The 72,089-nt window shown below is 38.4% G+C and overlaps 4 protein-coding genes and 1 pseudogene across 4 annotated transcripts; all 5 read right to left on the bottom strand.

Annotated features, from left to right (window-relative positions):
• Positions 1-3,507: 3,507 nt before the first annotated feature.
• Positions 3,508-4,763, bottom strand: Sprr2f (small proline-rich protein 2F). Its single transcript, NM_011472.2, has 2 exons — positions 4,722-4,763; positions 3,508-4,074 (listed from the first exon to the last, which is right to left on the bottom strand). The coding sequence occupies exon 2, from the start codon at positions 4,052-4,054 to the stop codon at positions 3,824-3,826; it is 231 nt and encodes a 76-aa protein (NP_035602.1). The 5' UTR covers positions 4,055-4,074; positions 4,722-4,763; the 3' UTR covers positions 3,508-3,823.
• Positions 4,764-16,500: 11,737 nt separating this feature from the next.
• Positions 16,501-17,807, bottom strand: Sprr2e (small proline-rich protein 2E). The gene is made up of 2 exons (NM_011471.2): positions 17,766-17,807; positions 16,501-17,105 (listed from the first exon to the last, which is right to left on the bottom strand). Exon 2 carries the CDS (start codon positions 17,084-17,086, stop codon positions 16,856-16,858), a length of 231 nt encoding a protein of 76 aa, NP_035601.1. The 5' UTR covers positions 17,087-17,105; positions 17,766-17,807; the 3' UTR covers positions 16,501-16,855.
• Positions 17,808-29,076: 11,269 nt separating this feature from the next.
• Positions 29,077-30,810, bottom strand: Sprr2d (small proline-rich protein 2D). The gene is made up of 2 exons (NM_011470.2): positions 30,769-30,810; positions 29,077-29,715 (listed from the first exon to the last, which is right to left on the bottom strand). Exon 2 carries the CDS (start codon positions 29,694-29,696, stop codon positions 29,439-29,441), a length of 258 nt encoding a protein of 85 aa, NP_035600.1. The 5' UTR covers positions 29,697-29,715; positions 30,769-30,810; the 3' UTR covers positions 29,077-29,438.
• Sprr2c-ps (small proline-rich protein 2C, pseudogene) lies at positions 43,121-43,351 on the bottom strand (annotated as a pseudogene).
• On the bottom strand, positions 51,865-53,245 carry Sprr2b (small proline-rich protein 2B). Its single transcript, NM_011469.3, has 2 exons — positions 53,203-53,245; positions 51,865-52,520 (listed from the first exon to the last, which is right to left on the bottom strand). The coding sequence occupies exon 2, from the start codon at positions 52,499-52,501 to the stop codon at positions 52,205-52,207; it is 297 nt and encodes a 98-aa protein (NP_035599.2). The 5' UTR covers positions 52,502-52,520; positions 53,203-53,245; the 3' UTR covers positions 51,865-52,204.
• Between the last annotated feature and the right edge of the window lie 18,844 nt (positions 53,246-72,089).

The following is a 72,089-nucleotide window of genomic DNA, read 5'->3' as shown; positions in this document are numbered from 1 at the left end:
ACTGAAGTTTAGGGGGTCGGGGTGAGGCAAATATAAACAGCCCAAATTTGGGGGTAGAGAGATGAGAAGACACAGTAGATGAATAATTTGGTAAGCATCAATTTCTTTTCTCTTAGGTAGGATGGTAGAAGTTTCAGGGTGAGAATATAAGGAATGGGGAGAGGACAAAGGGAGAAAGAAATTAAATCAGAGGGGAGGCATCTCTGAGAAGAGCTAGAAACCTAGGACAAGGGAAACCCCCAGGAATCTTTGAGGGTGATCCTAACTAAGACCCTTAACAACAGGGGATATGCAATATGAAACAGCCATCCCCTGCAACCAGGCGAGACTCCAATGCAGGAATGTGTCGGGGTGGTGTGCTGTGTACAGACAGCCTGGTCCCTGGTCATGCAAAGGTCAGGAACCCCAGTGACCTGATGGGTGGTGACTTCCACCTCCATGGGACACCAAAGCACCCACAAAACCTTTGACCCAAAATTTATCTTGACTAGATGCACAGAAGTAGAGATAGCAGAAACTGAAGGAATGTCCAAGCAGTGACTGGCTCATCTTGTTACCCACCCCATGAGAAAGAGCACCTACTTTTGACATTAATAATGATATTCTGCTATACTTGCAGACAGGTGCCTAGGATAACTTCCCTCTGAAGGCTTCACCAGCAGCTGATAGAAACAGATGCAGAGACCCACAGCCAAACATCAGGCGACACTCAGGGAATCTTGAAGAAGAGAGAAAAGAAGAAAGGAATGAGCTGGAAAGGTTAAGGACACTACTAGAAAAACTAGAGAATCAACTACCATGGATCCATAGGGGCTCACAGAGAATGAACCATCAACCAAAGAGTCTGCATGGGATACACCTATATAAGCCCTCTATATAATTAATAGATGTATAGCTTGGTCTTCATATGGGACCCATAACAACTAGATCAGGGACTGTCTCTGACTCTGTTCCCTGACTAGATTATTTCCCCCTTATTTGGTTTCCTTGTCTAGCCTCAGTAGGAGATGATCAGTCTAGCCCTACTTCAACTTGATATGCCAAGGTGGGTTGATAAACATGGGAGATCTCCCCTTCTCTGAGGAGAATGGAAGTGGAAGAAAGGGGTAGGGAGAAAGGAGTGTCATACTGGAAGGAGAGAAGTGAGGGGGTATAAAGTAAATAAATTAACTAATAAAAAATCTCAAAGAATTTATAAAGATGTCATTTTAAAGAAGGCACCATGTCTCCAACAAGTTTCATTTCTTTGCTCTTGTATGTTGAATTCAGTGGATGAGAGGGAATACAATCGGTATGCATATATCGAAATATCATAATGAAACACTTCACTTTTTACAATGATATATGCTAATAATATTTTTTTCTAAAATAGAAGCTACTAATGCTCACAGCACTGGCACTAAGTCATAGAAACCTGAATCTCTTTTCAATCTGAGGAACTAAAGTTGAGTTCCTTCCATATAAATTAATGAAGAGCTTCCACAAATGAGTAAAGATACACGGTATACTTTCTACAAATCTGAACCTTCAAGATCTGACACATGGAATACATGTGCACACAGACATGAATACACATGCAGGGGTCTTTATAGCTGTCAACTATCATTGTGCTAAATATTTAGTTTTGTGATCTTGTAGGCCAAATGGTACTGGGTTTAACCAAAACATTGTTTATCCTTATTTTCTAAGGGTTTACATGAATCAAATGACAAGCATGAATATGAAGTTTTAGTATTTTTTCCATTTCTTAATTTAATTTCATATTTTACTATGATATAGTGTATTCCCACTAAGAAAACGTCCCTGAAAATAGTCAAACTTCTATACTAACATATGCAATGAATAAACAAAAGCAACAGGAGGTTCTATACAGGGTTCACATTACTTGCTGGAATCACTTTCCCCTACATTGATAAATTTATTTGGGTTTATAATGATTTTGTTGGTGATGATGATGCTGGGCTGGGAATTATTGAACATGAATATAGTGCTCTTACTGGGTTTAGTGAGGGTATAAGTGATATTTGAGGTAGGCAGGAGTGGATAGTATGATGACTTGCAGTGTTTGTGATAATGATAGCATTATTAGTGATGATGATAATAATAACAATGATGGAATGGGAATGGCAGTGAATGTAGTAGATACTATAGAGCAGCTGCTTTTACAACTATCATGTACTTAGTGTTAATTAAGTGTCCAGGATTATGCAAATCAAATGCCATATATTAATTCAATTATTACAAAAGACAACCTTTCAGCATAATTTCACATTAACAAGAAAATGTTGAATATGTTTAGTGGTTAGAGAAATGAAAATAAAACCTGCACCAGAAGACCATTACACCTATGAAAGAATGAGTACCATTGATACAATAACAATCAGTCCTGGCAGAGGAGTGAAAAAAATAAGAACTCTACCTCAGTGATTGTGAGAAAGTAGATTAATCCATCAATTATACATGTCACTGTGGGTTTCTTCCAAAAATTAACACTAAAAGCAGAACCATATATGACTCAGCAGCCTTGCTTGGGTTCATATAAAAAGACCTCCAACATATCTGTATTTCAGAACAACTCCTAATCTGCAAGTTTAATAATCAGCCTAGCTGCTCACCATTGGATGAATAGAATAAGGAAATGTGCCTCTTACCAGTACTAGAGAAATATTCAGAAATAAAAAAATAAATGACCTTCTAAAGGACAAGGTTGGCATAGATATCTCAAATATAGAAGCAAATGAATATAACAAAGATAGATTAATATAGATGTGTAACTACTAGAGAAGAAGAAAAGGCAAGTGAGAGAAAACTAGGTGGAGGTGTGGGTAGAAAATGTGAACTAAGTGGCACTTGAATGCCTGAATATCACATAATCTTCTTAAACTAGCATGTACTGAAGGAAAGATTGTAGAGTGAAATGATGTGTTACTAGAGCAATCAAACTCTTAGTGTGCTCTCTAGTTTGATGTTAACTTGACAAAGGTCATGAGAGAGGAAAGAACCTTCACTGAGAAAATGCCTCCATAGTTCTGGACTGCAGGCAAGCCTTTAGAAGATTTTCTTAATGAGTAACTGAGGGGGAAGAGTACTTTCTATGTGGGTGGCATGATGCATAGGTTGGTGGTCCTAGGTTCTATAAGAAAGCAAGCTGAGCAAGCAATATGCAGCAAGCTAATAAGCAGCCCCAATCCATAGTCTGAACCAGTTCTTGTCTCAGGGTTTTTTCCATGTTTGAGTTCTTTCATGACTTCCTTCTTTCACAGATTATGGGTGTAGACCTGTAAACCAAATAGAAACTTTTCTACTCAACTACATTTTGGGGATGGTGTTTTAGTATAGGAAAGTAACTCTAACTAGGAAACTATTCTTTGATATAATCCAATATTTAGTCAAAGCCTTATTACAGCAGACTGACAAGCAACAGAAGAAGGGTTAGGACCAAAGGAACATGATCATGTCATAACAGTAATAAAATGAGTTTTGAAGAAAGGAAACAAGAATATCATTAAAACATAGTACTTTATTTGGGAAATAAAACAACAGTAACAACTACCCTGCTCAAGTGACAGAGAGATTTGAAAAATGTCATACTGAACAATGGAACAAGACCCATTCTCTAGAGCCCCTTTACAGCAGCAAGATTATAGTCTCGGGCAAATTCATTACTTATTAGAGGTCATCACTGAGATATGGAAGTAGGTGAAGGGTAGAGAAAATTCTTCTGCATCCATGTCAGACTTTGGAGGGAAGATAAGGTGTTGCTATGGAATGACATGAAATAGATTCTTTTCTCTTTCCCCTGTCCTGAAGACTGCTGAAGACTTCACTTGCTCTTGGGTGGGCACTTCTGCTGGCAGGGTGGAGGAGGTTGCACAGGAGGGCATTTCTGCTGGAATGAGGGAGGGGGACATGGCTCAGGACAAGGCTCAGGGCACTTTGGAGGAGGACAAGGCTCAGGGCACACCGAGGGAGAACAAGGCTCTGGGCACTTTGGTGGTGGACACACAGGAGGAGGCTGGCAGGGTTGCTTGCACTGCTGTTCTTGGTAAGACATTGTTGCTGAAGCCTCAGGATCTGAAAGACATTAGATGAGAGTGTTCAAAGATGATGAACACATACAAGATTGACAGATATTGAGCATCAGCTTCATTTCTCTTTCTAGCATCAACATTACCCTTTTTGTATTTCCTGACTTTTCCCTATTCTGTCAGTAATCTGATGTACTAGTCTTGAGAAATCCTCCTTTGTTTCTTGTCTTTTTTTTCCAAGAGAAACATTTCCCCCAATTAAATAAGTAATGTTGTTTTCACAAGGAAATACCTCCAAGACAGGCAGTCTCGAGTTCTGGTGCCCTGAGAAACCAGAAAACCAGTTCCAGTTCCTATATATTTCGTTACTTGTATAATCCTGTCAGGTCATCTGGGGTTGGACAGTAAAGGATATTTCAGGAAAATCATGGTTTCTACTACCTGCTGAGGTATATGGCCTTTCAAAGATCACCAAAAAAAAAATGCATAGGGAAGAGAAATAATAATCTCTGTTCAACCACCTACCAAGTAAAAGGAAAAGCCACTCATCACAAATCACTATTGTATCATTAGTAATTTTCTGCCTGCTAGATAGACACCATTCATCCCATGATTGAAACTGAACTCAGCACACTTACTGACTGCAGCACCTAGGAAGACCATAAAGACACAAATTCAAGAAATGACACTCACCAGGTTCTCCAAAGTATTCCAGGACGTGTGTACCAGGAGTCTGCAGTCAGTCAGCCAAGGACCTCTTTATATAACTAACTGTCTGTCAAGCCAAGTGGGAGCAGAACCGACTGATAGTGGGCAGGTCCTAAAATTTCCCAATCAAAATGCAAATCCATGCATGACTGGCGTGACTGGGCTTACACAGAATTAAAGATATCCTGTTCCTGGATATTATCATTGTTGAGCACTGTGACTCAATATTCAGTTTCAGTGAGGTCACATTGGTTGTCTAAGATCTCTTTCTTCCTTAAGGACAATATTTTTTTTATCAATTATAATTTGTGTCCTCTTTGTTCTATTTCAATTAATTGCCAATCTGTGATGCATTAACCTGTTTTTTACACTCCTGTTTTTTAGGTATAATTCATCTATTAGCGCACAGAAGGAAATTAATGGGGGCCATAGTTGTGATTTCAATATCATTTATGATAAGTCTTTTCCCAGAGAGAGAGAGAGTTCATGTATCCTGCCTAGGTTTGATTCTTTTCTGTGAAGCATAGAAAATAATATACACCCTTTAGGGGAGGATGCTTGCCTTGGGTCTTATTTTGACCCTCTTTGGTACTACCATATCAAAAATCATATTTGGGGAGTATATTTTGACTAGCCTCTAAAGATAATCACAAGACTGCTTATCATAACAGGAGAGGAGCTAAAATTGGACCTGCTCTGAGCATGTTCTTGTTTAGGTGGGTAGCATGAAGATACTCAATCACTCACAGGCTCACTTATGTGAAGAACTGTGGAGATTTCCAGTGGTATAGAGCAACTAAAGTTTATCTGGGAACTTACATCAGACAGACAGTACATTCTTTTTTTTTTTTAAATAAAGCAGTTAACCTCGCATGTGCACAGGTTGGCATGCATGCATGCACACACACACACACACACACACACTTACATACACAGGCACATGTATTCATATATTCACACTGAGAGAGAGAAAGAGCATCAATCTTACATTTAATCTACTATGTAGCTACATATACCACTTCAGATTTCAAAGGTTTATTAATGATGCAATGATGCATAAAACTGACATAATGATTTACAACTGGTGGCTTGTAATTTTTGATTGACTTCTTAACACTTTTGGGGGAAGACAAGATTCTGGGAACTTAGGACATATAGACTCAGGAGTGTGCTCCTGTTGGTAGAATATCATGCTAAAATATCAGAATCTGAAACACACACATGAGATTTCTCCCACAAATTATGCCCGTACAGAATTAACATCTTGTTTATGGAATGTCAGAAGTCCTCATGAACCCCCCTCGCTTCCTCATAACTTCCTGGTTTTCCCCTCCATATTACCATCTTGTGTTTTTAAACTTGGTAAATTTTCTTTTTCTTCACATTTTCAGTGTGAAAATGTCTTTGTTCTAAATGACAGAGTAACGGTGCTTAGAGAAAATGGTTCTTGTCTTATCTGCAAGACAGGCAGTCTGAAGTTTAGGTACTAAAACACTGAGGAATCTCAGTGATGACAGTAATTTCAGACATTACTTGGGATGTCCCAGGAAGTTGACTAGGGTGTAGAACAAAGGCCAGAAGAACTCAAGGATATAGAACAAGATGAGAGAGACAAGAAAAATGTTCAGAAAAGAGAAAAAAAATGCTTTATGTCTGGAAGAAAAGAATCAAATGAGGAAGATAAAACAAAGTCTTTAACTTCTCCCAGCTTTGCTCTGTGAAGCAGATGGGCACCTCAGTGAAGCATGCCAGCTTCCTATGACTGTCAAAGCTTTTGACAGTAAGGAAGGATTCAGCTGAGAATGCCACTGTCCATGTCCCTAAAGGGAAACAGCCATCACAGTTCAAGACCTGAGGGCAGATGTTGTCAAATGCACCAGCAGTACATGGCTCATAAAGTCTGTTCACATGCCACCTGCCCATGTTAATAGGAGACTTACTCCTCTCCATATTTAGGCCAATTAGTCGGTGACACATAAAGGGTCATCCTAGGAAAATGTCTAGCTTCTGCTATTGGAAACTGCAAAGATACTTCGTATGCTGTGATGCAATAAAACACAGAGTCTGGTATACCTGAGGTTCATAGTGTGTATAAAGTCGAATCTGAAGGGTATAAAGTATTAAAGGGAAACAATATATAAGAAAAATTTACATTTTGGTAAGAGATGATAGAGCTGGGTACATCAGGGAGTATGGAGAGGGATGATTAACATCAAATGTCTTTTTTAAAAGCCACACGAATTATTCAAAATGCTTACTAAAACATGTACATATATAAAATGCTTTAGTGAAGATATCTTACGACTGGAGTGGGAGGGTAAGGAACATACTACCACAAATTGCCAAAGACCAGCTTTGACACCAAACAGTAAACCGAGGTAAGCGCCTGATGGGAGTCAGTGATGAGAGCTTCTGACAGAAGCTGATGCCTCTGGCACCCAGAAGTTAGAAAAACGAAAGAGGAAAATTAAACACACACAGAGAGAGAGAGAGAGAGAGAGAGAGAGAGAGACAGAGACAGAGACAGAGACAGAGACAGAGACAGAGACAGAGAGAGACAGACAGAGACAGACAGAGACAGAGACAGAGACAGACAGAGACAGAGACAGAGAGACAGAGACAGAGAGAGAGAGACAGACAGACAGAGACAGAGACAGAGACAGAGAGAGATGGAGACAGATAGACAGAGAGACAGAGAGACAGAGACAGACAGACAGAGACAGAGACAGAGAGAGATGGAGACAGATAGACAGAGAGACAGAGAGACAGAGAATGGTTGAAGCAAAGACAAGCTTCAACAATTTATTTCTTTTCTTAACCCCTTTTTTATATCCCTTAAGACAAAGTTTTTTCCATTAGGAAGAAAATTACCTCCTAGTCACATTAAACATTTTGCAAAGATAATCACCACAAAAACATATTTTTCAGAAACAAGTTAAAATCATTACACAAAAGGAAATTACAACAAAATACTGATTATGTATTTCTTATATGAAACTTATATATACCTAAACAATTCTCATCTGTCTTTCTTTCCAAAGTTCATTGTGACCTCAAAGCAGCAATTTTTTAGTCATCGATTAACAAAGTTTAAGCAGGCCAAGTCTAGAGCAACAAGTTTCTCCCTGCGTTTGTTTGACAACAACCTGTTCCTTACTAAGGAACAGATCATCTATCTTAATCCTACTTTTGAAGTTGTGATTGGCTAGTCTGCCTAATAATCTGTTTTCTCATCTTATACTCATAATAGAATTATTTGCCATTTATTAAAATTGTTTCCTGGTATACACTGAAAACCTGCTACTTCATCTCTAGATCTCAAGATGAAGGAAGTCAAGCCCAACCTAGAGTATATGCTTTCTTTGATCATTAACTTGTCCCAAACCTATTCTTCTTGCCACTTCAATTACATGCTTGTAATGCATGAATGCTCACTCTACTCCTTTCTGTAACTCAAGCAGCTTTTGTCATTCTACCAAGAAGTGGCCCACTAAATTCTTGATTCTAACTTAGAACTTTATATCAATTGTCCAATTTCCTAACTTTATATTTTCTGACAATTACACTAACTTCCCAAAATTATTTAACTACCCAAATTAAGTCAGAAATTCCATTAAGCTGTTATTTCATCTAGACTTCATTATCTCAAGAACTTTGGTCTTCATGTTGATCTGCAAGAAACTTTCCCAAGGAGAAATCACAGCAAGTTACAGGCAGTGAGGGTCTACTGGTTTCCACTCACACCAAGCCAAATAAATTATGAGTATGGTGATTACAAACATGAGAAAGTACATCAGTAGCAAGAAGCAATCCTGGAATAAATTCTCTAGAATTCTGAGGTCATGCCACACCAGAGCTCACCCATTATAGCTGAGTAGGACAGTGGGCTGTCTTCAGGGGCTCACTTGCCCACTGTATCTTTCCTGCATGGTGTCCACCAACAAGTAGATGCTACATAAGAGGAAATACAAACCTCAGTACAAATAATAGCTTACCAGATTTTAGTTAGCTTTGGAATCCCATAAACTGACCTTGCAATCTTACAGACTATTGCCTGTAATAACATCTACCCTCTAGAAATACATGGTAATATCCTATTACTGTACACATTATATGATTAAGTCAGAGAACATGGAGATATCTAGGAGGTAATCACCTGGACAACTTCTGCCTAACCCTTATGGTACTAGAAAATTCTGTGTATACTGCTGAAGGTAAGAAATTATTATAAATGTCACCCAGAGCTATAATGACTGGTTTGACAAGATAGTATGAATGATGAATATAGCACAAATGCATGTGAGCATTTATATTTAATGACCTTACACATGAGACAAATCACATAGCTGGTAAAGGGGAGATAATCCAATCAACTTGATAATTCTCACAGTGGACAAATCAACACAGCATTCCCTAGTGACATATTGACATATGAATATCAGTACATCTGACATTCTGCATCAGAGAAGCTTCCACTTGCAGAAGATTATTTGTACAAAGACCCTCAACTGATCCATGTTGCATAGGATGTGAGTTGTGGGTGCTAGCATTACCCTCACAGAAGAGGTAATGGCAATTTTGTATGAGCCAGTGCAGTTCTACAGAGGTAGAAACTGTGCTCTTTATACAACTAGATCATTACACATTGAACTCAAAACTATTGAGATAGCATCCGTGTACAAGTCATATGAAGGCTCAAGCCAGACAAAACTCAGCATGGGAGAGAAGGGAAGCACGGATTCTCAACACTAGCTGAGGAACTACTGGCAGTTGATAGCTTCTGGGAGGGGTGACAGTTTTCTTCAACAATGTGATCCTTGGTACATTGACCACACACCAGTATAGGCCCCAATGTCTATAGTATTTGGAGTACACAAACTGGCATTGATGGGAACATGGAAAAGCCAATAGAAAAGCACACAAAATTGGATGGCAAGAGAAAGAAAGTCACAATGGGTGAATAAGGCCAATTAGTCGGAAGCACCTGAGTGAATAACATAGAACTGCACTGTATGAAATTCTCAAATAATAAATAAAGATGACATTTTAAAGGAAGCATCATGTTAAAGGACATAAGCATGTCTCCAAAGTATCACGTTTGCTCTAATATGTTGGATGCAGTAGATTATATATGTATTCTATATACATATATACATGCATACATGTTGAAATATATGCTAATAACATTGACATTTTTGTAGATAAATTTAAATCCAACAATATGACATCTAAAGACTTTCTAGGTCTATGTGATCTGGCTGGAATACTGACATGCCATTAATACATACCTTTAGATGCAAACAATATAGAAGAAAGGAGCCTTGTTTGAAAGTGATTTATAACTGAGGGGCAGACAAAGTGATGAGCAAGCTAAAGATTTGACAGAATGTGTCAGAGATAGGATATGACCAACTTTTATTATAAGAGTCAAGACATAGAGAGCAATGCAGAGGGAGACAGAGAAGAGGTAGTTTATTGAGTCAGTTCTGCTCAATCAGGTGAAAGTCCATGCAGTGAGTGCAGTACCATGGAGGTGAGTTTGTTCATGAGGTCATGGAGTTGAGTACTGGTCATCAGAGGAAGGTGAAGCCACAGAATAAGTAGCCCGATTAAAACAAATTGCCAGAATTAGTTTGAGGCCAAGCAGAGCAATTCAGTGAGAAGCTGAGAGAAGCCAGATTGTGTCAGACAGCTTGGAGAGGAGTTTAATCCAGAATATCTGAGTTGAACCAGCTATCAAGCACTCAGAAAGAACTAAAGAGAGTGAGCTTATTCAGCAGTAAGCCTCCAAGATGACAATTACTTCTGGCAAATAAAATATACTTTTACAGTTTTTTAAGTAGCTGCTAATTCTTGCAGCACTGGCACCAGAGTCAGAGAAGCCTGAGTCTCTTTCCAGGCTTCAAAAGTGAAATTGAGTTCCATAAAGAGCTGTCAAAGATGAACAAGGACACACAGCATATTTTTTCCAAATATAACCCTTCACCTAAGACTTAGAGAAAACATGTACCTACAAATGAGTGCAAACACATGGGTCCTTTGTTGATGCCTACTATCATTGATCTAAATATTTGATTTTCTTAGCTATAGTCTTTTAGGTGAAATGACACTGGATTCAACATGGATATTTTTATCCTGACTTTCTAAGTATTTTTATGAGTCAAATTACAGGCATGAATATGAAGTTTTAATGTTTTTTTATTTTTTTCATACAATTTCATTTTTAACTATAGTCTAATATATGCCATTAAGAAAATATGTGAAATATAAACAAGATTCTACATTAACATATACAAGAATTAATAACAAGAAATAGGAGATTCTATACAGGCTTCACACTCCTTGCTGGAATCACTATTCTCCACATTGCTATATTTAATAATATTTTACTTGGTTTTTTTATGCTGTTGGTGGTGCTGATGGTTATGAGCATGAAAATGTTATTGACCATGAGTATGGTGCTCTTAGTGGAGCCATAGTAGTAAGGACAGCAATGATATTGGAGGTGGGCAGTGGGGGTAGTGTGATACTTGCAATAGTTGTGATGACGATGCTTTTGATCATGATGGTGATGTTTCTGATGGAAGAGGGATGGTACTGAGGGTAGTGGAAACTATATGAACCAGCAACTTCTAAAACTATCACTCACATAGTACTAATTAGGTCCCTCAGATTGTGCTAATATAATGGCATAGATTAGTTCAATTATTACCAAAGACAAATATTGGGTACAATTAGGAATTTCCAAAGCCTAGGAATTTCATAAGTTCATTATTTTTAATAGCTGAGTAGTACTCCATTGTGTAAATGTACCACATTTTTTGTATCCATTCCTCTGTTGAGGGGCATCTGGGTTCTTTCTAGCTTCTGGCTATTATAAATAAGGCTGCTATGAACATAGTGGAGCATGTGTCCTTCTTACCGGTTGGGACATCTTCTGGATATATGCCCAGGAGAGGTATTGTGGGATCCTCAGGTAGTACTATGTCCAGTTTTCTGAGGAACCGCCAGACTGATTTCCAGAGTGGTTGTACAAGCTTGCAATCCCACCAACAATGGAGGAGTGTTCCTCTTTCTCCACATCCTCGCCAGCATCTGCTGTCACCTGAATTTTTGTTCTTAGCCATTCTGACTGGTGTGAAGTGGAATTTCAGGGTTGTTTCGATTTGCATTTCTCTGATGATTAAAGATGCTGAGCATTTTTTTCAGGTGCTTCTCAGGATATTAGCCCAGAAACTTAGTATACCCGAGATATAAGATAGAATTTGCAAAACACATGAAACTGAAGAAGAACGAAGACCAAAGTGTGGACCCTTTGCCCCTTCTTAGAATTGGAAACAATCACCCATGAAAGGAGTTACAGAGACAAAGTTTGGATCTGAGACAAAAGGATGGACCATCTAGAGACTGCCATATCCAGAGATCCATCCCATAATTAGCCTCCAAATGATGACACCATTGCATACACTAGCAAGAGGTGGCTGAAAGGACCCTGATATAGCTGTCTCTTGTGAGACTAGGCCGGGGCCTAGCAAACACATAAGTAGATGCTCACAGTCAGCTATTGGATGGATCACAGGGCCCCCAATGGAGGAGCTAGAGAAAGTATCCAAGGAGCTAAAGAGATCTGCAACCCTGTAGGTGCAACAACAGTATGAACTAACCAGTACCCCGGAGCTCTTGACTCTAGCTTCATATGTATCAAAAGATGGCCTAGTCGGCCATCACTGGAAAGAGAGGCCCATTGGACACGCAAACTTTATATGCCCCAGTACAGGGGAATGCCAGGGCCAAAAAATGGGAATGGGTGGGTAGGGAAGTGGGGGGGAGCATATGAGGGACTTTTGGGATAGCATTCTAAATGTAATTGAGGAAAATATGTAATAATAAAAAATATTTTAAAGAGGAATTTCCAAAGCTAATAGTAAAAAAAAAAAATCTTCAACATGTTCTGTCATTAGATAAGTGTAAACTAAATCTACAGCAGAAGAACATTATATCTCTGTAAGAATAAGTACCATCATGATAATAACAAAAAGTCCTAGCAGAAGAGTGAGCAAGGGGGGGACTCAAATTCTGTGACTGTGACAGAGTAGATTAACCTATCAAATATGGAAATCAGTGTGGGGTTTCCTCCAAAGAAATAATACTAAAAACAGGGCTATCATTGACTCAGCAGTATAACATAAATTCTTATTTTAATGAAAGTCAACCTACAGATTATGCATATTAACTAATCACCCGACCTGCTCACTAATTAGCCAATGATGACATAAGAAAATGTGACACACATGTATACATATGTAAATATATATATATATGAAATAATCAGTAATAAAGAACAATAATATGTGTTCTTCAGCAAATATAAAACTACATATCATAAGAAAAATGAGTGTATTCTCAAAGGCAAGTTTGCATAAGTTCAGAGAAAGGAGACACGGGACAGGAAAATGCATGGGGTTGTAGGGGGAAAATATGTTTCAAGTGGCACATACAAATCTGGACATCAAATTGTCTTCCTAAGTTATCATGGGCTAAAGAACACATTGTAGTTAGAGAGAATGAAAGAATATGACTCACAAGCAAACAAAAACTAATTAATATCTCATATGATCCAAAATTCAAGTGCTGGAGAGATGACTCAGCAGTTAAGAACACTGGCTGCTCTTCCATAGGTCCTAGGTTCAATTCCCAGCAACCACATAGTGGCTCACAATCATCTGTAATGGGATCCAATGCCCTCTCTTGGTATGTCTGAAAACAGCATCAATGTACTCATTTCCGTCTATAACAAGGATATGCTTGTAATTTGCCATAACCATAACTGACCATTGTGTTCAGTAATTAAAAAGAAACACTGCATACTTTCCATAAATGGCAAATCTAAGTTACAGGGCAATCACAAATTTGTCTGCATGTTTAATCAGATAAACTTTTAAAGTAACTGCAGAATTGATGCATGAAGATCAGATGCTTCTTAAATTTTATGGACTGTGAAAGAAAGCTGATATCAGAGATGGAGAAGAGACAGAGAATTTGGGACACATTGATAACTTTCTGTGCCACTTGTGCTATAAGTATTGTCAAAATATTACATATGATCTCCCAATTCCACCCAGCAGTCATCTGCAATATTAAGTATAAAATAAAGATAAGAAAATAAAGGGAAGACCGAAATATAGCATGATTTTGAACCTGATTGTCTTTGCTAATTATATGGAAGCCACTTTCTTAGTGGAACAAATGTAGCATAGTCATGATGCCATCAAAGGTGGTAGGAGAAGTGATGTTGTTGGTTCTGGAGACAACTGGCATATAACTAGTGATAGACATGGTGCTCTTACTGAGGGTGACAGTAATGAGGATCACAATAATATTGAAGGTAGGCAGTGATGGACAGTTTGATAGCTTGTACAGTTTGTGATAATGGTCATAGAATTGGTAGCATTGAGAGTGATCTTTCGGATGGAAATGAGATGGTGATGAGGGTAGTGGAAACAGGTAGTGGAAACCAGCAGCTTTTAAAACAGTCACTTACATATTATCAATTAATTGTTGAAAATTGTGTCAATCAAATGGAATGAATTAGCTCAACTATAACCACAGACGTGTTTGAGGACAATTAGGAGTTTCTAAAAATAACAATAACAAGAAAATTCTTTACATTTCCAGTCTTTAAGTAATAAAACCCAAAATTTACCAGAAAACCATTATACCTATATGAGAATGAGTACCACCAACATAATAACAGGGCCTGGCAGAGGAGTTCAGAAAAAGGAAAGTAAATTCTTAGATTGTGAGCGATTAGATTAATCCACAAAATATGGATATCAATGTGGAGTCTTCCAAAGAAATAGCACTAAAGCAAAACTATTATATGATTCAGCAGCATCACTTGGGTTCATATATTTTAAAAAGTCCTTCTAGAGCATAAAATAGAGATGCATGAATATTCATCTATCTCTCACTACTACTCCTAATAGTCAAGATAAATAATCAACCTAGCTGCTTACCAGTGAATGAATGGGTTAAGAAAATATAGCATATAGATGAAGTGAAATAATAATCAGTAAAAATGAACAATGACATCATGTTTTTATGAAAATGAATGAAAGTGTATATCATCAGGTTAAGAAAAATATAGACATTCTAAAAGAAAAAACTAGCATAGTGGTTTCAATTATAGAAGAAGAAAAAATAATTTATATAAATGTGTAATTATTATGTCAGAGAAAGGAGACAAGGGAAAATAAAAATACATGGGGGTGTTAGGAGAATATAGGAGGAATAAGTCCCTAGTGTCACATGCATATATGAATGCCAGATACTCTTCCTAAGTCATCATGTGATAAAGGAGACATTGTAGTTAGACAGAATGAAATAATGCTTCCATTAAGCACATCAGCACTACGTAGTCCTTTTTATGACTCAAATAGAGTCAAAACCTGAATACAACAGAATTAGTTAAGGATCTATGAAAAAAATAAAGGAACTCAGCCATTAAGAATGAGAACATCCTGAGTTTTGCAGGCAAATGGATGGAACTAGAAAATATCATCCTGCTTGAGGAAACTCAAACCCAAAAGGACATGCATGGTAATTAATTTAGTGGACATAAACCAAAAATTAATTAATTAATTAATTAATTAATTAATTAATTAATTGTACAGAATACCCAAGTTACAGTCCCAGAACTCAAAAAGGTCAACACCTTAGTCCTACTTGGGAAAGAGAAGAAAGCAGTCACAAGTGGGGAGAGAAGGAAAGACCTTGGAGGGAAAGTGGGAAAGTGGAAGGGGATGGGGAGAGGGGAATCTAATCAGGTAGTGGGTGAGAGAAAAGAACTGAAGCCTTGAGGGCTAGCAGAAAGAATGGAAACAGGCAACCTCAGGAGATAGGATGTTGGGGGAACCCTCCAGAATGCACTAGAGCACTGGGAGGTGAGACACTCTCAGCACTCAAAGGGAGGGACTTTAGATGAAATGCCTGACAGTAGAGAGGGAACTCATAGAGCCTACCTACATCAGGAAGATAGGACATCAAGTGAAGGATGGGGTTGCCAAACTACAATCACAACTCTGATCCATAATTGTTCCTGTCTGAAAGAATTACAGGAATGGAAATGAAGAGGAGCCCGAGGAAAAGAAGGTTCAGCTACAAAGTGAGATCTAGCTCATGTCGGGGGGAGGGGGGCAAGGCCTGACACTACTACTGAGGCTATGGAGCACTCACAAAAAGGGACCTAGCATGATTAAAGTCCGGAAAACGCAACAAGCAGCTGAAAGAGTCAGATGCAGATATTTGCACCCAGTCAATGGACCAAAACAGCTGACCCCTGTTGTTGAATTAGGGAAGGCTGAAAGAAACTGAGAAGGGTTCTCCCTGTAGGAGAACCAGCAGTCTCAATTAATCTAGACCCCTGAGATCTCTCAAACACTGGACCACAAACAGGCAGCATACACCAGCTGATATGAGACCCCCAACACATATGTAGTAGAGGACTGCCAGTTCTGTGTTCATTCAGAGATGATGCACCTAACTCTCAAGAGACTGGAGGCCCAAGGGAGTTTAGAGGTCAAGTGGGGTGGGGGGTGGAGATATCCACGTAGAGACAGGGGGTGGGGAAGGGGTATGGGATGTGGATGAGTCAGAGGGTAGACTGGAGCAGGGGAATAAAATATGAAGTGTAAAAAAAGAAAAAAAAAGAGCATATCAGGAAGGCAACACAGTACATTTCAGAAAAAAAAATGGACACATGAATACCATTAAGCAGATTGTGCTTTATTCAGGAAATGAAACAACAATGACAACACAACAATTGACAGTTTTGGAAAACATCTTCTGGGTGCACAGGATAGACAGCAGGTGTTATTCTTTCTGAGCATTTGGGACACTGAACAACTTGAGAACATATAATCAGCAGCCTGTATGAGAGAAATGGCAGGACAACCTAAGGAAAATGCCTTCCCTAAAAGAGGTCATTACAGGCAAATGGGAGTGACAGGTAGAGAGGATTCACCCATGACAGCCTTTGGAGGGAAGATGGAGGTGTTGCTTTGGAAGTACATGAGATAGATTCTCTTCTCTTCCCCTTGTCCCGATGACTGCTGAATCCCTCACTTGCTCTTGGGTGGGCACTTCTGTTGACATGGTGGAGGAGGTTGCACAGGAGGGCATTTCTGCTGGTATGAGGGAGGAGGACATGGCTCAGGACAAGGCTCAGGGCACTTTGGAGGAGGACAAGGCTCAGGACACTGTGGATGAGGACAAGGCTCAGGGCACTTCTTGGGTGGGCACACAGGTGGAGGCTGGCAAGGCTGCTTGCACTGCTGCTGTTGGTAAGACATAGTGCTGAATTCTCAGGATCTGAAAGAGATGATATGAAAGAGATGATCAGTAGTGATCAATTCAGAGAAGATAGATAGAACTATGGAGCTTCAAATCGGTTTGTCTCTCTGAACACCAACATTATTTCCCAACTCCTATTTTAGAGCTGGTTGGCTTTCCCCTTTCCTGTCAGCACTCTGTTGCAACAGCCTTGGGAAAGGCTACTGTGTTTCAGACCTTTTCTTAAGAGAAATTATTTTGTTCCAAAGAAACAAGTAATGCTGTTTACACAAGCAAACACCTTTAAGGCAGGCAGTCTCAAGTACTGGTGGCCTGAGAAATCACATCATTTCTGTCCTCTACATTACATGTATCATTACAGCAGGTTGTCTGGGGTTGGACAGTAAAGGAAAGCTCAGGAAAGTCTCAGGTTCTCATACCTACTTAGGTACATAGCCTTTCACAGAACACCAAAAGATACACATGAAAGAGAAATATCCTCTGTTCTACAACTTACCAAATGTAACAAAAAGCCACTTATCACAATTGGCTATTGTATCCACTGCTAATTTTCTGACTGCTAGCTAGCTACCATTCATCCCTTGATCAAAACTGAACTCAAGACACACACTACCTCAAAATTGACTACAGCACATAGGAAGAACAACATGACAGAGCAACTCAAGAAAAGACACTTGCCAGGTTCTCCAAAGTAGCCTAGGACCTGAGTACCAGGAGTCTGCAGTCTCACAGTCAAGGACCAATTTATAGGACTATCTGGCCAGTCGAGTGGGAGCAACACTGACTGATAGTGGGCAGGTCCCAAAATTTCCAAACCAAAATGCAAATCCATGCATGACTGGCTTGACTGGGACTCTACGAAATGGGAAATATCCTGTTCCTGGACATCACCACTGTTGAGACCTGTGACTCAGTGAGCACTCACTGTTTTAAGTTTCAGTGAGATCTCACTTTGTTCTCTTCTGTGATTGTAACAAATGCTTTTTTCCCCCTCTTATATCCTAAATTAAGTGTTTTATTTGTTTTGCTTAAGCTTATTAATATTCTGTGGTGCCTTGGCCTATTTATATTCCATTTTTCTAGGTATAATTTGCCTATGGGCTGAGAGAAAGAATATTAATGATTTTCACTGTTGTTTCAACTTATTATTTGACAAACCTCTACCTTGAGTTAGTTCATGTGTAGTTTCTGACAATATTGATTTTTGTGAATATTGGGAAATAGTATATGACCTGCACTGGGGTGGCTAGTAGCCCTAGGTCTTATCCTGACATTTTTCAGGACCGCATGTTAAACATTATTTGGGGTATGTATTAGAACTTACCTATAAAGGTGCCCACGAGACTGCTTATCATGACAGTACCAGAACTAAAATTGCACCTGTCCTGGGCATATTCCTTCTTATGTGGTTAACGCATAGAGAGAGATACATACACACTCAAACACAGAGAGGGGGAGGTGACAGGAGCAGAGATAGACAAACAGACACAGAGACACACACACAGAATGACCACTACTCATATATTTCAAACTCCCATGTAGGTACATGTATCACTTCCTGCTGTTCTAAGGCTTTACTTAATTACTTTCATATTAAAACTGACAAAAATGAATTAAAATATTATTGTTTTGTAATTTTTATTTCATTTGTTAGCTACTATTAGAAAAGGACGTTTTTGATGCTACAAAATTTTGAATCAATATCAGATAAATAAATAAGGTTTTAAAGACATTGTTGAAAATGTCTGAATTTTTACTCAATACTATTAAATTTTTCAAATATTAATTAAGTTTATTTCAGCATGATAATTGTTTTATTTTCTAGTTATTGCTAAAAGAATAAAAATATTCACAAAATTCCTTCTGGCTTCTAATTTCTGTCCTAAATACAGTCCATGTCCAAGTGTATCTACAGATGAACTAGGGAAAAATATATATATAATGAAAAGGTATACCATATAATACTGTACAAGGATTTAAAAGAAAGAAACTGATCTGTAATAACTATGGACAAAACAATGGCAGGTTAACTGAAGTTAGTCAGGAAGAAGAAAACAAATACTGTGTGACTTTTCTCATATTTCAGCTCTAAGAAGCTGATCTCACAGAGGCTCATAGGATGATGTTGGTTTCCATGAGAACAGTGTGGGTGAGAAAAGGATATGGAAAGTTTTCTGAAAGGGATCTAAGCTAACATCGATGCAAAGATAAATTCAATGAAGTTTTTTTATATTGTTAAATCTCTACGTGACAGGATTATGTTTTCACTATAAATGGTGGTCACTTTGTAAGTGTGGAATATACCGACCTTCATTTGAACTGTCAGGAATGTTTGCATGAATCATGACACCCGCTCATTATGTACACTATGTTGAAATTACATTAAAAATGAAAAGGAAATCTCCGATTAAAAAGTTTTAGGTGCTTATTTTGATATTTTTAAAAGACTCTTAACACAATGGTGTACACAGATAGAAGTGAACATGTGAAAAAATTGATATTGAAAAAAATGGAATCATTAGACTTCCCTGAATTGGTGACCAACATCTGCAACACAAACTTTAAAGCCAAGCATAGAGGTGTTAAAGAGCACCACTGTGTGTGAAAAAGGAAACAACCCACTGAGAAGCCACTGCTTGAAATATACATGCTGAGGGTTGGTTCACAAAATTTTATTAAGAAATCACTGAAAGACAATAAGAGAGATATTCATCAGGGGAAAAAAAAATAAGTCTCTTGTGTATCCCACAGTTTTTCACAGATGATCTTCCAGAATAACACACAAAAACGCTACAACAAAACATCTTTTAGATTTAAAATTTGAAATATATCTTATTCTCATAACAAAACCTACAGGGTGAACTAAAATGCTTGGTCTGATTGGAAGATAATTTCTCTAAGATTCCACATAGTTTACAACACAATATAGTATTCTTAACAAAAATTAAAAATGATATTTTCCTGTGTTTTATCAAATAATAATGGAAAAATAGTTACAGCAGAAGAAGTATACTTTAAAATTGTACAAATCCATGGAGAATAAACAATTTTCTATGATTTAGAAAATCAACATAATGTGTAAAGCTTTACGTTTCTAGAATTGAACCTATCAGAACACAGAACATACATCAAAAACATTATAAAAATATAAATTAAACTGGGAAATTTATTTTTTATTTAAAAATAAAATATTTCTATACCATTCATGAATTTTCCAGAATAGAATTTGAAAATGCTTCTCACTTCATGAAGCTAGTATAACTTTAATGTCCCAGCTTCCTATAATTCAGATACTGAAATGGTATGGAAACCTTGATCAACTATAGAAATTAATTCTAGAAATATATGAATGATTGGGTAGTGCATGGTGAAGAAGGACTTTTCCTTTTTCTAAATTTAATTTAATTGGGGGGGGGGATTTCACCTTACAATCTGCTCACTGTCTCCCTTCTGACCACTCCCTCCCACAATCCCTCCCTCCTCAACCTCCCCATTTCCCTGGGTGCAAGGGGCTCCCCTGGTGATCCCCACCCACCCTGTCACTTCAATTTTCTATGAGGCTAGGCACTCCCTCTCCCAATGAGGCCAGACAAGGTATCCCAGCTACAAATAAAAAAAAAAAATTCCCAACTACAGTCAACAGCTTTGGAGATATATGTTATAACAAGTTTTTAAATAAAAATGTCTGTGGAAGATAATTTCAAGAGGTCAGGTAAATTTAAGGAAGGTATGGAGTAGGCAATTAATTGCTCAACAGCGGATTTTTTTTTTTTGTCTGAAGGAGTAAACTTTCTTTGTTTTGCAGAGAAAAACTCTCTGGGGACAGAGAAAAGAGAGAGAATACATACACACACACACACACACACACACACACACACACACACACACAACATGCACACACATAAAACATGCACACACCATGTATGAAGCAAGTTTCCATAAGCTCCAAAAAACTTTATTTTTTCTCTAATAGATGATATATCCCAGTGAAATCTTTCAAGCAATATAAAATTAACAATGTGATTATATTCCAATTTTATATATGTGAATAATTTCCATGAGTAAAAGAAAACACTATGTATTAGTCAGGATTCTCTAGAGTCACACAACTTTTTTTTTAATTAGGTATTTTCCTCGTTTACATTTTCAATGCTATCCCAAAGGTCCCCCATACCCACCCCCCCAATCGCCTACCCACCCACTCCCCGTTTTTGGCCCTGGTGTTCCCCTGTACTGGGGCATATAAAGTTTGCAAGTCCAATGGGCCTCTCTTTGCAGTGATGGCCAACTAGGCCATCTTTTGATACATATGCAGCTAAAGACAAGAGCTCCTGGGTACTGGTTAGTTCATATTGTTGTTCCACCTATAGGGTTGCAGTTCCCTTTAGCTCCTTGGGTAATTTCTCTAGCTCCTACATTGGGGGCCCTGTGGTCCATTCAATAGCTGACTGTGATCATCCACTTCTGTGTTTGCTAGGCCCCGGCATAGTCTCACAAGAGACAGCTATATCTGGGTCCTTTCAGCAAAATCTTGCTAGTGTATGCAATGGTGTCAGCATTTGGAAGCTGATTATGGAATGGATCCCTGCATATGGCAATCACTAGATGGTCCATCCTTTCGTCACAGCTCCAGAACTTATGGATAGTCTCTAGATAGTAAAGGAATTTATTGATGACTTACAGTCGGCAGCCCAATTCCCAACAATTGTTCAGTCGCAGCTGTAAATGGAAGTCCAAGGATCTAGCAGTTACTCAGTCTCACACAGCAAGCAGGCAAAGGAGCAAGAGCTAGAGCTAGACTCCCTTCTTCCAATGTCCTTATAGTGTCTCCAGCAGAAGGTGTCGCCCAGATTAAAGGTGTGTTCCACCACACCTTTAATCCCAGATGAAAGGTGTAGCCCAGATTAAAGGTGTGTTCCTTAAACTCGGAGATTCAATCTTCTGGAATCCATAGCCACTATGGCTCAAGATCTCCAAACCAAGATCCAGATAAGGATCTCCAAGCCTCCAGATAAGGGTCACTGGTGAGCCTTCCAATTCTGTATTGTAGTTCATTCCAAATATAGTCAAGTTGACAACCAGGAATAGCCACTACACACTATTTTCCCTTATACCACTACATGATTAAACATCTTATGTAATACAAGTAAAAGACAAATTATTTCCAAAAACATTTTAAATCTTAAATATGTAACATATTATACATTAACAAAGTATAAGCTAGCAAAATATTGACTCACAATCAGTCTCTCTTACTGGCAGACTAAACTTTATGGTTGCAAAGAAGGAATCAATCATCTTATTATTTATATTAAAAACAACCTTATAAAAATCCTTAAGGGGGTCACGAATCTAAACTTTTATATATTAAAATCTGTCAGCATCTTCTACTTTAAATCTTCAGAGAGCAGACCAACTCACAAACAATGTTTTATTAAATCATATCAGAAAGCTGAGAGCAAAAATTGGTACAAGAAATTAACCATCACATTGATCATCAGCCTAGCTTTAGCAAAAAGGCACAGCAGCTAGTCGTTGTTGGACTGTCATTGTTCTAGTTCCATGACCTGAAACACTCCTTTCTTCAGTTTTAAGAGTGTACCTTTTTGAACATTAAGTGGTTCTCCAAGATTTTCTATGTCAAAGTCACTAAGAAATACATCTTAAATGAATTTTACTAACAATCTACATCCCTAAATTTTTTCTCTTTTTTAATGGTTACTTTATTTATTTGCATTTCAAATGTTATCCCCCTTCCTGGATTCCCCTCTACAAATCCTCTATCCCAGTGCCCCTCCCCCCTATTTCTATAATGGAGCTCACCCACTGTCTTAGTCAGGGTTTCTTTTTTTTTTTTAATTAATATTTTTATTACATATTTTTCTCAATTACATTTCCAATGCTATCCCAAAAGTCCCCCATACCCTCCCCCCCACTTCACTACCCACTCATTCCCATTTTTTGGCCCTGGCGTTCCCCTGTACTGGGGCATATACAGTTTGCGTGTCCAATGGGCCTCTCTTTCCAGTGATGGCCAACTAGGCCATCTTTTGATACATATGCAGCTAGAGTCAAGAGCTCCGGGGTACTGGTTAGTTCAAAATGTTGTTCCACCTATATGGTTGCAGATCCCTTTAGCTCCTTGGGTACTTTCTCTAGCTCCTCCATTGGGAGCCCTGTGATCCATCCAATAGCTGACTGTGAGCATCCACTTCTGTGTTTGCTAGGCCCTGGCATAGTCTCTCTTGCACAAACATCATGACCAAGAAGCAAGTTGGCGAGGAAAGTGTTTATTTGGCTTACACTTCCACAATGCAGTTCATCACCAAAGGAAGTCAGGACTGGAACTCAAGCAGGTCAGGAAGCAGGAGCTGATGCAGAGGCCATGGAGGGATTCTTTTTACTGGTTTGCTTCCCCTAGCTTGCTCAGCCTGCTCTCTTATAGAACCAAGACTACCAGCCCAGAGATGGTCCCACCTTCAAGGGCCTTTCCCCCTTGATCACTAATTGAGAAAATGCCTTACAGTTGGATCTCATGGAGGCATTTCCTCAACTGAAGCTTCTTTCTCTGTGATAACTCCAGCTGTGTCAAGTTGACACACAAAACCAGCCAGTATACCCACCCACTCCTACCTCACCACCCTAGCATTCTCCTACACTGGGGCATCAAGTCTCCATAGGACCAAGGGCCTTCCTTCCCATTGATACCAGATAAGACAATAATCTGCTACATAAGCAGCTTGAGCCAAGGACCCCTCGATGTGAACTCTTTGGCTGGTGATTTAGTTCCTGGGACCTCTGGGGGTTCTGATTGATTGATATTGTTGTTCTTCCTAAGGAGTTGGAAATCCCTTAAGCTTCTTCAGTCCTTCCCTTAATTCCTCCATTGGGATCGCCATGCTCAGTCCAATGGTTATCTGAGAGCATCCACATCTGTATTTGCAAGACTCTGGCAGAGCCTCTCAGGGGACAGTCATACCAGGCTCCTATCAGCAAGTGCTTCTTGGCATCATCAATCTTGTGTGGGTTGAGTGTCTGCAGATGGGATAGATCCCTAGGTGGGGCAGTTTCTATATGGCCTTTCCTTCAGTCTCTGCTCTACTTTTTGTTCCTTCATTTCCTTTAGACAGGAACAATCTGGGTTAATAATTTTTGAGATTGGTAGGTGGCCCAAACCCTCAACGGAGGAGGGAGGGAGGCAGGCGGGCAGAGGTGTGCCTAACCTCTGGATATGGTCTCTACAGGTTCTTTCTCCCCTTTGCTGGGTATTCTAGTTAATGCCATCCTTGTTGGGTCCTGGCAGCCTCTTGCTTTCTTGGCATCTGGGACTTTCTAGTGGCTACCCTCAATTCCTCAATCCTCACTGTTACACATCTCCACTCAATTTCCTGACCCTCTGTACTTCTCCCACACACACACCCTATCTCCTTCCACACCTGACTCTGCCCCTTTTTCTTCCTCCCCTCCCTCCCTCTACCTCCTGTAATTATTTTGTTCCCCCTTCTAAGTTCTTAGAGTAGTAGTGAAATCATAAATCTGCTCCAGCAGCAATGCTTGAAAAAGACCAATCACTAGTATTGTGTCAGTCACACTGCCCACTGAGGGGCTGGAGACACCCTAAAGTTTGCATCCAGCTAATAGATTAGGAAGGTGACTATGCCATGAGTGCAACAAACAGGAAAATTCTACAACAGCATGAAGACCTCAGGACACTTAGTTCTCAGGTCTCTGCCTTTCCTAGGCATGCACATTGTGTAGGTATGCTAACCAGTGGGCAGTTTTCCATGAGTTCTAAAACTGTTTTGGTGTTTTTGTGTAGGCTCTTCAACAAATAACTATAACATCCGATGAGGGATTAATATCTAAAATACACAGATAACTCAAAGTAAAGAAAGCAAAAGGAAAGGAGCCAGGGAGACAAAGAGAGGGGTAGGTAGAGAGAAAGAAGGAAAAAGAAAGAAAGAAAATAATTATGAAAGACAGACAGGAAGGAAGGAAGGAAGAAAGGAAGAAAGAAGAATAGAAGGAAGGGAGGGAGGAAGGAAGGAAGGAAGGAAGGGAGGGAGGGAGGGAGGGAGGGAGGAAGGAAGGAAGGAAGGAAGGAAGGAAAGAAGGAAGGAAGGAAAGAAGGAAGGAAGGAAGGAAGGAAGGAAGGAAGGAAAGAACCAAGAGAAAAAAGAGAGAAAGAGAAAGAAAGAAAGAAAGAAAGAAAGAAAGAAAGAAAGAAAGAAAGAAAGGAAGGAAGGAAGGAAGGAAGGAAGGAAGGAAGGAAGGAAGGAAGGAAGGAAAGAAGGAAGGAAGGAAGAAAGAAAGAAAAGCAAAAGAAAATAAAAAAGAAATGTCTCAAGAGAGATGATTCAAGGGTTAAAAGCATTTAACTTGTCTTAAGAGACCCAAGTTCTCTTGCCTACATGTGCATCTGCCAGATCACAAATCCCTCTTCCTCTATCCCCAAAGAACCTGGCCTCCTAAGCATTGTATTCACATGCCTAAACCCATACAAAGACACATACAGGTATACATAATTAATGGAATAAAGAAGAGGTGACTCCTGTGGGAAAAATGGTAGAGATATACAGAAATACATAAACAGTGGAGATACAAGGTATAAATAATATTTAATCAATTTGATAAAACCTCAACTGGGGTCTATCTACTGGAGGTAGAAATGCAAATCAAAATGACCCTGAGATTCCACCTCACTCTAGTCAGAATGTCTAAGATCAAAAACTCAGGAGACAGCAGATACTGAGGAGGATGTGGAGAAAGACGAACACTCTTCCACTGCTGGTGGGATTGTAAGCTGTTACGGTGACTTTGGAAAACAATCTGGTGGTTCCTCAGAAAAATGGAAACAGTTTTACATGAAGGCCCAGCTATACCACTAGTGAGCATATACCCAAAAGATTCTCCAATGTATAACAAGGAACCTGTTCCACTATGTTTATAGCAGACTTATTTATAATAGCCAAAACCTGGAAACAACCCAGATGTTCCTCAACAGAAGAATGGATACAGAAAATGTGGTGCATCTTCACAATGGAGTACTACTCAGTTATTGAAAAGTGATGACTTCTTGAAATTTGCAGGCAAATGAGTGTAACTAAAAAATAGCATCCTTAGTGAGCTAACCCAGACTCAAAAGGAAGCACATGGTATTTACTCACTGATAAGTGGATATTAGCCCAAAAGCTCAGAATACCCACAGTACTCTCACAGATCATATCAAAGAAAACAAGAAGGAAGACCAAAATGTAGATGCTTCAATCGTATTTAGAAGGAGGAACAAAATAATCTTGAGACATGGGAGGAACCTGCCAGCGAAAGGTGGTTGTCTTAGGGAGAAAGGCTGGTGGACAGGATAAGGTATGAGAAGAGACAGAAGAGAAGTTCAGAGGGTCAGAAAAATGATTAGAAATATATAGCAGTGGGGGTTAGGAAATAGTGGGGAACCACTAGAAAGTCCCTGATGCCATGAAAGCAAGAGGTTTCTAGGCATTAGGTGAAAAACCCAGAGAGGATGCTTGCTTCTTAAATTTTGTGAAATGTTAAGGAGGCTGATAGGAGGGGTGGAGAGGGACAGTCAATTTTGACTTTTTAGGCATATTGATAACTTTCTATAACATTCATGTTTAAAGGGTGTTGTGGTTCTCCAAACAATTAGAACTGCGCCTGTCTCTTTCTGTGTTGACTGCCATTGGATCCCCTTCCCCTAACTGGGCTGCCTGGTTGTGCCTCAGTGGGAAAGGATGCACTTTTCTTATTGTGACTGGATGTCCAAGGGTGGAGTGCTACCCAAGGTGAGCTCTCCCCTCTCTGAGGAGAAGAAAAGGGAGTAATGGGAGGAGGGATTAATAAGGGTTGGACAGAGTTAATGGAGGCCAAAATCAAGATGTAAAGTATATAAATAAATTAATTTAAAAATAGAAACATGGGCACAAATATGTAGTAGATGTACAGCTTTGTCTTCATGTGTGTCCCAAACAAATAGAATAGGTGCTAGCCCAAAAGTTATTTCCTCTATGTGGGATATGCTTTTCTGGCTGGACTGCCTTGTCTGGCTTCAGTGGGATAGGATGCACCTACTCTCACAGATACTTGATGTACCAAGGTGCAGGAATACCCAGGGATGGAGCCCACCAGCTTTTAGAGGAAGGTGAGAGACATTAGGGCAGGGACTGTGGGAAACGTTGACTGGAACTGGGGCAGTGAGAAGGATGTAAAATTAATAAGTAATAATAATAATAATAATAATAATAATAATAATAATAGAAACATGGAAATATTTCACTTCACACATAAAGTTCATTCTGAAAAATAAAGAGGATCCCCAATTACATCCACCATTTATCTGCAATATTATGGATAAAATAAACATGAGAAGCAAATAAAGGGAAGATGAAATATAACATGATTTGGTACATGATTGCCTATGCTAATTATGTGCAAGCCACATCCATAATGGAACAACTGTACTATAGTCATTGTGCTACTGATGGTGGTACTGCAAGTGATGTTGTTGGTGCTGGAGACAATGGGCATGTAACTAGTGATGGACATGCATATGGTGCTCTTAGTAGAGGTGAGTATGACTATGGTAGTGAAGGTAGGCATTGTTGCATAGTGTGACTTTTTGTACTGTTTGTGATAATATGGTGGAATTGGTGATGAAGATGGTCATCTAGGGGATAGAAATGGGATTGTAGTAAGGGTACTAGAAAGGATATAAACCAGCAGCTTCTAAAACTATCAGTTACATACAACTAATTAGGTGCTGCAGACTATGCAAATAAAATGGCATGGAATAGTTCAATTGGTACTAAAGGCAAGGTTGGGGTATAAATAAGTTTCAACAAATAAAAGTAACAAGAAAATGTTCAATATTTTGAGTCATTCAAGAAACAAAACCCCAAATTATACCAGAACAACTTTACCTGTGTATGAATGAGTACCATTGACATAATACCAGGACCTGGAAGAACAATGGAGGAAAAGGAACACAAATTCTCAAGTTGTAAAGAGAGATTAACCAAGCAAATATAGAAATCACTGTGGGGTCATCCATAGAAATAACAATAAAGCAAAACTATCATATGATTCAGCAACATCACTTGGGTTCCATATAGTTTTTTTTAAAGTCCTATATGTATAGAGCACACAGTAGAGTTGCCTGCATATTCATCTATGTTTCAGTACTCCTAATATTCAGGATAATCAGCCTAGCTGCTTACAAGTGAATGAATGAATTTAGAAAATTTGGCATGGATACATAATGGAGTAATCATTAATGATAATAATGATAGCATGTCATTTTTAGATAAGTGAATAAAACTGCATACAATCATGTTAAGAAAAAAATCAGACCTTTTAAAATACAAGGCTGGCATAGTTGTTTCAATTATAGAAGTACAAAAACATAAGTATGATAATTGGTATAAATGCATTACTATTAGGTTTGTGGAAGGAGACGAGGGAGAGCAAAATGCATGGGGTTTTGGGGGAATATGGGAATATGTCATAAGTGTCACATGTATATCTGAATATCAGATAGTCTTTCTGGGTTAGCATGTGCTAAAGGAGACATTGTAGTTATGCAGAATGAAGAAAGAATATGTCCCTTAAGCAAACCAACAGAAAACTACTTTTGTTATAATAAAAAGAAAAAAAAAACAGTCAAAACCTGATTACTACAGAATGACTTAGGGATCAATGAATAAAAAGAAAGGCCTACAACACATAAGAAAAACAAAAAGGCAGACAAACTCAAGAAAAGACACTCAGCGGTTTCTCCAAAGTAGCACAGGACTTGAGAACCAGGTGTCTGAAATTATGCAATCACGGACAGTTTAGAAGATTAGCTGGCCAGCCCAGTAGGAGCAGAGCTGACTGATAGAGGTCAGGTTGAAAATTTTCCAAACCAAAATGCAAATACATGAGTTACAGATAATAGTGTAAGTTTTAGAAGGAAGGAACACATGAACGTCATTATGTAGATTGTACTTTATTCAGGAAATGAAACCATGCTGACAACACAAAACCAAAGGTGATTGAGAGTTTTTGGCAACATCTCCTGAGGGCACAGGATAGATAGCAGCTATAGTTCCCACTGAGCACCTGGGATACTGAATAACTGAGGACAGATCATTCTCTGCAGCCCCTTGACACCAAAAGCAGGACAACTTCGGGGAAACATCTTCCCTGTTAGGGGACATCACAGGAACATGGAGGGTGAAAGGTGAAGGAGATTCCTCTGCAATCATGCCAGGATTTGGAAGGAAGATGGGTGTTGCTTTGGAAGTACATGAGATAGATTCTCTTCTTTTCCCTTTGTCCTGATGACTGCTGAAGACCTCACTTGCTCTTAGGTGGGCACTTCTGCTGGCAGGGTGGAGGAGGTTGCGCAGGAGGGCATTTCTGCTGGCATGAGGGAGGGGGACATGGCTCAGGACAAGGCTCTGGGCATTTTGGAGGAGGACAAGGCTCAGGGCACTTTGGTGGAGGACAAGGCTCAGGACACTTTAGAGGAGGACAAGGCTCAGGGCACTTCTTGGGTGGGCACACAGGTGGAGGCTGGCAAGGCTGCTTGCACTGCTGCTGCTGGTAAGACATAGTGCTGGATTCTCAGGATCTGAAAGAGATGACATGAGTGTGTTCAGGGACAATCAATTCAGAGAAGATAGATGGAACTCTGGAGCTTCAAGTCCATTTGTCTCTTTGAACATCAACATTATTTTCCAACTCCTATTTTAGAGCTGATTGGCTTTTCCCTTTCCTGTCAGCACTCTGTTGCAACAGCCTTGGGAATGGCTACTATGTTTCAGACCTTTTCTTTTCTTTTCCTTTCCTTTCCTTTCCTTTCCTTTCCTTTCCTTTCCTTTCCTTTCCTTTCCTTTCCTTTCTTTTCTTCTCTCTCTCTCTCTCTCTCTCTCTCTCTCTCTCTCTCTCTCTTCTTCCTTCTTTTGTTTTTTCTTTTTTCCAGAGCTAGGCAAGCACTCTACCACTGAGCTAAATACCTAATCCCCCTTTTTGTTGTTGTTTTGTTTTGTTTTGTTTTGTTTTTGTTTTTGTTTTTGTTTTTCAAGGCAAGGTTTCTCTGTGTAACCCTGGCTGTCCTGGAACTCACTCTGTAGACCAGGCTGGCCTTGAACTCAGAAATCTGCTTGCCTATGCCTCCCAAATGCTGGGATTAAAGGTGTGTGCCAACACTGCCCTCAGACCTTTTCTTAAGGGAAACTATTTTGTTCCAAAGAAACAAGTAATGCTGTTCACACAAGGAAACACCTTCAAGACAGGCAGTCTCAAGGACTGATGCCCTGAAAAATCACAAAAACAGTTTCTGTCCTCTTTATTACCTACATCATTCCAGCAGTTTGTCTGAGGCTGGAGAGTAAAGGACATCAGGGAAGTCTCGGGTTCTAATACTTACTAAGTATATAGCCTTTCAAAGAACACCAAAAGATATACATGAAAGAGAAATACCTGGTCTTCTACAAGCTATTGAATGTAAGGAAAAGTAACTTATCACTCTTGACTATTGTATTCACTGCTAATTTTCTAACTACTAGATAGCTACCATTCATCCCATGATCAAAACTGAACTCAAGACACATATTCCCTCAAATGTCACTACAGCACATAGGAAGAACAACATGTACAGAGCAACTCAAGTAAAGACACTTACCGGGTTCTCCAAAGTAGTCTCGGCCTTGAGTACCAGGAGTCTGCAGTCTCACAGTCAAGGACCAATTTATACGACAAGCTGGCCAGCCTAGTAGGAACAAATCTGACTGATAATGGGCAGGGCCCAAAATTTCCAAACCAAAATGCAAATGCATGTATGACTGGCTTGACTGGGACTCTACAAAATGGGAAATATCCTGTTCCTGGACATCATCACCGTTGAGACCTGTGACTCAGTGAGCACTCAATGTTTTAAGTTTCGGTGAGATCTCACTGGTTGCCTATGTAATCTTTTGTGATTATAGCAAATGCTTTTTTTCCTCTGTTACAATTTTCTTATGTCCTAAATTGTGTGTTTTATTTATTCTACTTCAGCTTATTAATATTCTGTGGTGCACTGACTCACTTATATTCCTGCTTTCTAAGGATAATTGGCCTATAGACTAAAGGAAAGAAAGTATTAAAAGTTTTAACTGTTGTTTTAGCCTCATATATGACAACCCTCTGCCTGGAGTCAATTCATGTGTCCTTCCTGACAATGCTGATTTTTCTGAATTTTGGAAAATATTATATGCCCTTCATAGCAGAGACTAATGGTCTGTGGTCTTATCATTACATTCTTCAATGCTGCATGTCAAAGAACATATTTGAGGTATATATTGGAACTCACCAATGATGATAACCTCAAGACAGATTATCATGACAGTACCAGAACTAAAATTGCACTTAACATACTTAACATGTTCTTTCTTAGGTGGTTAACACACACACAAACATACACACACACACACACACACACACAGAGGGGGGCAGAAGCTGAGTCAGACAAAGAGAAACAGAGACACATACACAGAAAGACCATTAGTCTTACAGTTTAACCAATCTCCCATGTAGCTACATTCATCACTTCCTGACTTTCTAAGGCTTTACTTAAATTATTGTCATATTAAAACTGACAAAATTAATTAAAACTTTATTGTTTTGTAATTTTCAATTTATTTGCTAGCTACTATTAGAAAAGGCCATCTTTAATTATATAAAATTTTGAATCAATATTCCATAAATATTTATGGTTTTGAAAACATTGTTAAAAATGTCTGAATTTTTATTCAATGCCATCAAAATTTTCAAATTGTAATTAAATGTATTTCAGCCTGATAAATAATTTATTTTCTAATATATTGCTAAAATAATACAAAATATACACAAAAATTTTCTAAAAGTTCCTTCTGGTTTCTAGTTTCTGCCCTAAATACAGTCCAAGTCCAAGTGTATCTACAGATGACCTAGGGGGAAAATATGATGAAAATGCATACCACATAATACTGTATGTACATATAAAAAAAAAGCAACTAATCTGTAACAACTATGAACAAAACTATGGCATGTTAACTGAAGTTATACAGGAAGAAGAAAATAAATACAGTGTGATTTCACTCATATTTCATCTTTAAGAAGATGATCTCATGAGGTTTATAGGATGATGTTGGTTTCCATAAGAAGAGTATGGGTGAGAGAAGGATAGGGAAAATTTTCTGAAAGGGATCTAAGCTACAATCGGTGCAAACATAAATTCAATGAAGTTTTTTATATTGTCAAATCTCTACATGACAGAATTGTGTTTTCACCCTAAAAGATGCTATAACAAGAACTTCATGTCTCTCAAGAAAGAAATCTAAGAAGACTTCAGAAAATGGAGAGATCTCCCATGTTCATGGATTGGTAGGATTAGCATAATAAAATTGATCATCTTACCATAAACAATCTACAGATTCAATGCTATCCCCATCAAAAATTTCAGCACAATTATTCACAGGCATGGAAAGGGCAATTCTCAATTTCATGTAGAAAAACAAAAAACCCAGGATAGTGAAAACAATTCTTAAAAATAAAAGAACTTCTGGAGAAAAATCACAATTCCTGACCTCAAACAATACTGCAAAGCAATAGTGATAAAAACAGTCTGGTATTGGTACAGAGACAGACAGGTTGATCAATTGAGTAGAATGGAAGATCTGGAAATAACATTGCACACCTGTAGATACATAATCTTTGACAAAGAAGCCAAGAATGTACAATGAACAAAATAAAGCATCTTCAATAAATGGTGCTGGTCTAACTGGCAGTTGGTATGTAGAAAAATGAAAATAGATCCATATTTGTCACCTTGGACAAAGCTCAAGTCCAAGTGAATCAAGGACCTCAACATAAAATCAGATATACTGAATTTAATAGAAGAGAAAGTGGGAAAGAGCCTTGAACTCATGGGCATGGAGCTTGGGGGTGGGATTTCCTAAACAGAACCTAATGGCTCAGGCTCTAAGATCAAGAATTGATAAATGGGACCTTATGAAACTTAAAAGCTTCTGTAAGGCAAAGGAAATAGTCAATAGGACAAATTGGCATTCTACAGATTGGGAAAAAACTTCACTAACCCCACATCTGAAAGAGGGCTAATATTCAAAATGCATAAAGAACTCAAGATGCTACCCTCCAAGAAACCAAGCATCCCATTCAAAAAACTGGGTATAGAACTAAACAGAGAATTCACAACAGAGGAGTCTTGAATGGCCAGGAAGCACTTAAAGAAATGTTCAAAGTCCTTAGTCCTCAGGGAAATGCAAATCAAAACAACACTGAGATAACACCTTACACCAATCACAATGGCTAAGATAAAAAACTCAGGTGACAGAACATTCAAAGAAAGAGGAACACTCCTCCATTGCTGGTGGAACTGGTACAACCACTCTGGAAATCAGTCTGGCATATATCCAAAAGACGTCCCACCATGCCACAAGGGCACATATTACACTATTTAAATAGTGGCATTATTTGTGATATCCAGGAGCTAGAAACAACCCAAATGTCCCACAATGAAAGAATGGATACAGAAAATGTAGTTCATTTGCACAACAGAATACTATTCAGCTATTAAGAACAAGGACATCATGAGTGTGGTAAGCAAATGAATGGGCACAAAAATATGGTCCTTAGTGAGGTATCTCAGACCCAAAAGAACATGCATGATGTGTACTCTCTACTAAAGGGATATTAGCCAAAAAGAAAGCACCAAATACCCAGGATACAATCCACAGAACTCAAAAAGATTAACAAGCTATAGGGCCCAAGTGAGCATGCTTCAAGCCCACTAGGGAGGGAGAAGAAACCAGAGTGCAGGGACAGAGGAAACCGGGTGGGAGAGGGGAGCAGGAGGGGCAGGGGAAAAGGGGAACATATCAGGTTTGGGGAGGGGTACCAGAAGTGAAGCCCCGAGAGCCAGCAGAAGAAAATGGAAATATAAAACCTCAGAAGGTGAGAGGTAGGTAAACCCAATAAAATATACCAGAAACCTGGGTGTTAAGAGAATCTCAAGACTTGAAGGGAGGAACCTTAGGTGAAATGTTCAACAGTGGACAGCGGGAACTTGTAGACTCCACCTCCACTAGAATGACAGGGCATCAAGTGGAGGGATGGGGTTTCCATCTCACAGGCAAAAGCTGACTCGGAATCTTCTCTGTTTAAAAGAACTGCAGGGACCAAAACGGAGAAGAGATTGGAAAGGAGGTTCAGTGACTGGCCCAAATTGGGACCCATCTCAAGGGGAGGCTCCAAGGCCTAACACTGTTACTGATGCTATGATGTACTTAGACAGGAGCCTAGCATGGCTGCCCTCCCAATAAGGCCCAATAAGCAGCTGAGTCAGAAGCAGATAGTTACACACAACCAATTGACGAAAGTCAGAAATCCCTGTGGTTGAATTAGGGAAAACCTGTAGGAAGCTAAGGAGGAGAGCGATCCTATAGGAAGAGCAGCACTCTCAACCATTTTGGGCCCCTAAGATCTCTCAGACACTGAAGCATCAACCAAGCAGCATACACTAGTTGGTCCAAGGCCCCTGACACATACACAGCAGAGGACTGCCTGGTCTGGCCTCAGTGAGAAAAGACTCACCTAACCCTTGAGAGACTTGAGGTCCCGGGAAATGGGGAGACCTGGCAGGTTGTGCAGGGTTTGGGGGGCACCTCTTGGAGATGGAAGAGGATGAATGGGATGAGGAACTGTTGGAGGGTAGAACGGGAGGAAGATATTGACTAGATTGTAAAAGATTAAAGATCTTAAAACAATGTTTCAGGTGTTTACTTTGATATTTTTAAAAGACACTTAACACACTGATGTACACAGATAGAAGTGAACTTGTGAAATGGAATCAGGATAGAATTGTGTTAGAAGCCTCCTCCCTGTCAATGAGCTTTCATAGAGCTAGAAGATGCTATGTAGGCTGAGTGAGAAAAGGCATCAATGATTTTACCTAGCATTGTACCCCGGAAACTTTACCACCACCCTACCAGTCAAGATGTACCCACTTGGGCAAAAGTACCATGACCGTTGTGATACTAATCCAATCAGTTTATGATTAGCCTGCAACCCTTTCCATCATATATACACCATACTGTAAACACACTCAAAAGCTGATGGTGGGAAAAGACATAGAACTGAAGGGAACTTATGTTCTTAAATATCTTTCTAGATGAATTGGCACAGTATTAAGACAACTTCTAAATATACATTCTATTACTTCTTTCTATTCTGTTTTTGTGGTAAAAATACAATAACCCAAAGCAAACGTTGAAGAGGACATGGTCATTTTTTTCTTTCAGTTTTAGAAGGGATGTGGTCCAGACTGGTGGGCAATACATGGTAGAAGGATGGTGAGTAGACTAGCCTAGGAGGCCAAGAAATCATATTTCATCAACACAGGAGGACAGGAAATTGGAACAAGCTAAAAATCTCAACCTTTCATATTGGAATACAGTATTTTTTTAATGACATGTGCAGTCATTGCCTGGAAAGATTTTTACGTAGAGTGAACTGTTCCTGGGTTTATTTGTAGTTTGTTTACATATTATTTTTGAGTTTGCAATGTAATGTCATCATTTATCCCTTTCCTTTCTTCTATCTAGTCCCTCCTATCTGTCCCTTCTTGCTCCTTTTCAAATCCATGGCCTGTTTTTCATTAATTTTTGTTACATGAATGCATGTGTATGTATATACATTTATAGTCCTAAATATATCCTATACAGTATGTATAATATACTGAACATTTGTTATTGGAGAGCCAACTGTTGTGCTCTTCCCCAGGTAAGAGTATTTCTACCACTCTCTGTGCTTTTTGTCTCTTATAGTTCTTTGTGTAGAGTAGAAACCTCATTGTCTTTCTCCCATCTGCTCTAGTATGTTTATTGCTGTTGAAGATACCATGCAAGCCTCCAAAGGAAGAAAACAACCAACAATCCTAATCAGAAAAGACTCTATTAAACCAAAACAAGAGTATGGCCCAATAAACCCAAGAGTGCAGTAGTGAAAAGCATACTTTTACAGTAACCAGCAAGTCTTGTTTGAATTGGACATAAGATGGGTACATCTTCAATATATTAGGAAGTTCACTGTGAGACTGTTTCTCCTAGTAATTTTAGAAGCTACACACAGGAATTTTCACCAACATGAGTGCATAAACATGAGCTGGGACAGATTCAGGCTGAGTTTTCATATGCTTGTTGAATATATGCATCCAAGGACCCTTTTATAAGACTGCTTTGGATAAGCAGGTCCATGAATTTCCTAAACAGAATGCCAATTATATATAAATGGCTAAGCCTGTAGTCTACAAAGAAGGGATATCATCACTGTTCTTAGACATCTTCACTGCAGAATAGTTCTGAGTCAGAGACTCTTCCTTTTCATCCATTTTCAGTAACTATTACCAGCTATAAAAAATGAAGACTCTTCTAACTGTTTTTTATAAAATTATTTCCTCTTTGACTACCACATTATTTTCTCTTCTTCATCTTCCCTGGATTTAAAACTATGAGTTTGTTGGTCCCTCAGAAAATTAAACATAGTACTACCGGAGGATCCAGCAATATCACATATCAGCATATATCCAGGAGATGCTCCAACATGTAATAAGGACACATGCTCCACTATGTTCAGAGAAGCCTTATTTATAATAGCCAGAAGCTGGAAAGTACCCAGATGTTCCTCAACAGAGGAATGAAGACAGAGAATATGGTAATTTACACAATGGAATACTAGGCAACTATTAAAAACAATGAATTTATGACAAATGGATGGATCTGGAGGATATCATCCTGAGTTAGGTAACCCAGTCACAAAAGAATGTACATGATATGCACTCACTGTTAAGTGGATATTAGCCCAGAAGCTCAGAATACCCAAGATACAATTTGCAAACCACATGGAACATAAGAAAAAGGAAGACCAAAGTGTGGATACTTCAATCCTTCTTAGAAGGGGGAACAAGACACCCATGGAAGGAGTTACAGAGACAAAGTGTGAAGCAGAGACTGAAGAAATGACTATCCAGAGACTACCCCACCTGGGGATCCATCCCATATACAACTACCAAACCCAGACACTATTGTGGATGACAAGAGCTTGCTGATAGGAGCCTGATATAGCTGTCTCCTGAGAAGCTCTGCCAGTGCCTGACAAACACAGAAGTGGATGCTCACAGCCATCCATTGGACAGAGCACAGGATTCCCAATGAAGGAGCTAGAGAGAGTATCCAGGGAGCTGAAGGGGTTTGCAACTCCCTAGGAGGAACAACAATATGAACTAACCAGTGTCCCCAGAGCTCCCTGGGACTAACTCACCAACCAAAGGAAACACATGGTAGGACTCATGGCTCTTGCTGTGTATGTAGCAGAGGATGGTCTGGTTGGTCATCAATGGGAGGAGAGGTCCTTGGTCCTGTGAAGGTTCTATGCCCCAGTATAGGGGAATTCTAGGGCCAGGAAGCAGGAGTGGGTGGGTTGGTGAGCAGGGGGAGGGGGAAGGGTATAGGTGGGTTTTGGAGGGTATCTACTTTAGGTTTTTGTCACTTTGAAGCACACTGAAGTATTTACTTATATTATTGCATTTGTTTTACAGTCTCTCAGTATGCTACAAGAAGGAAAAAGCTAGAAGAAAAATCATGTGTCTGCCTTCTGTAACAGGTAGGGGTGTTAGTAAGCCATCTGCTTAACTAGTTTGAGTGTGCCATTTTCTGCGATCCTTTCTTTCATTAACAGAATCACAGACTCCACCTGTGTGCTCTGCACTGAAGGTACTGTCATCTTATCAAGGAGAACAGTGTTGCCAACCCCATGTGTGACTCTGCTTTCAGAGTGTCTCCCAGGTCCCTCAGCAAATATTCTTACTCTCCTCAGGTAAGTGCCTTGCATTTTGCTGTTGCTATTGCTTCCTTGTCTTGACAAAGCAATTATGAAAACTTTCTGGAACATTAATTTATAGTTGGAGAAGAAAGATTAAAATGAGGAAGGTGAAACAAACCCTTCAATTAGTTCCAGCTCTGTTCTGAGAAGCACCCAGACATTGAATCAAGATCAGTGAAGCATGTGAGGTTCCTATGACTGTAAATGCTTCTGAGTAAGGAAGAATTTAGCTGAGAATGCCATTGTCCTTGTCCCTAAAGGGAAAGAGTCATCTGTTCTGCATCTGGGGCCAGGTGCTGAGTAATTTATGACCATGGATTGCTCAAAAAAGCTAGTACACATACCACAGAGCCAGGTCTATATTTGCATATCACACCTATAGAATCTTCCTTAGACAAATATCTAGTTCCTGTTATGCCAAATTTCAAAATTACCAAGTAATCACAGTATTGTGATTATGGTGCCATATAACAAAATGTTAGTTACATCTGAAGTTCTATTGAGTATAGCCCACATAGAAAAGTTTGAAGGGATTAAGGACAGTATTAAAAAAGGAAGACTTACACTAGTATAAGAGATGTGAGGGCAGCATAGATCAGGGGATATGGAAAGGGATTACAAAACTGAATGTCTTTTGAAAAGGGTACATGGACCCCTGCCTCCAATCTTGAAACAGCATACTGCTCCATACCCCAGATCTTCACCTACCTCCCTGGAGGCTTTCCCCAGTCCAGTACATCCAGGTGAGACACCCATGCTTCAACGTTCCCATATGCTGTGACCCCAGAAAGGCCAACAGCGGTGAGCTCTGTTCTATACTATTAGAGCTCCATCTTCCTTCTGGACCACACCTCCACCTGCAATAGAGAATCTGTACCCTACACTACAGCTTACAGCTCTGCTTGCATTTTGAGAAGCCTGCAGCTATCTGGGACAACCAGGCTTACTACTCCCAGGGACTGCCAGATCAACCAATAGCAAAGACAACCAGATGGAGAAAGGCAAGTACAAAAACATAGTCAACAAATGCTAGTGTAATATGGCACCACCAGAACCCAGCTCTACTATTGCAGCAAGCCATGGATATACTAACACACCCGAAGATTAAGACTCTGACTGTAAACCTCATTTTGGGAAGATGATCGAGGCCTTTAAGAGGATATAAATAAATCCCTTAAAGAGACACAGGAAACATAATGAAACAGGTAAAAGCCCATAAGGAAGAAACTAGTAAGTCCCTTAAAGAAATACAGTAAAATACAACCAACAGTTAAAGAACATTAATAAAATGGTCCAAGATCTAAAAATGGAAATAGAAGCACTAAAGAGTAGACAAGTGGAAGCAACCCTGGAGATGGAAAACCTAGGGAAAAAATGCAAGCATCACCAACATAATACAAGCTTAGAAGATACCATAGCAGAAATTAATATATCAGTTAAAGAAAATGACAAATATAAAATGTTTCTAACTCAAAGCATACAGGAAATTTGGGACACTATGAAGAGACCAAACCTAAGAATAATAGTAATAGAAGAGGATGAAGATTCCCAGTTCAAAAGACCAGAAAGTATCTTCGACAAAATCATAGAAGAAAACTTCACTAACCTAAAGAAAGAGATGACTATAAACATGTAAGAAGTTTGCACAACACCAAATAGATTGGACCAGAAAAGATGATACTCCTGCCACATAATAATCAAAACTCTTCTATAAGAGTCCCCAGGCTCCACCCACTGTTTGGCTGTGGGTATCTACATCTGTCTGGGTCTGCTGCTGGGTGGAGCCTCTTAGAGGACAGCAATACTAGACTCCTGTCTGCAAGACTCATAGAGCATCATTAATAATGTCAGAGATTGGTGCCTGCCAGTGGGATAGGTCTCAAGTTTGGCCAGTTATTGGATGGCCATGCCCTTAGTCTCTACTCCATCCCTTGTGCATGAAATTTTTGCAGACAGGATAAATTTTGGATTTGTGGGTAAGTTGGTGTCTCCATCACTCCACTGGGTTTCCTGCCTGGTACAGGAGGTGGCCTCTTCAGGTTCCATATCCCCAAAGTCATGAGTCATAGCAAAGGTTACCTCCATTGATTCGTGAGCACCTTCCTTTTCCCAGTTCTCTGTCTTGTTCTGGTTTTCTAAGGTTTTTTATGAGTCAAATAACAAACCTGAGCATCAAATTTAAATATTTTTGAGTTTTCATTTAACTTTATATTTTACTACAGTATATTCTATTCCATTAAGAAAATACTGCATTAAGTATCAAGATTACACAATAACATTTACAAGAAATAAGTACAGAAACAGGAGGTTCTACATAGGCCCTAGATTCCTTGGCTAAAACCACTTCACCCGAAAATTGCTACATTTAATAATACTTTATTTGATTTGGGTGAGGTAGCTTGGTTACTTTTATTTTAATTTTTGAAAATAGTTTCCATGCAATATAATCTGATTATGGTTCTGAATCCTCAACTCATCCCAGATGTTCTATACCTTTCCACCACAGGCATCTACAAAGTAAACAAAAAGGTAACAAAATGAGGTAAAAAAACAAACAAACAACTGAATAGCACTAAAGAAATGACCAGAAAAACAAAGACCTAAAGAAAAACTACAGGAAACACATACAAATACAGAGACACACATGTTGGGTAAATACATATATCTCATTAAAAATATAAAACAAATACCAATTTGTAAACATAATATATAAGCAAAAGGCCTATGGTTTAACAAAAGAAAAAAATCCCAAAATTCTTTTGACTTCTATTTGTGTAGGACATCTACATCTGGCCATGGGTCCTGGACTTAAACAGTTTGTATACCCATTAATAGGTCTTGTGGGGTGGGGAGTGGTTGGGAACATCCTCATGGAGACAGGGGGACCCCATTAGACCCAGACCTGTCCAGGTCCTGTGCATACTGCCAGAGTCTCTGCAAGTTTATATATTTACCAGTCCTGCTGTGCTTAGAAGGATAACGATTTCAACATCCACATGAATTTAAATGCTGTGATAGTGGAGTAAATATAAATATAAAACATCAAATAAAAATACAGTACAGTAAACCAATATTGGAAACTAGAGGTGTGCTTGCACTGCTCCTAAAGATGTGACTGACCAGACCATTCCTGGGGGAACAGAAAACAAACTTCCACTAGTAGGTTACACTAAAAAGCTGCACTTTGGGTAAGTGTATACCTTGATAAAGATCAGATTTTCAATTCAACACCATATGTTTGTCTCAAGCAGGGGTATAGACAAGTGGATCACTTCTTCTTATGTTGATATTATGATTTCCTTGTGTTGACAAGACTCCTGGCACTCACCACATACTATTTCAGAAAGATATACTGGAATGTCACTAAAGAACCATTGGAGAAACAAACAGAACTTCATTGTTTTAGTCATTCCCATGAAAACTTTCACTCAATATTACCTTTTGGAAAGCCATCTTGAAGAATCTGACTGTGCTTTGAGGGAATGAATGAACAAAGACTCCTAAAAATCATAGCGACTCACACCTCTCCTCAAGTAACTTGTAGTTGAACAGATAATCCTGATGGTTGCAGAGAAAATGTCCTTTAAACTTCATTTACTACAAGATGACAACCATTAGTTCCATTTGCATTTTCATTTTGGTCTATAAAAGGACTTAGTTGTCACTTGAAATACTTTAAGTGACCTGTGTTTTCAGTACATAAATATAAATGCTGCATATCTTCAGTATTGAAAATTCTAAATTAATATGGGAACCACCAATTTGTCTGCCTGTGCAATCAGATGAACTCTTAAAGTACCTGCAGCAGTGAGGCACGATGAGAAGATGCTTCCTAAACTTTATGGACTGTGAAAGGAAGCTGATAGGAGAGTTAGAGAAGCAAAAACCAATAAGACACCAGAATCATTATACCTGTGGAAGAATGAGTACCATCCACATAATAGCAGGACCTGACAGAAAAGTGGGCAAAAAGGAACACAAATTGTCAGATTGTGAGAAAGTAGATTAACCCAAAACATATGGATATCAGCATGGTTTCTTCCAAACAAATAACACTAAAGCAAAACTATTATATATTCATATTATATGAACCCCATCACCACTTAGGTTCATATACACAAAGTCCAATAGAGCATGCAATAGACTTGCCTTCATACCCATCTATATTTTAGTACTACTCCTAATATTCAAGGTAAATAATCAACCTTACTGCTTACCAGTGAATGAACGGTTTAAGAAAATGTGGCATGTATATGTATTAGAGTAATAGTCAGTAATGAGGAACAATGATATGTTGATTTTAAAATTGTGAATGAACTGCATTTTGACATGTTAAGAAACATAAGAACATTGTAAATTTTAAGGCTGGCATAGTTGTTTAAATTAAAGAAATAGAAGACATAACTATGATAAATGATGTAGATATGTAACTATTAGGTCAGAGGAAGGGGTCAATGTAGAGCAAAATATATGGGGGAGTTAGGAGAATGTAGACATATGTCCCAAGTGGCACATGCATATTAGAGTATAAGATATTCTTTTAAAGTTAGCATGTACTAAAGAAGACATTTAGTTGTCCAGAATGAAAAAAAATGTGTCTCATAAGCAAGTCAACAAACACTGTGTAATATTTGATATGATCCAATATCAGTCATACCTTGATTGCAGGAGAGTAACCTTGGGATCAATGAATAAAAATAAAGGAACATAAGCATATCAGGAAGAAAATAGAGTGTTTTAGAAAAAGGGACATATGAATACCATTAATCAGATTGTGCTTTATTCAGGAAATGAAACCTCAGTGACAATACAAACAAGATAACTGACAGTTTTGAAAAACATCCTCTGAGTGCACAGAATAGACAGAAGTTGCTCTACCCTCTAAGCATCTGGGACACGGAACCACTGAGGACAGATCATTCTCAACAGCCCCTTGACAACAAAAGCAGGACAACTTCAGTGAAATGCCTTCCCTGTAAGGGATCATCGCAGCCACAAGGAGGGTGAAACATGTAGAAGATTCCTCTGCATGCATGACAAGCTTTGAAGGGAAGATGGAGGTGTTGCTATGGAAGTACTTGAGATGGATTCTCTTCTCCTGAATTCTTCTGAAGCCCTCACTTGCTCTTGGGTGGGCACTTCTGCTGGCATGGTGGAGGAGGTTGCACAGGAGGGCATTTCTGCTGGCATGAGGGAGGAGGACATGGCTCAGGACAAGGCTCTAGGCACTTTGGAGGAGGACAAGGCTCAGGGCACTTTGGGGGAGGACAAGACTCTGGGCACTTTGTGGGTGGGCACACAGGAGGAGGTTGGCAGGGCTACTTGCATTGCTGCTAGTGGTAAGACATTGTGCTGGAGCCTCAGGATCTGAAAAAACTTCATGACAGTGTTAGGGGTTAATTAATCCAGACAAGATTGATTGAAACTTGGAACATCAACCCCCCTTCCCCAGGGCAGAATCATTATTCCATAACTCTTGTTTTAGGACTTCCTGGCTTTTCCATTACCTGTCAGCAATCTCCTAAAGTAGACTTGATAAATCTTTTGTTTCATGATTTTTTTTTATTCAGGAGAATTAGTTTGTTTCAGTGAAAACAAAAATGATGAATTCACAAAGAATCACCTTCAAGACAGGAAGCCACAAGTACTAGTGACCTGAAAAATCACAAAACCAGTTTCTGTCCTCTTCATTGCTTGTATCATCCCAACAGATTGTCTGAAGTTGGACAGTAAAAGACAGTTGAGGAATCTCAGGCTCTAATACCTGCTAAGGTATAAGGCCTTTCAAACAACACCAAAATATGCATATAAAAGAGAAATAAACTCTTTTAAACCACCTATCAAATAAAAGGAAAAGCTGCTTACCACAGGGGTCTATTGTATCCATTGCTAAACTTATGACTACTAGGAATGTGCCTTTCATCTCATAATCAAAACTGAACACATGACACTTACTCCCAAAAACTCACTACAGCACTCGGAATAAACATAAAGACAGACCAAATCAAGAAAGGGCACTCACCGGGTTCACCAAACTAGACCAGGATTTCAGTACCAGGAGTCTGCAGTTGTGCAGCCAAGGATCCCTTTATAGGATTGGCTGGCCAGGCCAGTGTGAGCAGAACTGACTGAGAATTTCCCAACCAAAATGCAAACCAGTGCATGACGAGCTGGACTGGGACCCTAAAGATGGGAAATGCCCTCTTTCTGGACTTCATCACTACTGAGTGTAGTGACTCAGTGGGTGTTCCCCCATTTCAGTGTCAGTAAGATCTCACTGGTTTCCTAAGTTCTTTTGTTGTTGTTGTCGAAGTCAATATTTCTTTTTTTGTTGTTTTGTTTTGTTATAATTCTGTTGTGTCCTAACTCATGCATTCTATTTGTTCTGCTTCAGGTTATTCATATTCATTGATGTGCTGGCCCATTTATATTCCTGTTTTGTAGGAATATAATTTGTCTACAGGATGAAATAAAATATTAAAGGGATTTTAGCTGTGATTTTGAATTCTTCTTTAACAACCATGTGTGAAGGTCAGGTCATATCTTCTGCCTATTATGTACTATGCTTTTTGTGAATTATGGGAAATAGTATACGCCCTTCATAGAGGGGGCTAATAGCCTTGGTTGTTATCTTGACACTCTTCATGACTGCATGTCAAATGACATATTTGGAGTATATATTCAGACTCACCTTTGAAGACTGTTCATCATGACAATAGAGGAACTAATATTGCACCCTCCCTAACAATATTCTTAAGTGGTTAGTATGAAGACACACAGTCATTCACAGTTCACTGCTGTGAAGAGCTGTTGAGATCACCTATGTAACACAATAACATTCATTTTTCCTTGCTTGAGCTTCCAAAAGATCCAGTACACTGAATCCCTCACATGTAATTGGCACATGCACGTGCATGGACACACACACACACACACACACACACACATCTGTGCTCACAAAGACCCACAGGGGTTGAGAGAGTGAGGGAGGGCAGGGGCAGAGACAGAAAGACAGATAGTCAGACACAGAGACACATACACAGAAAGACCATCAGTCTTACATTTTAGTCTCCAAGTAGCTACATATATCATTTTCTAATTTCAAAGACTTTACTAAAAATCATTTTCATCTTAAAACTGACAGCATGAATTAAAACCTTATTGTTTTTATAAGTTTTGATTGATGTATTCTATACTATTAAAGGCCATTTTGGATGACACAAATTTTTTAATCAATATCAGATAATTATATGGTTTTTAAAGACATTATTGAAAATATCAAATTTTATTTAATACCATCAAAATATTCAATTAGTAATTAAATATATTTCAGCATTATAGCAATTTTATTTTCTAGTGTATTTTTAAATGGATAGAAATTATACACAGCAATTTTCTACAAGTTGCTTCTGGTTTCTAGTTTCTTTCCTAAATACTCTCCTTGTCAAACTCCATCAACAGATGACTTTGTTAAAAAAACATATAAATAGGTACCCCTATGGTTGAATTAGGGAAAGACAGAAAGAAGCTGAGGAGAAGGGAAACCCTGTAGGAAGACCAGTAGTCTCAATTACACTGGACCCTGAGATCTATCAAACACTGGGCCACAAAACAGGCAGCATAACCAGCTGATATGGCCCCCAACACATACACAGCAGAGGATTGCCATGTCTGTGTTCAATGAGAAATGATGTACTTAACCCTCAAGAGACTGGAGGCCCCAGGGAGTTTAGAGGTCACAGGGTTGGGAGGTAGGGGGTAGGGATGCATATTATCATGGAGAAAGGGGGTAGGGAGGATATATGGGATGTGGAACAGTTAGAGGATAGACCAGGGTGGGGGGGATAAAATCTGGACTATTAAAAAATAAATAATTAAAAACAAAAAAAGCTAAATTGTAATATAAATTATTATCTATTATTATCTATGCCTTCTGTCATGGTTTGAGATGTGAATTTTAAGCTATTGCTTCAGTGGTCTGTCACCGGCAACCTCTGCTCTGCAATCATGAATTCAAACACTCTGGACGCATAAGCCCCAAATAAATTCTTTCACCTACAAATTAATTAATTAATTAATTAATTAATAGAATAGAATAGAATAGAATAGAATAGAATAGAATAGAATAGAATAGAATAGAATAGAATAGAATAGAATAGAATGCATCTCTTAATATTGTATGGCATGTGAAAGAAACTAATATGTAATAACTGTAGACAACAATGGTATATTATTGAATTTAGCTAGTAAGAGGAAATCAAATAGTACTTGATTTCAATTATATTTCATCTGTAGGAAGTTGATCTCACAAAGGTTTATACAATGATGTTGGTTTCCATGGGAACATTATGGGTGAGAGAAGGATGTGGAAAGGTTTCTGAACTAAGCTTCAGTCAATTCAAGCATGAGTTCAATGAAGTATTCTATATTTTAAAATATCTACCCAATATAATTTTGTTTTCACCATAAAAGATGATAAAAGTTCCAGGTATGAAATGTTAATCTGAATCATTGTACCCCACTTTATATATACTATATTGAAATATATTAAAATGTAAAAGAAATCTCCAATTAAAAATAATTTGATACTATAAGAGACCCTTATCACAATGACAGACACAAATAGAAGTTGCAAAAACTCATGAACAATTTCCTTTTAAATGATTATAAAATCAAACAATATATAAAACTAAAAGTTCTTAGTATTGAAACTATCAGAACACAGGATTTAAAGCAAAGGCAGCTATAACATATTTATAGGTATGGATGCCTACAACATCCAATATGGAATTAATATCAAAAATTACCAAAGAACTCAGAGATAAAAAAATAGACGCACACATATACAGAAAGAGAGAGAGAAAAAGAGAGAGAGAGAGAGAGAGAGAGAGAGAGAGAGAGAGAGAGAGAGAGAGAGAGAGAGAGAGAGAGAGATATGTTTGGACAAATGTTCCAGTGGTTAAAAACACTTAACTTCTCTTAAGGGACTGAAGATAACCACCCAACATGCACATCAACCAAATCACATCTGCCTGCACCTCCATCCCCAGAGCATCTGATACCCTCTTCTGAGACCTCAAGCATTGCTTAAACCCACACACAGACACATATAGAGACACGTAATTAATGAAATAAAGTGGAGGTGACTCCAGTGAGAGAAGTAGTAGGGAGGACAATACAGAAAGAGAAGAAAAGACAAGGGACAAATAATATTAAAGCGGTTTGCTAAAGCCCCAACAATTCACATTATTTTGTATTTAGATAAAATTTATTAAATTTAATTTATCATACAATGAGGACATAGGACTCACATGATCCAGCTGGTGTGCCACTGAACATCTCTTCCTTGAAGTCTACATTCCATGGTTCTAGAAAATATTATATATTCTGCCAAGTCCCATATACCTGGACCACCTAGGAACACAAAAATCACAAGCATGGAAATACATGCATAAATATATCCTAAGTGGAATTCATATGTTGAGGACAATCAATAACAGTCTAATTTGATGAAGTTCCCACTCAGGAGAAATGGATACATAGCTGATTCTAAAACTTAGCCAGTACCTGTGGCTTATGGGGTAATTTTTCTAAGGAAAACAGATTGTGGAAAGCTCAGGTCCAGTGGATATATACACACCCCAACTTCTGCATCTGTAACTCAGAAAACATTTTTGGCAAGAACCAGAATATTGGAGAGGGGGTCTAAAACTGTCTCTCGTGGAAATGGATGCATACACAAGCCCTGAACAACAGCAGTATCAAAGACATATTAAAGAAACAAAAATCACACAGGGTTCTACCTTTAGACAAAGAAGTATGGGAAAGTAATGACTCTAGCAAAAGAGCATTGATCCCTTCTTTGGATGAACATGGTCAGCCTTAAAACTAGTAGACTCAGGAATTTGTATTTATATATTTTTATGCACATGTGAGCAACACAAAATAACAGTAAGAAAAGGAGGCTAGCAGCTTGAGTGTGGGGGACACATGGGAAGTGTTCAGGGGAACCTTGTCAGAAGAGACTGGAAGGAATGAAGATCAGGCTAAAGTTATATAAGGTTTTTTTTTTCAATTAAAAGCATAATTCAAAATTTAAAATTAAAATCAAAGCAAAGAAGTGGAAGCATACACTTTTTTTAATTGAGCAACTTTAATTTGTAAAATGAACAACTCATTATGTAAAATTTAATAAACTTCTGAAAGACATAATGGAGTATAGCTTGGGAATGAGTTATAACAACAGGCTAGTTTACTTAAGAAATATTTTTAAAGATTTTTTAAATTTATTTTTTAATTATGTGTATAGGAAGCTTTGTTTTTTTGTTTTTGTTTTTGTTATTGTTTTGGTTTGTTTGCTTTTCTGAGAGCAGTTCATCTGTAATCTTTCTATTAATTAATGTATTTATTCCCTTTATATCCATATTGCTGCCTCCCCTCCTGGTAGTTCACCCCTGAAAATTTGTTCCCTTTAACACTTTCCTCTGAGAGGATAGAGGTCACTTGTATCTCCTTCCACTCTGGCACATCAAGTTTCTGCAATAATCAGTATAGCACACACCTTTAATGCCATCACTTGAGCAGAGACAGGTGGATCCCTGAGTTTAAGGCCAGCCTCTTCTACAGAACAAGTTCAAGAACAGCCAGGACTAGACAGAAAATACACAAATTCTGTCTCAAAAAAAGAAAAAACCCAAAATAAATAAATACTAAAAAACAATAAATAAATCAAACAACCCAAACAAAAGAGTAGCTACAAACATGAACCAAGATTTTCCAAAGGAAAAACAATGTCTGACAAGCACTTTTTTTTTTATTTAAGGAAAACACTTTGGAGTCAGGGTCCTTTATTTCTTTTTAATTTTGGAGTCAGGGTCCTTTATTTCTTTTTTGTTTATTAGGCCATGAATTCATATGGAATGGGCTCCAACAGCTCAGGCTCTTTTCTGTTGGTCCTCACAAAGTGTGGTTCTATAGGTGGTGCAGGCTGGCACTTCAACTGTACCCAGGTGCTCTTCTCTTTGGCTTCTCTTTCTTCTGCTAAGGACACAGTAGTACCTGCATCTTTTACAATAATCAGAAAGTATTGAATTGGACACAAGATCCTCTCACCAAGAGGGAAACAATACCTTGAACTTGAAACCTAGTCAAGTATCCAAGACAGGTGAAATCCTGAATATTGGAAACGAACCTACACACCACTTTACTAAACATGTAAACCAAGCAGGCTCTGATGGGACCTACTATCTGCCTCTGCTGTTGACAACAGGCAATTAAATCCAGAGATGATGGGTCCTGGCAAACCCGGGTACTGATGGAACCCAACAAAAGTAACTAAGTGTGGATGTCACCTACTATTATCCACTTCTGATGGCAGCAAACACTTAAAGTCAAAGCTGATGGCTTCTGGTGTAACCTGGGCACTGATGGTACCCAATAGCAGCCTTTGCTGATGGCAGTTGGCAATATCAACTTCAATTTCTTCAGTCTTTGTAACTGCACACTCCCTGGCCAAGAGGTTTGCAAGACTCAGGTGAGATCCAGTTGAGAGCCATATCTTTGTCAACTTAACCTTCTTCAAAGTCCAAGAAAAAAAATGCCTGTTCCAAGGCACTAATTTAGATGCCTGGAGCCTCCTGGCATGGAGTAGGTAAAAATGAGATGCAGAGTAGGACTCTGGTGTGGCTTTAAAGACTGGGGGTCTCCAGATGTTCTAGCTCTCAATCTATACTGAATAACCAGTGCAGAAAGAACTCCCTCATTCTGGATGAAAAATGAGTTCCTTCTTTATTATATAGAGAAAGGAAAAACTTCTACCCTTTCATTGATAAACCTAAGTCGGTAAGAAGAAGGCTTTGTTCTCATTAGTAAGATTTAGCCTGCTTTGCTATTAAGAAAAGACCTGTTCTATCCCATGGTAAGGAAAAGCCTGCCCACTCCTTCTGCTGCATTCTCCTAATCTTGCTCTCTCCTCCTGCTGTGATGTCACAATAATGCCCTTACTCTCAATGCCTTTTCTCCCAATGCTGTGCCTTTACTTTTAAGTTCTTCTTGAGTTCAGTTGTGTCAAAAAGTTCTCTTCAGCTCAGTTCTGTCTCTTTTCTTTGTCATCAGCACTTATACATCTTTCAGAATACATGACCATATAGTAAAAGGTTCATTACAAATTTACACATAAATTCAAATCATACATCGAAAAAGAAGTTTAAAACAATTAATGTTTACATTCATATTCATTAAAAATAATTATCTGGCTAAACATTTATAACCTGTCACAGTTCCACATGTTCATGGAGAGTTAAAAAGTTTAACTAAGTTATTAGTGAATTTTTTTTTATAGATAAGCCCAGTCAATATTTTACCTTCTGTCCTCGCACCTATGATAGTTTTATAGCCTCTTGGGATCTGAGTAGTAGATGTCTGCTTACTCTCTAAGATGCAGCTAACTGGTGACACATGGGAGACAGGAATAATTTTCATTGCAGTTTTAACTATCAGAAAGGACCTAATAGCAGTCCCACTCTAAAAGAGCTGAATAAATACTGATCTTAGGAATTCTTATAGAATCATCATTAAGAATTAAGAAGTCATCTAATTGTCTATATAGCATCACTACATCTTTGTAGATCTGCAGAAATCTGCTAGTGATTGTCGTATATGTTTAATGGTAACAGGAAAAGCATGTGAGAACAGGCTTTATATGCTTTCTCGGGCAGTGTGACCCAAGATGGCCATCTTCCATTGCTTCTGCCTTGTGTGTTTCATGTCTCTCTGTGGCTTATCCTTCCCAAGGGGACACCTGTTCAAGTCTTTTTAAAGATAAGGTTTTTGCCTAAAGTTCTGCCTGAATCTCATCAGTGCCTGAAGCTCAGTTGGAGATTCCTTTGTAATGTAAAGTCAGTCATTCCTTGGCTTCAGAACTTTGATCAAGGTGTTTCTTTGGGCATTCACAGTAACTACTTAACTCTACTATGTCTTCAGCTGCCTTTAAACAAGCTATTTTGTGAAGACTGGCTTCCAGAAGCCAAGAATGAGGGAAGTCATAGTGTACAGAATTTTGTGAGATGTCAGAGTAGCAAGAATACCTACGGAAGAGGCATTATGGCCTCTCAAAAACGCTTTTTTTCCCCATTTCTTCAATCAAACCTGTTTTTAAGGATTGTTATCACCTCAAAGAATTTCATAAGTACCACAAAGTCCCTTTTCTTTAGTATCACATAAGAAGTGTAGTAAATTAATAAAGTCATTGGGGAAGAATAATGTAGTTTTAAAATAGCATTTGCTGAGTAGTTATGAGAAAGTGACACAGGGGTATTGCTGATAATGATGGAAAGCTGCTTCTGCTAGTGCATGGACAATTACTGAACTCTATAGCATGCATTGGGGTCTGACAGTACCTATACCTTAGGTGACAATTCAAATGTATACTAAAGATGAAAGTTAGTAATTGATTGTAGATAAGTAGGTGGCTGACAGATGATAGTGTTTTAGCTTATATTTAAAAAGATAATATTTTAAGAAGTTAAGTAATTTGGTCTTCAAAACAATTAAATCTTTATATGGTCAAAAACATAATTTTGAAATAAGATTGAATTGGGGGGAGGGAGTGATGGGGCAGGGGGTTGCAAGGGGAAACCAGGCAGGGGGAAACATTTGAAGTGTAAATAAATCAAATAACCAATAAAAAAGGAATAAGGTTGAATTAGTCTTTGATGTGACTACATTTAAGAAACATTGAATTAAAATTTAAAATCTCTCTACCAAAGGATAGAAAAAACCCTAAATAATAATACAGTATTAGGCAGTTTTGCAAGAAAGAATGTATTTATTAGACCATCACCAAAGGGGTTCTTTTTTTTTTCAGGAAATGAAACAGCAGTGACCATTGCCCTGATCAGGTAACAGGCAGGCTGAGAAGGCTCCTCTGAAAGCACACAGTAGATACCTGTTGTGCTTCCACTGGTGTACTGAAACAAGAGAAAAGATCATTCTCAGCATCCCCAGGAAAGCAGCAGGAGATCAGCCTGAGAGAAATGCCTTCTCTGTGAGGAGCCATCATAAGCACATGGAGGATGAAGGGTGGAGAAGATTCTTCTGCATCCAGGACAGGCGTTCAAAGGAGGATGGAAGTGTTGCTATGGAGTTGGTGAGCCAGTGAGACAGATTTCTCTTACTTCCCAGTCCTGATGACTGGGAAACCCTCATTTATTCTTGGGTGGACACTTCTGCTGGCATGGTGGAAATTGCACAGGAGGGCATTTTGGCTGCCATGGCTGAGGGGGGCATGGCTCACAGCACACTGGGGGAGGACAAGGCTCACAGCATACTGGGGGAGGACAAGGCTCAGGGCACTTTGGAGGAGGACAAGGCTCACAGCATACTGGGGGAGGACAAGGCTCAGGGCACTTTGGAGGAGGACAAGGCTCAGGGCACTTCGGGGGTGGGCACACAGGAGGAGGCTGGCACGGCTGCTTGCACTGCTGCTGGTGGTAAGACATTGTTCTGGAGTCTCAGAATCTGAAAGGCATTACATGACAGTTTTCAAAAGAGGTGATCACAATGGAGAAACTAGGCTTATCGAACTGTAGAACCCTGTGTACCTATGTGGGCATGCAAATTTCCCATACTATTTTAGGAGGTCCTGGATTGCCTCTTTTACTTACACATTTATTTCATCAGCTTTAGCAAACCTTTTTTGAAAATCTCATGCCACTTTCCCTAAGAATCTATTTCTGTTTCACACCACTGGAAAATACTATTTATGTGAACAGAATATCCTCATAACCTTGACATTCTTATAGACAGTACCCATCAAATGCTAGGATATTCCAGGTGGAATGGCTGGACAACACAAACAGCTGTTGAAAGAATAGGTGGGATTCTCACTAGCTTGTGGCATAAGCGTTTGAAAGGGATTATCCATATCCATCAAGATATGATAAAAGGAAAGCACATATATTGTTTTGTTTTCATCTCAAATCACAACTTTCTCAATTATTTTGCTGTTGCCTGGATATCAAATTTTAGCTCGAACAAAAGCAAAAGCATGCTTGCACCACACATGATATCCTCCATTCCTAAAGTTGCATCTTCTAAGTCATACTCATCCCTTGATCAATTTGGACCGACCGAACTTACTGTGCTCATGACAGTACCAAAAAGAGCAGACCCTCTCAAGAACTCAAGAAATCAGACTCACCAGGTTCTCCGGAGCAGACCAATGCTTGAGTACCAGGAATACTGCAGTCAAGCACTGAGACTCTTTTTTATAGGATTGCCTGCCTCACCCAGTGGGAAGTGGATCTCCCTGTAATGGGCTGGTCCTGGAATTTCCTAACACAAATGCAAATTCATCCGTAACTGGCTGGACAGGGACTCTACAAAATAGGAAATATCCCACCCATGGCTATCATTACTAGGTTGAGTCTTGTGACTCAAGAGTCCTTTTCTTTCTTCTTGCTTCCAGTAATTGTGGTACTTGGAGCTTTTCCAACTGTTTGATACATCTCTTTCTTGACTGGAAGCATAAGCCTTTTTTCATGACAGCCTCTATTTGTCTTAAATTCAAGGTTTTCCATTATTTGAACCTCTTTAGTTCATCCTTAGTTCGTTGCTAGTGTGTAAAGCCATTTACACTTTCCTTTTTCAGAAGTGGAGGGGTATTTTCCTCACACATTTACAAGTTTGTTAGAAAGAAGAGAAACAAAAGATACCAAGTGCCCCCCTCAGTAAGCCATGGGGTCAGGGTCTTCTATTTACTATAGATTTTTTTCCATAAACATGGGGAAATAATACCCATGTGCTAACATCACTGGGCTGCCTGTGACCCTACTCAGCATAGAGTTTCCCCCTTCATCTTTCTTTTCTTTGGATAATGTCAAATTTGACCTACATTCTTTGCCTTTTAGAATTAATCATATTCTCTCTAGAATGATGCTACTCTCCCTGGACAGATTGTGGTGGCAGAGTGGCATCCAGTCTCCTCAGTGCCTTTTTTTCTTTGCTTCCCTTCAATTATCATTCAATGGAAATGGGGAAAAGTGAACAAATATCCTGAGAATTAATTAGAAATTTATTTAGCAGACCTCATTGGGTGTTCCCAGTGGTACTCCCTAGGGTTCAGAACAAGAAACCATCACATGTAATTAATAGAGAGTAAAGTAGAAGGGTTGATCAGATCATTAAAAGTCTGAAATCTCAGGCAGGGAGATATAAAGTTAGGTCAAACTCATACATTGGATTTTATTTATTAGCTTTCTATTTAGAATTAATAACTTCGACAGACAGTTTTTCAAAACTCTTCCTGTAGACATTGTTTGTTCTTTCTTTTCTACAAGTTCTTTAACATGTTCATCCCTCTTCCATCTTCTCCTACAAATGCCAAATTTCCAAGAGAATATGGCAACACTGTATCCTCTTAAGACAAATGCTAGCATTCATTGGTCACAGAAAATACTGTCAGTGCATTTACAGACTCTTCCCATCCCTGTCCCTTTACCATTTCAATTCAATAGAGCTGACTGTGTATTCAACATTTAAAGTGTCATTGCTGGCAATTAGAAATTTCAAAATGATTAGGTGATTAGTTACAGAGACACAGTTTGGAGCTGAGATGAAAGGATGGACCATGTAGAGACTGCCATATCCAGGGATCCATCCCATAATCAGCCTCGAAACGCTGACACCATTGCATACACTAGCAAGATTTTGCTGAAAGGACCCAGATATAGCTGTCTCTTGTGAGGCTTTGCCGGGGCCTAGCAAACACAGAAGTGGATGATCACAGTCAGCTATTGGATGGATCACAGGGCCCCCAGTGGTGGAGCTAGAGAAAGTACCCAAGGAGCTAAAGGGGTCTGCAACCCTATAGGTGGAACAACAATATGAACTAACTAGTATCCCCAGAGCTTGTGTTTCTAGCTGCATAGGTATCAGAAGATGGCCTAGTCGGCCATCATTGGAAAGAGAGGCCCATTGGTCTTACAAACTTTATATGCCTCAGTAAAGGGGAACACCAGGGCCAAGATGTGCGATTGGGTGGGTAGGGGGTGGGGGGGAGGGTATAGGTGACTTTTGGGATAGCATTGGAAATGTAAGTGAAGAAAATATCTAATTAAAAAGAATAATAATAATAATAATAATAATAATAATAATAATAAAAGTTTAAAAAATATATTTTGTATGAATTTAACAACCCTGTTATTGTAGCTGAACACTATAAGACAGAGAAAGATTGAGTACCATTTCAAATGGGTAGATATAATCATGATGAAACATTTGGCAATGTGTGCTTGTTATTTTAATATGTGCAGAAAATAAAAGATTTAGCTTAATTCAATTGCCATTGCACTAACATTAAACTAAGTATTTATCCCCAATGTTGGACCTGAAACTTCATGCACAAAGTTACTGCTCTTTTAGCAAACCCTTGATAGACTCTAATAAAGTTGCCAGCAAAATAGAGGGAAAAAAAGAAAAAGAAACTTCAAAAGACAACTAGGTATATATATGGAGAAAGTAAAAGCATGGCAAGGAAAATGAAATATTTAAACTTTCTGAAGCAGCCAGCAGCTCTTGTCCTGTAAAAATTCAGGAGCACTGTGTCAACTTCAGCTAAACACTTCAGCTTGTCAGAGCTGTCAATGCTGCTGCCAATACGGAAGAGTTTATTCAAAAATGCTGCTGTTGTGACCGAGTCCCTTCAGGGAAAGAGCCATTATTTTAGCACATGAGGTTAAGAGCTGACAAATGACATCATTATGAATAGTTCTCATTAGCTACTGCATATACCATAGTGCAAGATCAAGGGCCTTTACCCAGTAGATGTCTTATGACTCACGTGACTTCTATAGCAGCATTCTACAAGAGTGTCTGGTTTCTGTCATGCAAAGTTAGGTAATGAGCTGGCCAGCTGGGAGTAGAGTATCACATAAAACTTGGGTTACACCTTGGGCCTTTTTCCAAATACAGTACACATTAAAGAAACTCAGACAGTCCCACAAAGACACATATGAATTTCTCCCAAAGATAGAATCTAGAATGTTGAGAAGAGAATTAAAATCAAAGGGTTTTATTAACTGTGAAAGATAAAATGGTCTAAGTGTGGTGAATGTGATCAAATGTAGAATATGTATGAATAGATAAGCCATAAGAAACCCCTCACTGTGTGAAATTAATATTCACTAATAAAAGTTATTGAAAGGTTATTAATCATGATAGTGCAGGCAACAGAGTTAGAGCACCTGTCATTATTTCCCACACTGGGATGATTGTGTTGAATGAGTTCTTTGCAGATTAACTACAGCAGTGATTTTCTACCTGTAGGTCACAGTCTCTTTGGGGGCTCAAAGAACCCCTTTACTGAGGTGGCCTAAAATCATCTGAATATCAGATATTTATATTGTGATTCATAACACTAGCAAAATTACAGTTATAAAGTAGCAACGAAATCATTTTATGGTTGGGGGTCACCATGCAGCATCAGGAAGGTTGAAGACCACCGACCTCTAGAAAGAGCTACCCCAGATGAAGAGTGAAACACAACAAATGTTCTCCAGATTTGAACCTCCAAAGGCTAAAGCAAATAGAAAGCATACTCCACACATACACATAGACGCTCGCTCAGCACAGTAATCTCAGGCATCTCCTTACCATCATTGACAACATGTCTAATGAACTATGTTTTGCTACTGTTAAGGATCAAAAGTCTGAAGCTCAATCAAAGAACATCTGCTTCCTTATTGCTAAAGGGATTTGATAAATCTCTGCTACATTAGATATAACAGAGAAGAGCAAGACATTTTTGTTTTAACTCTTGAGAGTGTAACCAAACTTTACTATTATCTATTATGTAAACTTGTACAAGACGGTTCCTGTGTTTCAAGATTATACAATCAATTATGAAATAAGTATAAAAAATAGGAACTGCAGTAAAATATTCCTGACATCCCTAGGAGAATGGGATCGGTAGCCACCATTGGATGCCTACCTTCTGCTCATTCTCCATCATCTTTTCATAATCTTGCTAAGTCACATAAGTTGTATGAGATATATTGTAGAATTGCTTTTGTATTTATTATTTTTACTGCGTTTACATAGTTAGTTGGGTGGGGAGAAGCACATGCCAAGGTGTGAGTGTAGAAGTTAAGAGGACAATTTGTGGGAGTCAGTTCTTTGCTTCTACCGTATGGGTCCCAGCAATCAAACTCAAGTGGTTGGGCCTGGAGGCACATACCTCTCTATTAGTACAGCCCTGTTACAGGTGATGTAGGTCCAACCACACTCCATGAAGAACTATAGCAATATCCAAGCTTTTATAAGAGTATAGGATTCTAGTCATGGAAAACCATCTTGTGGTGAGTTATCATTGCAGATTCTATCTGAATCAGATTTTTGAAATATTTACATTAAAACTTCAAAACTCTAAATTAAATGAGAAAAAAAAAACAAAAACAACAAAACAAAACAAAAAACCAAACACACACACACACACACAAAACCCTGTCATCAATATTCCCAAAATATTGATCAGGTACAGTGCTAGAAGCAGAAGCAGGTATTGGGGGTGATTTTGTTTTCTGGGTTTTTTGTTTGTTTGTTTGTTTTTGTTTGTTTGTTTTTTAGAAAAAGAATAAAGAGAAACTGAACTTCCATCCAGCCATGATGCATATTCTTTATTCTGGGATATTAAGAGGAAATGCACTGCCAGGTAATGGAATATCTGCCTGAATCACAGAAGTCATATAGTGCAGGGTGTGACAGTGCTCCTCCACCTGAGGTCTTAGGAAGCACAGACTTAAAGATGGTTCTTGTTTGCAGAAGAGATGTTTACCCACTTCTAAAAGGAACTGCTGCTGCATTGATTTCAGGCAGAACAGTAATGAAATATACAAAGGACACAATTGCAGGGGAGGCTGTGGTTAGGATGAATTATATGAGAAAAGAATAAATAAAATAAAATAAAATAAAATAAAATAAAATAAAATAAAATATAGTGATTCAGAACCCATGCTTGGAAAAAGCAATTGTTCTTATTTCGTGATTCTGAATGTTGGTAGTACACCTTATGGTATTGAGTGAACTTTGTTTCTCTCAGTATGAGGCAGAGAGAGCCTTTGCTAGCAGCACAGATGTAGATGCCAAACAGCTGGCATTTGGAGAAAAATATGGCTCAGGATATGTGGGTGGGTATCCTGGAAGTAGTTTATAGAATTACAGAGTTGGGGAAAAGGTATGAAATCTAGAGTTATAAGGCATTGAAATATCTAAGCAGGTATTTGGAAGAAATCAAAGAGTTAATTCACACAGCTAAATAAATAAGCTTAAGTGTCTCGGTTTATTGGATGTTCCTCTGCAGTCATTCTCTTGGTTAAGAATGTCTCCATGATAACCGCCAGTTGTGCCAGCACCATTTGATGAAAATGCTGGGTTTTTTTTTCCCCACTGGAAGAGCAATATGAACTAACCAGTGCTCCCTGGAGCTCTTGTCTCTAGCTGTATAGGTATTAGAAGATGGCCTAGTCGGCCATCGTTGGAAAGAGAGGCCCCTTGGTCTTGCAAACTTTATATGCCTCAGTACAGGGGGAATGCCAGGGCCAAGAAGTGCGAGTGGTTGAGTACGGAAGTAGGGAGGAGGGTATGGGGAACTTTTGGGATAGCATTGGAAAATGAAATGAAGAAAATACCTAAAAAAAAAAAATGTCTCCTTTCCTTCAGTTGATGCAATATTTATTAAGAGTTGCCATCCAGGGGTGGGTGGGTATGGGGGACTTTTGGTATAGCATTGGAAATGTAAATGAGCTAAATACCTAATTTAAAAAAAAATAAAACTTGAAAATGTAAAAAATGTAAAAAAAAAAAAAAAAAAAAAAAAAAAAAAAAAAAAAAAAAAGAGTTGCCATCCAAATGGATGGACCTAGAAAATCATCATCCTGAGTGAGGTAACTCAAAACCTGAGTGAGGTAACTCAGATCCTGAAAGATAAACATGGCATGTTCTCACAAGTTGATACTAGCTATAAAGTAAAGGATAACTATATTACAACCCACAGACTCAAAGAAGCTAAGTAACAAAGAGGGCTCAAAGGAAAATAGAATAGACATTGTCAGGCTTAGGGGTCAAAAGGGGTCAAATGAGGAAAGGATAGAGGGAGAGGGTACTGAGAAAGACCACTGGAATTGGGGAGGTGAGAGCATCTCAGGGATGAGTTAGAAACACAATGCAATGAAAACTCCAAGAATCTACTAGAGTGAGCCTAGCAATGGGTGGGAGGCAGTATGGAGCCAGACCCTGGCCATCTCCTATAACTAGGCAAGACTTCCAGTGGAGGGATTAGGACACTAAACTGAGCCCCAAAACCTTTGACCTACATTTGTCCTGCCTATAAGATGTGCTAGGTAAAAGTGGCTCAAAAATTGTGGGAGTGGCCAACCAATGACTAATCAAGTTTAATTCCCATGCCAAGAGAGGAAGCCCACCCATGACACTGCCTTGAGGTCCAGGACCCAGAAGTTGAATAGCCCAGATACCTAGGATAGAACCAAATATGACAAGGGGGAAAAGAAAAAAACAAAGAAAGAATTCCTAATGATATTCTCTTTTTTCTCAAAGATTGGTGTCTAACCTAATTGTCATCAGCGAGACTTCATACAGCAACTGATGGAATCAGATGCAGAGATGTACAACCAAACATTAGGCAGAGCTCAAGGAATCCCTTGGATAAAGGAGAAGAAGAAGAAGAATGATAGGAGACAGAGGGATCAAAGACAACCCCTCCAAAACCCCATAAAATCAACTAACCAGGGGCTAGATAGATCATCTAATAGATAAAATTTCTAATCAGTGGCTCACAGAAACTAAATTGACAACCAAGAAGAATGTGTTGGACTGACCTAGCCCCTCTACATATTATGTTACAATTTTGTGGCTTGGTCTTCTTGTGAAGCTCCTAATGGTGGAGGCAGGGGCTGTTTCTGATTCTTTTGCCTGCTTTTTTGACCCTTTTTCTCGTTCTAGGTTGCCTTGTCCAGTCTTAACACTAGCAGTACCTTAGTCTTTCTCGGAAATTGATATGCCATGTTTGGTTGATATCCATAGGTCTGTTTTTTCTGAAGAGAACGAGTGAGTGGGAGGGGAAAGAGGGATGGTAGGGAGTGGAAACTAGGAGAGGCAGGAGAGGACATTGCAGTTTCCTCTGTAAAATTAAAAGAATTTTAAAAATTAAATTTAAAAGAAAAAGTTGCCACTTGCAAATGGAATACTGATGTGAACAAGAAGTCAGGACCATGGGTCTCCTTAATTGTAAGAACCACCTCAGCATAGGGGTGGAAAGATTATAAGAGCCAGAGAACCAGTAAGTCTGCTCTGAAATTGTGTCTCCTAGAAATGTCAATGAAGCTCCATCAATAAAATCTCATTAACATGTCAGCCAATGCATGGTCTGAACAAAGACCACACCAAAGGACTTGCTAATGTGGAACAGGGAATGCATAGAATGTTCCTAGAAAAAGAACCACCTGCAGCTAAGGAATGCTGAGATGAGGAGAGAAGGCCACATCAACTGGTCATCCAATACTAAAGGTCAATCCTAAAAACATATACATAAAAGTATCCTTATATGTCCTGAGCAGGTTGTATTTAGTATTTACAGTATGCATACATAAATACATAATACAATAATTTAAAAAGAGGCCATGATTTTCAAAGAGAGTAAAGGAGGTAGATGAGAGGTTGTGAAGGGAGAAAAGTGAGAGGCAAAATAATGTAATTATATTATAATCTCAAAATTAAAACAATTAAATGTTCTTTTAAACATATCTATATATTTCTTATAAAATTATAAGAGGAGAGCTCTTTCATAGTTTTTTTATTCCCAATTAATCATTTTCCTTATAAATTTTAATAAATTCTTTAAAATAGGCCAAAATCTATCATCATATACCACTTGGACTAACATGATGACATAAAACAGATCAACACTATTGAACCTTCTATACTAAGCCAGAGGTTTTGTTAGAGCAAGATGTAACTCTGCTTTACTCTACCAATCTGATTCCTATGGCCTACCCAAAGCCAAGGTTTCAGAATGGTTGCCAGCAGTGCTGCAGAGAATCCTAGTGGAAAATTAAAAAGAGTCTACACCTTAGCATCTAGGAAGAGTGGACAACGTAAATGCAGTTTACTTGACATTATAGAGTAGATTTGTTGTGTGTCATCATTATTGGTCATGTCCTTTCCAGAGATCCTCTTACCAGAGGCATCTACTCAGTGAAAAGTTTGCCATAACAGAGCCTTGCCATGTTCCATTTAGGAACTGGGATGATTTTCAATTAGCAACCAGTGAGTTGAATAATTAAATAAGTCCTTTCCACATCAGTCACATTACCTGTATCATAGTCTTGGCCATATTCCTTGAGTTTGTAATTAGCTACCTGGCTCCACAAGACACTTACAACAGTCTTTCCAGGTCTACTCCCCTTGGCCTCAATTCTCCTAATGATCACTATTGACATTTTCTGACACTAAGATCAGTTTCCTTAAATACTCTTTACAATTAGTGACATAGGACTCCCTCCAAGAGTCATGACTAAATCCTTACAGTTATGTGCTTTGCTCTTTAAAATGGAACACATGCATGCTCAGGGCTTGGCTTTGTAATCTTAATCAAACCTGTCCTACTATTATGAATTGGGGTTACAGAACTCCAAGCCTCTGTCCTTTTTATCCTCATGCTGCAACCCCTGGATTAAGTCTCAGTTGTCCAATATAGTATACTGTCCCTATAGAATATTCCTAAATGTTTGCTTCCTATTCACCCTACCTGATCTCAGTGTCAAAAGAGTCCTTAGTGATCATTAAGTATACTGAGGCTAAGGGAACTAGACTAAGAAGAAATGTTGTAAGTGTCTCAATCAGGACAGGTATCCAGTCTCATTGTCAAGGAACATGGATAGCACAATGACAAAAATATGAGGAGATATGAAGTAATAATATCTTTGCTCAGTCAAAGAACTATAGTTTTTGAACTATATTAATTGATGTATTCAAATAATCATTACAATACATAAAAGCCAGGAAATACTTCAGTAGAAAATTTGTAGGAAGTTATGCAGAGTACAGTTATTGACATTCATTATCATTGATTAGGGAATCTTAGTCATGAAGACTAAGTTATTGTTAGCAATTATCCTGGCTTTTGATACCATTCTTAGTTGTTATATTCCTCAAAAAGACTTAATGCCACAAAATTTTTGTTCAGTTCATAAACTCTGGTAGTGCGAATGACCAGATAACAGCTCTGTCCTAATAGCACATTGATCCTTCTTTCCACACAGTTCAAACTCTCCATGCCTCCTGAGTCACTAATCTTGAATGATTTACAACAGCATCTGTAACATATTTCACACATTCCTTTCAATGAGCCATCTACAAATTCTCTTCTCTTCCCCAACACTGGTTCCTTATTGTTCCATTCATACTTATTTGATGATTAATTGAAGCCTTCCATTTTTAGTAATTAAAATAACTTCACTGTTTATGCCTACTTTAAAGAACCCTTTAAATGTATTAATGAAAGCAAGTGTACAAATATGTGCTTTTGTAAGAAGCATAACCTATCTCCCACTGCCTGCAGGATAGTAGCAGGAAGAAGGCAATAACATGGGCTACTTGGCACAGTGCTTCAGGGATAATAGCTAGATGTCTACACATCTGCTTCTTTTCACTGACTGCAGTAGCTACTGCTGTTTTCTGACTCTGGTTTCTCTCAGCACAGCTCAGTCTTCAGATGTAATCAGAGATGAGCTGTGCAGAGCAATCAATTTGTCTTCAAGTTCAAACTTAAAAATGAGCATTCTCCAACCTCCCTTTTCTCCTTCACACCGAAAGGTCACCTTAGGAAATCACCTAAAGAATAAAAAGAAATTGGGAATGCTCTTGTGTCAGCAGTGTTCACTAATCCAGGTCATTCCCCAATGTTGCAATAGAGTTGCTCATTGAAAATAACCCTATATGGCAAAGATAATTTTTATCCTTTTCTATCATAACCTGAATTCTAACTTCAAAATTGTTACATAATGTATAATGTCAACTAGAACTCATAACAGTTTCAGAACAATTGTTTTGAAAGAAACTCCAATGTAAACTAGTAAGTGTGTAATGACGTTCACAAAATGCACACATATGAATAGATTGAGGTACACCTCTGAAGCATGTCAAGTCCTTCTATGAGGATTTAATTCTCAATAATTCAGTAACTTACCTACCATGCCATACTTTATCTATGATTCTGTTCCCCTGTACCCTACAGAGTCTGAGACCATTCCACTTCCACAGACACTCACTGAACTGCAAAATATAGAAAGGAAGTATTTGAAGTACTGACTCTCAGTCATTTTCTAAAGGCATGACCTATGTACCTCAAACTCCAAGAAAAAAGACAGGATTAAACATGCACCAAACCTGAAGAAAACATAACTTCAATTTAAAGACCTCTCCTCTGGTTTTCAAGAAAGTATAAGTACAAGACAATTCATAGAGTCTGACTTTTAGCAAGAGTGACATGGTTCCTCTGTCACCACTTAGACTCTAATCCCTCAAGGCAAAATATTTCATGTTTGTCTGCTGTTTAATGAGTCTTCCCTCCTTAGCTCCTCATTGGCTATGCAAACATACACAGATGTGCCACTCACCACCAAATGTGAACTCCAAAAGACAGATCTTACCTTGCTTTTCTTGCACCAATCCATTTGTAAGTTATCGAATAGATAACTGGGAAATAGTTGATGTCAGATAACGCTTTATTTGATTACCTCATGAGTTATTTAAATTATTTTCCTTTCCTCATGCACACTATATTTGATTCCATTTGAACTTGATTGATTTGATGTGATCCACAAAACTTTTCCTAGAATATACATTTCCAAACAGAGGAGAAATGTGAACAGGTTGAGACAAAGTCCACACCCATGGCTTTCACCCTTCAGCTTAGCTCTAAAAAAGGTGGAAGCATTGACACCTGATACCAACCCTTGACGGGAATCAGGGAGTTATAAATGAGATAATTATTATTCACAATGTCTTATTAACAAGTGCCTTCAAACCATATCATTACCATTAATTCTACAACTAGAACTTATCCTGTCGGACACACCAAGTGACGTCCTCTAGGAGAAAGCAACTCCACGTGTACTCCTGATATGCTCATGACATAAGAGGAACACTCAACTTCCACAATCTAATATGAAAATTTGTAGTTATTTACCTACATCTGGAGCACATACATAGGAACCTCAGTTTTCTGAACGCATACTTCCAAGTGTCTGCTGTCCATGACAATGAAAATGCTGATGTTCTTTCTGGTATAGTGAGTTTATGGAGTTATCAAAGGAAATGTATATTACAGGCTGGATCTTCAGGATCAAAAAACTTCTCTTCAGGTACAAAGTCCACCAAGGGGCAACTGATATTAAATGAACACCTTACTGCTGATCACCAAATCAGTGTTTTGAAGTCCTTTAAATTAATGTTGGGTGTAAACATTACAGATGTTCATTTGAATTTAGCTCACCTCCACCTAAACTGTTTTGCCTCTGGTGAACATTTCTAGTCACCTAAGCATCACAACATGCTTCTCAGATCTTTAGTCTTAGCTTGTACCATACAATTGGATATTTTTAAAGTATATGTATTTGCTTCTATTTTACATGCAATAAATATTTTCTCTGTATCTATACAAATGCACTATATGTGGGCAGTGCCTGCCTGTGAAGGCTACAAGAGTATGTCAGACCCTCTGGAACTGGAATTACAGGTAGTTAACTGTCAGCTCCCTGACATGGATACCTGGATATGAACCCTGGTCCTTTCCAAGAAGAGCAAATGCTTTTCACCACAGAGCCATCTCTCCAGTCTCAAGACAAGCATGTGATACAGTTTCAAAAATCCAAATGGCAGTTAGTATTGTTCAATTGTACAATTTGCTATAACTTCGGGGTGGTTTGATATTTAATAGGCGTGAGTAGCAGGGTTTCAAATAAACCAGAAGTAGATTGATTTTCAGATGGAATTGTAAACCTATATTGGGCCCACACCTCTGGGGACTATGGACTATTTCAGTCTTGAATGTTAACTGAGAGGGCAAAAATAAAACAAAGCCAAAAAATTGCAACCTCCACCTACAAAATACTCCAAATCAAGCGGAATCAGGAGACTCTTGGTCTTTTATTATCTTCATTGCCAAATGAACTAAAGTCCTGGCAAAGTATGAAGATTCCATTTGGTGGTTAACAATAGAGATGTAGTCAAGCCCATTTCTTTTTCAATGCATTCTTCACTCCTGGAGAGACTCATTGTTGCCCAACTTGTCAATAGAAATGTTTGCTCAATGTACTGATGGCTAACATTGGCTTTGCTTATTTAGTTTGTGAGACAGTGTGTCACTGTCTTGGCTGGTCTGAAATTTGCTATGTAAACAGTGCTGGCCTAAATATCACAGAGATCTGTGCCTCTGATATTAAATGTATGCACTACTAAGTCTGGCTAAGAATCATTATGACATGAATGGTCAGAATAGGATAGAATTCTACCTTACTTCCTGCTACTTATACAGCCTCAGACCACAGCAGACATATTTTAGACACTTTCCTCTTAGAGTGACAGGAAATGTAGGTGGCAGAGGAGCATCACAAATACAGTAGAAGACACATATGCAAAAAATATCATGCCAGCATCTTCTGTAGGAATGCTCAAAGGAAGTTTGTTCTCCTAAGAAGAGTGTGATGCAAGCCCAGCATGATCAGGCCAATGTAGCATTGTTTATGATTTCCCAAAACAGTTCATTTGTAGGGAGTGGAGGAAGCTATAAACTGGTGACGTTCTTAGTAATTGTGTATTGTTCACTTGGAACAACCTAATTAATGACTCCAAGTTCTCAGAACTGTATGGGCCATGCAGAAAGGTTGCAAAGTTCTCTTCAGGAATTCACATGTGAGTATTTATGAATGATTGGTCAATTTGTGCAAACACTAACAAATGCAGCTTACTCCTTTTTAATGTTTCTATCCTGAGGTTATTCACCTACAGAGAAGTCCTACCAAGACTTATAGCCACATAGCTAAGAGCTAGTCCTGATTGCTCCCTACCTATACACACTATGATATGCCTAATTAACAAACTGAAGTTCTGGATTGTGGCTTTAGCAGTAGAAGAGCTCACTTGACATTATTGTACATGTGTCTGTATGTCTGATCTTATTTCTTCCCCTTGCTGTTCCTCCTCAGAATTCCAGGACCCCAGCCACTTGAGGTGTAGCATACATATTTTATTTTTGCTATGTGTGGAAAAATCCTTATAGAGTTTCTTGTAACAACCTCAGCCTCCCATGAGGTCAACATCACTAACAGTGAAAAGAAACATTATAGACTGAGATATTTAATCTGTACATGACTATCAGATACTAATGCCTATACTTAACAGTATAAATCTCACTATTTCTCATGGACCAAACTCTGTCAGGCTTAAGCGTTGGTACTCTGTGTGAAATTTGTTACATATCTTAGGAATAAATGCATCATAAGTATAAAAATGCTGGAGGAAAATTAGCATCTTCAACATATGGTGCTTGGAAAGCAGGATATATCCACATGTAGATGAGTGAAACTACAACCACATCTGTCACCTTGCAGAAAACTAACTCTGAATGGATCACAGACCTAAATGCTGAAAGCTGAAACCCTGTAACCTCTGGAAGATTTCATAAGAAGTGCTTCATGGGATGCAGGTGTAGGAAAGGCCTTTCTGAATCAGAGATCATTTCTCCCAAACTAAGGTCAACAACTAAAAAGCTTCTGCACAGCTACAGAAACAGTCAACCAGGTGAGGAAGAAGCCCACAGGTTTGGAGAGAATCCTTGTCAGCTATATACATCTGACAGAGGATTAATATCCAGAATATATATAGAACTCAAAAGCAAAGAGTACAAAAACAATATTTGTGTTATCTGAACCAGAATTCTCAAAGGAAGAAAAAAATAGCTACAAAACTTCGGAAAAAAAAATTTTCATCACTCCTAGCAATGAAGGAAATGAAACACAAAACAATTTTGGGATCTTATCTTATTCCGGTCAGAATTACAAAAAGCAAACAACAATAGATGCTGGAGGAGATGTGGAAATTAATGTTGAGAATTCTATAAAGGATAAAAATAAATCTTCCATATGACACAGCATTACCACTCCTTGTGATATGTCCAAAAGACTAGACATTCTATTCCACAGATACTTGCTCAGCCCTATTGACAATAGCTAGGAGATGGAAACAGTCTAAATATCTTCAAACCAATAAACAGATAGTGAAAATGTGGTACATTACACTATGATACTATCCAGCTTTAAAGAAAGACAAAACCATATACATTGCAGGTAAATGGATAGAACTAGGAATGATCATGTTCAATGAGATAATCCAGATGGATAGAAAAAATATATCATGTTGTGTCTCACCTGAGTCACCTAGCTCCAAATCTTCAGATGTAAATATATATGTAGCCTGGAATAACTGCTAAAACAAATGAGGAAAGCAAAATAGTGCCATTTGAGCATAGTGAGAGGAGCAATAAAGAGAGTATTAGCAGGGTCCAAGTAGTATACAGAGAATGCCCCTGGCATTCCCCTGTACTGGGGCATATAAAATTTGCAATACCAAGGAGCCTCTCTTCCCAGATGGCGGATACAAAGGAAATGAGGTTAGATAAACCTCAAGATCTCCTTTCCTAGGAACTAACCAACCACCTCTCCCAACGCTAATGCAGAAGTATCATCTTGTAGGTATACAGATGATGCTTAACAGAGAACCTTTCCTATAATCTTTCCTCAAGTGTCAGAAGGCTGGTAAAGTGGAGGAGCCAAAGGTTTACATCAAGGCTCATGTGCATATTCTTGATTTCTGTTCCGTGGCTTCTCCTTGTATTGAGAGAGCAGGTGAGGTGAAAAGACCTTTACAGGTAACACTTCCCCTTGTTGATGTGCCTAACAGAAAGTTTTTCATACCTCCTTCCAGTCCTTAGCCATCAGGGTTCTCTAAGAAGGGGGGCAAAGGCAATGTTTCTTCATATATTTTTGTAATGCCTTCAAATATTTCTTCTATGTGAATACTCCATACCTGCAGTTATAGCACAAGGAGTATAAATAATCTTCCTGCTTTGTTTCTTTTTGTTCTCTAGTTGTGTCATTGACATCTTGAAGAGTATGAAATCAGGCCTTAAAATTCTATGAGAACTCAAGGTTTTCTTGGAAACTTTGACATATGGGCTAAAGATTAAGAACAGAGGGAATGTGCCTGTCTATTCTGTTGTGAAAAGGCTATTATAGACATATTTATGGTACTTAATTTTTTAAAAATTTGTACATAAATGTAAAGCTATATAGATGTAATTACTAATACTTAGGATTTAGTAGTCCTTTCCCTTTTTGGCTCTTGTTTACAAAACATGTTTTCATAATCAAGGTAATTTAACGAACTTCTGCCATAACATAAGCTTTCTTACTCTTAGGATCTGTAAAGCTATGTTTAGGGGTGGATAAAATAAATCTGTAAAATTCTAAACAGAGAAGTTTTGTTAAATTGCAACAACAAAAGTTAATAATTCAAAGTACATCTTAGTATGCTACAACATACCATGCATATAATATAGACTCGAGTCTTCTTTTTTTTCTTATTTTATTTATTTTTTTATTAGATATTTTCTTACATACATTTTAAATGCTATCCCAAAAGTTACCTATACCCTCCCTCCGCCCTCCTCTCCTACCCACCTACTCCTGCTTATTGGCCCTGGCAATCCCCTGTACTGGGGCATATAAAGTTTGCAATACCAAGGGGCCTCTCTTTCCAGTATGGCCAACTAGACCATCTTCTGCTACATATGCAGCTAGAGATAGGAGCTCTGGGGGTACTGGTTAGTTCATATTGTTGTTCCACCTATAGGGTTGCAGACCCCCAGCTCCTTGGGTGCTTTCTCTAGCTCCTCCATTGGGGGCCCTGCGTTCCATCTTATAGATGACTGTGAACATCCACTTCTGTATTTGCCAGGCACTGGCATAGCATCATACGAGACAGCTATAACAGGGTTACTTCAGCAAAATCTTTCTGGCATATGCAATAATGTCTGGGTTTGGTGGCTGATTATGGGGTGGATCCCTGGGTAGATTCAAGTCTTCTTTAGGGAACTAAAATAAAAATTTAAAAAAAAACAGTAAATAGGTATGGACATGTTTATTCTGAGGAAAATAGATAAGGGTATATTTTTATATAATTAAATAAGGTTTTTTTTTTCCTAAAAATAAAAAATTACAGGTGAGGACAAAAACCATGAAAGCTTACAGTCAAAAAGAAAAGAAAAAACAAAAAAGGAAAAAAAAACAACAAAAAGAAAACTAAATAAGTTATACAAGTCTTGTGTGGAGAAGAGAACTTAAGGATGATATATATTTTAAGATTAGAGTTTATATATTCCTAAGATTATAATGCCTATTTATTCATGATAACACAAACTGACTTATTCTATGTCTAATCAAGGTAATTGCTTATGTCTTTGCTGACTGTTAAATTTCAATCATTTGGAAAAAACTGAGTCATAATAAAACTATGGTAAAGATTAGCTGCATCCCTTTTTATTCTCACAAATATCTTCCTTCAAAAGTCAATTTTTCCTGTGTAATCATATTATTTTATACTTATATAATTATGTTTATATTTATATTTTATAATTATATTATCAAATAAACTACTTAATATAAAAGAACCATTAAATTAATTTGTATCTTGTAAAGATATACTACAAAAAGTTCAAAAAATAAATATTCCATTTTTTGCATGCACTGTTTTTGTGGTTTAATGTTTACTTTGGAACTTCTACTCAGAATTGTAGTCTTCAGTGCTCAAAATCATGACAGGGATAAAATACCCTAATTTATAAAATTATAATTTTATAAAAATGCTAATTTATAATAAACTGTTAAGTAATAATACAAGTCAATGATCAGTTACCTTATAAATTATTAAATATCTCTAATATGCCATAAATTATGTTTTACTCATGTAAGATACAAATTTATTCATTTACAAAGACAAGATTTTCTATCTCCTACTGTACAGACTTCTGTATATGTTATCAAAATTTAGCCTAAAGGAAACTGTTCTTAAGATCTGTTCTTTAAGTAGCTCACAAAGTTCCTTTCCTCATAAAAGAAGCTTTTGTGAGATATAAGCAACTATTCCATTTTGAATACAGGCCCCTGTACATTCCAAGTTTTCACCTAGTTTTGGAATGCAGGTCCCTGCAAGTACCAACCCCTGAGATCTCTGGTACCAGAAAGAAAAACAAACAAACAAACAAAACACAGACAAAACCTAAGCAGGAGATCAGGGCCATCGCCCATAGCAACACCCAATCAGGAGAAACTTTCTTTTAATGAGGGGACCAAATGGCCTTACTGATAAGTGATTTAACAGTCATAAGTGCTGCCCTCTGTGACCCCCTTTGGAACTGTCTCCTCTTACCCTTGCCCTTGCCAGAAAAACAAGTTGGAAATACTAGACAATCAGGAGCCGGCTTATGTGGAAATTTTTTGAATGTGTGGTGTGCCCTATAAAAGCTTTATATTCCCTGAGTTCTCAGCTCTCATTTTGGATATACTGCAATAGAGACAGTGAGAGTTCCTGCCCGATCCTATAATAATTGTAATAAAAGGCCCTTCTGTGATTTGCTTTGGAATAAGCTCCATGGTAGATTTTGGGGTGTCCACAGTCTAGGCATAACACTCTCTATTTTACTGATAGTACCAGTTGTGAATGGACAATCTAAACTGAACCATGCATGAAGATGATAAAAACATCCTTTTCATCAACACAACAAAATGATATGTGTGCTGTGTAAATATTACTAATGGATGTTTCTACTCCATTTCAATCCATAACTGATTTCCAATATGTTACTATTCCATTCCCCGGTTTTAGAATGTTACCATTATGTAAAACAATAATAACCCTATCTCTGATTTTTTCCCAGGCTAAACTGTTAAGACAAGAAATCCTTCCTATATAGAACAGTCATATTAGAGCTCATTCTGAGCTTCCTACTTCCCTAGTACAGGAGAATTATCAAGTACAAAAGTTGGTGTTCTTACAGCTACCATAGATGCTCAATATTGGCATGCAGTTACTCATGCTCAAGTCTCCTTCTACAGAAATGCTTTTGTTTGTTTAGATCCTAAACTCTACATATTACCAATTCTTCTCACTCTTCTGCTGCCAAGCTGTGACCCTGAGGAGGACGGAATGACATGATTCTTGCTGCTGGGACAGGGTGCCTGCGAGGTGTAAGCCTCCAAGAGTGACAATGGCTGCCATGGGCATAAAGTTTGTTTGTTTAATAGCATATATAGTTTTAACTTCCTCAGAGGAAAGCTCTCCCAGTTAATATTAATGACTCCATGAGAATTAGAAAGGACAGGAGTTGAGGATGTGACTACGTCTCCATTCGTTCAAAATACATGTAATTTCTTAACTATGCAAAATATAAAGATGTAATATGAGTTATGAGGGGTGTCATAAATCTAAGGGATCAAAGGCAGCTATACTAGGAGTCAGCTTGTCAGAAAGATACAAAGCAGGCAGATTTCTGAGTTCAAGGTCAGCCTAGGACAGAGAGAGGTTAGGCCCAAGTGTGGTAGGAATGGTAATTTCAGGGCAGGGTTCCATCCAATTGTTTGACTTCTGTGCTTAAGAGAGGCAGATAGATCTCTGAATTCTTTTGGAATATTAAGAAAAAATGTGTGCTTGCAGTTTCTTAGGTCTTGCAAGCTTTATATGCCTCAGTACAGGGGAACGCCAGGGCCAAGAAGTGGTTGTGGGAGGAAAGTGGCAGGGAGGGTTTGGTGAACTTTTGGGGTAGCATTGGAAATGTAAATGAAGAAAATACCTAATTAAAAAAAAGAATCAAAGGGGAAGAAAGTGGGGAAAAAAGATGAGTTAATTATAACTAGTGCTCCAGTTTTGTCTGAATCAAAGTGTTTGGTCATGAATTCATTA

This window comes from Mus musculus, chromosome 3 (assembly GCF_000001635.26).
Source record: "Mus musculus strain C57BL/6J chromosome 3, GRCm38.p6 C57BL/6J".
NCBI classification, from domain to species: domain Eukaryota; kingdom Metazoa; phylum Chordata; class Mammalia; order Rodentia; family Muridae; genus Mus; species Mus musculus.
The sequence above is the reverse complement of the archived record's forward strand: the minus strand, read 5'-3'. Positions and strand labels throughout refer to the sequence as shown.

Coding starts and splice junctions, on each gene's coding strand:
- Sprr2f (NM_011472.2), bottom strand. CDS start 4,054: ATGTCTTACCAAGAACAGCAGTGCAAGCAACCCTGCCAGCCTCCTCCT.
- Sprr2e (NM_011471.2), bottom strand. CDS start 17,086: ATGTCTTACCAACAGCAGCAGTGCAAGCAGCCTTGCCAGCCTCCACCT.
- Sprr2d (NM_011470.2), bottom strand. CDS start 29,696: ATGTCTTACCAGCAGCAGCAGTGCAAGCAGCCTTGCCAGCCTCCACCT.
- Sprr2b (NM_011469.3), bottom strand. CDS start 52,501: ATGTCTTACCACCAGCAGCAGTGCAAGCAGCCGTGCCAGCCTCCTCCT.